The sequence below is a fragment of the Capra hircus genome, chromosome 4 (assembly GCF_001704415.2).
Source record: "Capra hircus breed San Clemente chromosome 4, ASM170441v1, whole genome shotgun sequence".
NCBI lineage: Eukaryota > Metazoa > Chordata > Mammalia > Artiodactyla > Bovidae > Capra > Capra hircus.
Window position 1 is genome coordinate 108,810,584 of NC_030811.1, and position 72,089 is coordinate 108,882,672.

The 72,089-nt window shown below is 41.2% G+C and overlaps 1 protein-coding gene across 1 annotated transcript; it reads right to left on the reverse strand.

Moving 5' to 3' along the window:
- On the reverse strand, positions 9,142 to 46,418 carry COL1A2 (collagen type I alpha 2 chain). The gene is made up of 52 exons (XM_005678936.3): positions 45,867 to 46,418; positions 43,416 to 43,426; positions 42,816 to 42,830; positions 42,145 to 42,180; positions 40,834 to 40,926; positions 39,523 to 39,570; positions 36,421 to 36,465; positions 36,277 to 36,330; positions 36,132 to 36,185; positions 35,763 to 35,816; positions 35,278 to 35,331; positions 34,696 to 34,749; positions 33,142 to 33,186; positions 32,792 to 32,845; positions 32,657 to 32,701; positions 32,242 to 32,295; positions 31,545 to 31,643; positions 31,375 to 31,419; positions 31,176 to 31,274; positions 30,626 to 30,679; positions 30,362 to 30,469; positions 29,939 to 29,992; positions 29,739 to 29,837; positions 28,766 to 28,819; positions 28,216 to 28,314; positions 27,804 to 27,857; positions 27,048 to 27,101; positions 26,842 to 26,895; positions 26,285 to 26,338; positions 25,256 to 25,300; positions 23,803 to 23,901; positions 22,510 to 22,617; positions 21,749 to 21,802; positions 20,798 to 20,851; positions 20,037 to 20,090; positions 19,882 to 19,935; positions 19,678 to 19,785; positions 19,279 to 19,332; positions 18,386 to 18,439; positions 17,235 to 17,396; positions 16,150 to 16,257; positions 15,374 to 15,481; positions 14,976 to 15,029; positions 14,780 to 14,887; positions 14,587 to 14,640; positions 13,877 to 13,984; positions 13,350 to 13,403; positions 13,129 to 13,236; positions 12,325 to 12,583; positions 11,727 to 11,911; positions 10,821 to 11,063; positions 9,142 to 10,121 (listed from the first exon to the last, which is right to left on the reverse strand). Exons 1-52 carry the CDS (start codon positions 45,934 to 45,936, stop codon positions 9,975 to 9,977), a joined length of 4,095 nt encoding a protein of 1,364 aa, XP_005678993.1. The 5' UTR covers positions 45,937 to 46,418; the 3' UTR covers positions 9,142 to 9,974.

The window sequence follows — 72,089 nt, forward strand, 5'->3', positions numbered from 1 at the left end:
AAGGATACTAAACGAACATTCTTGAAAAGACAGTCCAAAACATAGACAGTCAGTGTATGGCAATCCACTCCAGTATTCTTGCCATGGACAGAGTAGCCTGGCAGGTTATAGTCCATCAGGTTGCAAAGTGTTGGACACAACTGAGTGACTATCATACTTTTGCTTGCAAGATATTTTACAGAAATTTTATAAATCCATAGAGAATTGTGTTCCAACAATATTCTTTCTCTGGATACTTTATAAAACAGTTCAAATGTTTGGTGCTTATTTCTGTTAACTCTTAAGTATCTACTTATTCTGAAATTGTCCTATATTTCCCCATTTTTAGCATATTCTTTTAAGTAGGTGTATTTACCAAAACTGTATTTTTTTTTTTGCTTGTTTGTTTTATTTGACAGAAACCAATTTTCTGTAACTTAAACAAAAAAGAAAGTTAGTTGAAGGACACTGGATTATTTCATAATTCGAAGAACAACCCCTGACTAGTGCTGTTCTGGCACCTCATCAACAGAAGTCCATCGTTGTCTCTGGAGTATAGTCATTAGCATGCCTCAACATCAGTGGCTCTCAGTCCCTGCCGTTCTCCACTCCAAGTTTTAAATTCTCAGAGGAGAGGAGTGGAATGGCCCAGCCTGGCTAAGACTCTGCCTCTGTCTTTTCAATTATGCCCCAGGGGGAGGGACCGAAAAAGCGCGCTAACCTAGTAAAACTTTGTCGTTCCCAAATTAGGAGAGAATTTCTTGGCAGCTTTGGAAACCTCCCGATTGCTTTCTTCTATATCTGAATTTTTTTTTTTTTTTTTGACTTTACAATACTGGATTGGTTTTGCCATACATTGACATGAATCCACCATGGGTTTTGATTGATATTCCACTGCTCATAGAAAAATACAGTTATTGTTTTATACATTATTCTAGTTCTTAATTAAATATATTTTGGGTTTATGTGTCATTTTCTTAGCCATCTCCTGCCGTTTCTCAATTTTGGGGACTGATCTAAGCCAATTTACTGATTCAAGAGTTTGGGTTAAGTATAGGTATTTTTCGGTGGTTGAGAATAGATTGGACTATATGTCTTTTCTTATCAATCTTGTTGTCAAGTGGTATGCAATAAGCAGAGCAAGGTTTAGCCCCAATTTTGTTACTATTAAATATTTATTAGTCAAAATATCAAGATCATTATGTCAACTATGAAAATTTATTTTTAACATCTTTCATGCTAATTAATATATATATTCTGGTATAGATTTCAATAATGCTGTTTGAAATACCAGAGTAGCCACCTCTATAACTGTGAATTTTCATAATTAGGGTAATTCCAAGATTACTTATTCAGCCCTGGAATGTGGGGTAATGTTACCTTATTACATATATGCATATATATATACATGAGCCCTCCTACAGAAGTATTTTTAAAATAAATTACCAGACAGACAATACAGTAAGGTTGAGATATAGGCATTTAGTCATGCACTCATGCTAATTTCCAAACTCCTTTGTAATTAACATTCCTCCTGGCCAGATTAATTGGGTTTGCAATAAGTAATCACATTTGTAATATTGCAACTGTTCCCAAATTAATTGCTCATGTGTTCAATGAGCCATTACATGTTCTCATTTAAAGCAGCTTAAAGAGTCCATGATTTTAAAGCTGTAGTCCTAAACATTCTGGGGAGAGGGGAACAGAATCATCTAAGAATATGTCAATAATATGATGGGAGCAATAAACCAGTGGTTCCCGAACTTTGAGAGGACATGAGAATCACCTCACTACTCATTGAAAATACAGATACCTTGGCCCCACCACCAGCAGTTCTGATTAAAGAGTTATTATGTGGGGTCTGGAAAAACTTGGAGGAGCATCGCACACTTTCTTTCTAGAAAAAAGCACATATTCACATACTTCCAACTTTACCAGTGATTTTACTGTGAGTTTAGTCTAGTACAAATTTTCTGGAGACTCAGTGCATATTACAATCACTGAGGGAGTTTTAAAACAATATTTCAGACCAATTAAATCATAATATGAGTGGTATAGGGTGACTAAACTGGTTTTTTTCCCCAACTGAGAATGGAGACTAGAGATTTTCCCCAACATATTAATTTGTTTACTGAATTAGACTCGCTTGACAGATACCTAGCAAAAATGATAATAAAAAGAGCTCAGTTACCCTATAAATCTTACAAAATACACAGTTTAATTTGCGTATTGGTGAGAAGGCACATCATGTTTGGCATTGATTTGTCTTTCTCGCTTCAGAGGTTCAAAGGATTTAGTGGGCTTTGTCCTCTGATTTGATAGATAGTTTTCACAAGCTTGAGAGAAGAACAGCACAGCTCTTTTTATAATTTATGACGGCAAGGTGAGTGTTTATTATATTATTTTAGCTGAAGAAAAATCTAAGAAAACATATGGTGCTTCAAATTGACTGTAATTTCACTGTATTTTAATAACAGGCCCAAGGTAAATATTTGTTGTGAATAACCTAGAAAAATGGTTAAATGGGAAATTTTCTAGATGTTATCTGAAGAAGGTTTTTAACAATTTTTTTTTTGATTAGGAACATATTGTAATGAACAAAGTGGTAGATGGAAACTTTAGTTACACTGATAAAGTTCTTGAAATTATTTTAGACTTCTGTATAACAAAGGAAGGGAGACTGATAATCAGTAATAGAAAAACCATGTTGGAAATAACTCTAATCAAAGCTTCTTCTATGTCTCTTTGAAGTGGATCTACTTATAATATTACTCATATAGACATTCAAAGCCCTGGCAATAATAGGTGATTTAATGATGTTTAAAACCCTTGAATAAATTTATATAGGACGAGAAATTTCCCAGAGGACATGAATTTGATAATTATGATCATTTCTTGTACTGATAACTCTTGAGAAAGGATTACTACTGCAAGAGACACAATTTAAAAAAAAATCAAATTGTGAAAATTAAGTATCAGAAGTCTAGATTATTCAAAATGTATGAATTATAGCCCATTTATATAGAAAAACTGGCTTCCAAGTAAGCCAAAGAACCATTTCTATGCTCAGAAACTTTCTCTCAAAAGTTGGAAGCTCCTAATGGCACAGGGCAGAGACCAGTTAAGTGCATATTTGTTCTATTTGTCAGAAATTTTCTTTTTTTTTAAACTGTCAAGGTGGAATCGTTATTGTTTTCTGTTGTAAAAAATTGAAAAGATTTCCAAGCTTTTAATACAAGCACTTCTTAAAGTTGGATTGTGGAGTGGTATTCACCAAAATTGTGAGGGTTTGGAAGTTTGCCGGAATCCATTTGTGGAAGAAAAAAATAAAAGGGCAGTGGTACTGTTGTTTTAGGCTGCTGCTGTCACAGAAGATGGCACCTGTAGAAAGGTGATTGCTGTTCTTAGCAATGTAGTCAAGGGCTTTCAGAGAAGATCCAGCTTTGTAGGATAATGAAAACAGTGGTTGCTGGGAATTTGCTCTACACAGGTCTTACAAGTTTCTCTGCATTCGTATTTCCAACCCTAACAGTCCAATGGTGGTATCGTCATTATCACTATTTTATGGATGATGAAATGGTGGAGACAGGATTTAAATCCAGGCAGCTCTGCTTACGAAGCCCCTGTTCTTTCTCTCACACCATCTTCTCTCTGTTGCATATAATCTTTAATCCCTCTTGTTTAAACCCTGAAGGATTACTCACTGTATTGGGGGGCAGAATTTGTAGCATGAGACAGCTCTGCTTACCTAAAAGACCATTCTCCTTTTGAGCTTTATGTTTGTCTCCTTGGGATTTCCACTTATTAGCTCCATGGGAGAGAGATTAAGGATAGATTAGAGGGGTAAATTGAATTTTACACCAGCTTTTTCACTCTCCTCCTTTACCTTCCTCAGGAGGCTCTTTAGTTCCTCTTCATTTTCTGCCATTAAGGAGGCGACATCTACATATCTGAGGCTAGTGGTATTTCTCTCAGCAATCTTGATTCCAGTTTGTGTGTCATCCAGCCCGGCATTTCGCATGATGTACTCTGCGTAGAAGGCAAATAAACGAGGTAACAATATACAGCCTTGATGTACTCCTTTCCCAGTTTTGAACTAGTTCATTGTTCCATGTCCAGTTCCAACTGTTGCTTCTTGACCTGCAGACAGATTTCTCAGGAGGCAGGTAAGGTGGTCTGGTATTCCCATCTCTTTCAGATAGAGGGGAAGAAGGAAGAGAGAGCATTAAGGACATAAAGGTAGACCCCTGTGGACACTGTCTCTCCACCATCTGGAGAGAAGGCTATGTGTCTGGGCAGGCAGGAAATAAGTGCGGGAAGTTCTATTTTCTCCCACATCTGAGTGTTCATTCTCCGGTGATGTGCGCGCGGCAGTTAAAAGGCTGGGATGTTCTATTATCCCGTCAGCAGGGGGAGCAGCGAACTTGAAGTGGCATCCCGTAGGGAGAGAAAGGCAATCCACTCAGCACGGTGGTGTGAGAAAGTGTTCTTATCCTGCCTGGCATTAATAGATTCCATGAAAAAAATTACTTCCATTTTCTTCCATGCTGTTTATGCATAATTAAGTCATTGGACACCAACATCAATGCTGCAGCAGAAAAAAAATTTAGTAGAAAAATACATTTCATGTCTATGTTCAGCAGTAGAGAACATCTATAAATATGTACTGAATTGCAGTTTTAAAGATATCTTTCTAGAATCCAGTGGGATTGCTAATTCTGTCCAAGATTATTCTTATACCTTGGACTCAGAATAATATTTCTGCTTGCGGACAGCCAGATGAAGAAGAGATATTTGGTTCCATGAGGTGACTTGAGGGTCCCTGAAAATCGTGTTCCTATTATTGTCTTTACAACCTCTAACAGTGGCCAGGTTTTAATCCCTTTTAGGTTAAAACTTCTTTTTTTAAAAAATAGATATCACCAGCATCTGCATATTTTACATAAAGAGAATAGCTCATTAATTGTTCTCCATGATTGACTTAGTTCTCATTTGAAGAGGTTTTGTGGACTGGTGTATTCTGATGTTGCGGAGTATAAGGCTGGGTCATAAAGCATATGCTGAGACTTGTTGAACATAGGCCAGAGGGTCTATGGGAGGAAAGTGGAAGTGAATGACAAACCTCCATTTTAATTTGGGCCATTGGTTTGTTCTCTTGGGTCTTAGGAGAAGCAGCATGAGTATGAGACCCAAGATGAGATATGAGAGTCATAGTTTAGAAAAGTCCAAGTTTAATGAAGTGAGTAGTATTTCTTCTGGTTGGTGGTTTATGACATCATTTTTGGTCTTAGACCCCGTGGAGTAGCTGAAGAAAGTTGTGGACCCTTTTCCAATAAATATGCATATGTGCACAAAATTTAGCCCTCTGTTTTAGGAATTTATTGATGTTCTGCCCTCCTCTGGAGCCTGCCACAAATCTTTGTTTAGAACAGTGGTCTCAGAGATGTGGAGTGGATAGGTGGTGCACACCAAGGGGTGTGCCAAATGAGCCAGAGAAGTGTGGAATTTTCTGTTTGTTTTTATTTTTTCTCTAAAAATTTTCTCTTTGTTTTTTTTTTTCTCTAAAAATTTTTTCCATGTAGGTTTTATATTGCACATAATATATTAGTACACATAATGTTATAGTATACATATAACGTTAGTATATAAAGAGACTAACAAAATTAATTGTAAGAACTTAACATTTTTACTGATAGGAAGGCACAACTCAAAATTGATCGAATACCAATTTAGAGAATGGTGCTAATTAAATTTAAATTCTGATCGCTGCTCCCCCTAAACTGGAGGGCCACGGATAGGATCTTAAATCAAGAGGTGACTACAAGTGACTGGAAGTTTTGAACCTGACGATGACAAGCACCATTTGTCTACACTTCATTAAACACTTTCACACTTGCCCTTTGTGTTTCTCCCAGTGGTCCTGTGAGACAGGCAGAGTAGGTATGCTCATGGAAATCTCTGAGAGCAGAGATTCGTTAACCAAATTCTCAGAAAACTCTAGAGACCCTCCCAAGGGCCCTTGGCTAGTCAGCAGTGGAGCTGGTGCTCACAACCTTGGCTGCTGATCACAAATTATGTGCTCGTTTGACTGAACTGTGGGGATAAGCCAATCATTATGGACTGCCTGTGGCCCCCTTGCAGCAGTCACTGGTGCTCCCTGAGGACGCTGAGTTGTTGGCTCCCTGGCTGATCCAGGCATATGGACAGAAAGCCTACTTTAGTTACTCGATCAGAGGGCCAGGAAGCTGAGCTCACAATTCAGCATTAGCTCTCTCCTGTTGGTACTGTAATACCAACATATTTCAAAACAGATAGAGGGCTCTGCAAGGGTTTAGATACTTCTATATACAAAGAAGATTTACAATGGGTTATTAAATGGGAGTTTTGAGTCTGGCTTCATGGGAAGTGCCAGCCACTCTTTCTCCCAAATTTCCCCTGGTGCCACTGTCAAAGGCAAAGCACTCATCTAGATGGGTCATAGTTCTGACCTCAAATGACATTTCCAACTTTCCTTATATATAATTCAATTTCTGAACTTCCTTTTCAGTGATATTAAGTGGAATAGGTTTAAAAAGTCTTTGGGCATTAAAGATATAGATGTGTTCAGCATTGCTCAGGTGTCTCCGCTTTTTGCCAGTGCATTAGCTGTATTGATTTTAGAATTTTAAATGACCCTTTTTACCAGACTTGATTAATATCTCTTCCCCTCATCTTAGCTACCTACCTCCTTCACCCTCTCCTGTACCATCTTCTTTCCTCTCATGCTGGCACAAATTCGAGGCAGCTGACCTTCGTATGACCAAAGGTCAGGAGATGTTGTGAGGAGGGTCCCTGGAGTCTGGTGATTAGCCTTTAAAGAAGGGATCTACCGTTCCAGGGCCAAGCCTTCAGGACATTGCCCAGCACTGGGAACAGAAACAGTGGGCCTCCTGGCTTGGTAAGTACCAGACTGTCCTACTATGTGGCCTCCAGAGAAGAAACATTTAGCCAGGCAGAGGGCTAGAAGGCAAAATGAGATCTCTGGCGAGAGCTAGCCGGCCAGTCCCAATATCACTGTTATTGCATGAGGCTAGGGTCAGTTTCTTGACGCTTCATCGCATTAATTAACGGAGTTCTCTGCTACTGGAGGACACTTCATTTAAAATTGTGTTTGCACGTTATTTTATTCTCTCTCTGCAACTGAACTGCGAGATCCCTGAGGATGCTGCTGCATTATGGGTTTGTACTTCTCTCCCCAGTGTCCCCCAGAGTAGCTGGGATGTGAGGAATAATGACACTTTAGGTCAGGATTTTCCTTCTTTTTCAGAAGGAGGGGGGTGAGTGGGAGGATGACCACCCTTCCCCTGTGGTTGGTCACTCCTCAGCCAGGATCATTTTCACTTGTGACTGTGTATTTCTTTTTATGATATTTTAAATTTGTTGTAAATGACAAAAGTAATATAACTTCATTGCAGCAAAGTTGGATAATTTATACATAAAATCATTTCTATTGTTAATACATGAATATACCTACTCTTAGTATTTTTATATGCATTTAAAATATTTTTAATGACAGTGTACCTGAATATATTTTAAAGACTTTGACATTCTGTTATCTTTTTTCTTTTGATTATCCTCATAAATGTTACTGGGATATAAAATTTTATTTCACTGTTTTCTTATTATCTGTTAGATATGTCATTTTGTCCTCATTGGTATTTATTAGATATGCCATCATTTTTTTCCTTATTGTTATCTATCAGGTATACCATTATTTAACCATTTCACTATACTAGTCACAGGTAGATGAGTAAATGACTATTAAGTCATTAGGAAATCTCCCTGTTTGGATATAGTTTGACAAGTCATTATCATGGAGCATAGTTCAGGCTCATAGTTGGTAGACAATAAGTGTTGGTTTTCTTCCTGCTTCTCTTTCTCCCTTCTTTATGCTGTCTTTATGGTTGTTTCTTATACTGCAAGCCTGAGCATAGCGTATTTTTAATCTAGAGATTTCTAACTGATTATTATGTAAATTTACCTTAGTTATTTCAATTAGCAATTTGTGGGGAGTACTAGTACTATGATCGCAAAGGTTCAGTTTTCTCTATGTTACTTGGTCAAGGGTATTGATTCTTTCTTTCTTGCCAGACATAAAATGTTAAAATTACAAAGGATTGTTTGAAATAACCTTATCCAATGGTATCCCAATTGGTGCACTGTCAGAATCTTTCAAGGTGCTTCAAGGAATGCTAATTCCTTACTAAGTCTTAATTCGGTGGCTGAGGATTGGGAATCTGCATTTCGATAAGCATCCAACTGTTCTGATCTTGGTGGTAGAGGGACCATAATTTGAAATTGTCGTTTGGTTAGTAGATCTTGCTAACTTTCCAGAGTTAATTTTAGATTTTTCTCATGTTCAGTCTTTTGCTTTTAAAAAACTAATTGAATCTCAAGATGACTTTATAGCAGGAGGCAAATATTACAATCACAATTATGTTCTGCAACAGGAAGTAAGTTCTAAATGAATCTTAACATTTTCCTTGACACGCCACTATGTTTAAGTGTATTAAAGATGTCATTGAAAGGTGCAGGGGAGGAGAATGAACTTGATTTGGCAGGTGGGTGTTCACGGTACTATTATCCACAAGTGTCTGTGCTGATTGACAGCACACACATTACCTCTTAACAGGCACTGTACTCAGTTGCAGCAGATTTAAGTGTACGGCATTTTTCACTGAATATTTGAAACTGTTTTAGTTAATAGTATTAATTGTGCGTAGACCAACTTGCAGCCACTGTTTCAAAGTGCTTAATGGATAATAAACCAAAAGATTCTATGGACCTCTACTTAGAGTAAATGTGGGTCAACCTCTGCCATGTTGCTTAGATGTATTTTGAGTAGGGCAAATGTTAGTTCAGAGAAGGAATCTTCCCCATACTATAGATAAATAGCGAAACTCAGGAAGGTGAAATGCCCAAGGTCAGTTAGCTGGAAGGAGCTGAGCCGGAATTGGAGCTCAGATCTCCAGGGTCCTTGTTCTCTGCTCTTTGTACCATACCAAACTGCCCTTTTTGCAGAGTTTCTAGCTAAGGAGAAACACTTGGTATTATGGCCGGTGGAGCTGCTACAATCTGTATTTGTGTTGAGAAGAGCACTGAAGCAAGGAATTCTACTCAATATTTTCTTTGGAAAACCAAACATGCTTTATTTCATTTTTTTCACAATTTATTTAAACATCTCACATATACAAAATAGGTACAATTTAATTTTTCTGCTTGTCCGAGAAACAAGACTTCCTTGGAACCGTGGGAGAGGATGAAAATGAGACTGGCAAAGAACAAATGCTGAATTTAGAGAAGAGGACAATGTTGGGCAAACGATCCACTTACTTTGTGGGAATGAGATGTAAAGTACTGATGTTACGTCACATGAAAAAAACACACAATACAGCTCAACAGCAGAGGAGTGTCTCCTCGAATTCTCCTAGCACCATCCACATTCTTCAAGTATCTGAAATACTGTTAATTAGCACCTTCGTATTTTGAACAAAAAAACACAAATACCTCAGCTCATGTCTGGTCAGCACCTCACGGTGTGGATCACTCTCACAGGAAAGTGTTTTGAGGTAGTTTAAACCTTTGGAAGTTTGGGTTTTAAACTTCCCTCCGTGGAAGATATTCAAAAGCCACAAGTGGTGCAAATGTTCATGGTTTTTATTTTTCAATTTTTATTTTGGTTTTCTTACAAAGGTTGACATTTTCCACAACAGGTGTAAGAGTGTTGAAAAAAAAAAAAATTCCAAATCTTTTGGAGAGGGGGAAAGGGAGGGGGAATGAATTAAATTGTATTGCACAATGCTCTGATCAATCCTTCTCCTCTTTTGCCCACAATTTAAGCAAGTAGATGTGCAGAAGAAACGGAAGGATTCAGCTTTCAGTTAGGAAAGAAGAAAAAGAAATGGCCAAGAGAAATGTTTCAGATTTCCTTTTTCTTTAATTTAGGTTGAGTTTGTTTATTTGAAACAGACCGGGCCAATGTTCAATCTGATTTCTTGGTCAGCGCCACCGATGTCCAAAGGTGCAATATCAAGGATAGGCAGGCGAGATGGCTTGTTTGTTTTATACTCAATGATTGTCTTCTTCCATTCATTTGTCTTTTTCTGTTTAAAAAGAGAAGACAGGAATAGGCATAAAGCAGCACTGTTACGGAATCTAATCATCTTGTATCATATTATATAATTAGATATATTACACACAATTATATTGTATAATATATAATTATATAGAACACGTATTTATAGAGAAATATATATCAGATATTATTCATATATAATTATTTTATTATGCATGTGTTGCTAAGTTGCTTCAGTCATGTCTGACTCTTTGCAACTCTATGGACCGTAGCCCTCCAGGCTCCTCTAGGTAAGAATACTGGAGTGGGTTCTCCAGGGGATCTTTCCGACCCAGGCATCAAACCCACATCTCTTATGTCTCCTGCATAGGCGAGTGGGTTCTCTACCAGTAGTGCTACCTGGGAAGCCCATTATGTACTATATTATAAATTACAGCCTGGGGCTTTTTAACCTCAAGTAATTGTAAGCTATGGCTTTACATCATCATTTAAAAAACATGTGAAAAGAAAAATAATACATGGAACATAGTATATATTTCAGTATTTCAGAGAATTTCAGAAGGCAAGATCTGATAAGAATGCTCTGGATTTGCCATCTGAATTTAAACAAATGTATTTATGAAAGAAAAATAAGTTAGGTCTCTCTTTCACCTGTTCATTTAATGGTCTAAGCTCCACTATCCCACTTCCCAAATTAATGTTATTCCCATATTCCACTATTACTTACAGAGCAGCCATCTACAAGAACAGTGTAGGTGAATCTGCTGTTGCCCTCGGCAACAAGTTCGACATCATTGGATCCTTGCAGAATGACAGCCTTTTTCAGGTTGCCAGTCTCCTCATCCATGTATGCAATGCTGTTCTTGCAATGGTAGGTGATGTTCTGAGAGGCATGGTTGGCCAGCAGACGCATGAAGGCAAGCTGGGTAGCCATCTCCTTGGTGGTTACTCCTTCAACATTGTATTCAAACTACAGAGAGTAAGATGGGAATTCCAGTTAAATGAAGGAGGACTCAGATACTAAAAGTCAAATTAAAAAAAATATTCTGGTAAAGAGAAGAATAATGGACTCAGGTATGAACCTGTACTTTTAAAGGAGACTCAATTCACTTGTCTTTGAAATAGTGGCTACCTAGAAGGGACACAGGAACTACCATGCCGAGGCAAGTCATCTCAAAAAGGGACCTATTTCAAATAAAGCTTCTCTCTCTCTACATATATGTTTCCTTTTAAAAATAAGGGAGCATGAAGGTAGAGATTTAGACCCTTTTATTTTCCACCAATAAAGTTGATGAAAACTTTTAATTAGAAATTCAGAAAAGCTCACATCTTGAAAACATATGTTCCTGGATACTGGACTAGATGATGGCTTGTACCCCTTCGCACTATGTGACATTGTCACTTTCTCCAGTGACTATTAGTTAAGTCACATTTGAATAATAACTTTTGGATTGTATGGACACGTCCAATCAATCTATCTGTAACATGCAATCCAGGAAGTAACAGAACCCAAGAACAGAGTAGGTTCTTTTAAAAAGCCCATTTTGGTAAAAGGCTGAAATGAGGATACTTAAAAAGCAAAGAGTGCTAGACAGTATTCAGTAGGAAAAGGAATGTTTGTAAAATTCCTTACCTGGGTGCCACCATTGATAGTTTCTCCTACCCAGACATGCTTCTTGGCCTTGGAATTTCTGTACCAGTTCTTGACTGGGATGTCTTCAGGTTGAGCCCGGATGCAGGTTTCGCCAGTAGAGAAATCACAGTATACTTTGATAGCATCCATAGTACATCCTTGGTTAGGGTCAATCCAGTAGTAACCTTAAAAAGAAAAAGACCTAGGTCATAAAACCTCTCACTGAGTGAGAGGAGCATAGGTTCTAATAATTACTACTGAGAAATTCTGATTCCCAAAAGTAGCATTTTTGATCATACTGTTATATTGTCTACTCCACATCAACAGGAAGAGGATGACTATTTTCAGTATTAGACAGTGCTTCCTCTCCTCTCCATGAAAATCAAAATCAGGGTAGGTATTACCATGGAAAGGGCAGAAATACGAATCGGGACAATCTTGAAAATGGGTGCTGGTTGGAAAAAGAAAATACTTTATTAACTGGGTAGGATTTTACATAATGCCATTTTGACTCACATACCCTTTCATATCAGTGGGAGATGACTTTGAAAGGCCTGACTTGTGAGAAGGGTCATTCTGACTGGATATCTCAACCTACCACTGCTCCATTCTGGGTGGCTGAGTCTCAAGTCTCGGCATGTGCGAGCTGGGTTCTTCCTAGAGCCTTCTGGAGTAAGAAGGGTCTCAATCTGGTTGTTGAGAGATTTCAGAGTAGCATCAACTTCATAATCCTTGGGTCTGAGAGAAGCTGGTGAGCGAGGCTGGTCAGCCCTGTAGAAGTCTCCATCAAAACCAAAGTCGTAACCACCACCACTTGGGCCAGGAGGTCCAGGAGGGCCGGGGGGACCAGGAGGGCCCTGCAGAGGTGGAAGGTAGAGACAAGAGGCTCTGGGTTTGGTCATGGTGAAAGACAACAATGATAACAGGTTTTCCATGGAGATTCACACAAAAGCATGCCCTAATAAGTAAAACAGAATCAAATTCATGTAATAACAACTTGCTCCAAGGCATACTTGCAGGGATGGGCTTAAAGAGCTCATCTGGTACAGATAATTTTTATATATTTTAGAAAGCAGGGAAATGGGGGACTACTTTAATGTGTTGTTATCACTGTCTTATATGCTTAATCAGTCGTTTCCAACTCTTTGCAACCATGTGGACTGTAGCTTATCAGGCTCCTCTGTCCAGGGAATTCTCCAGGCAAGGATACTGGAGTGGGTTGCCATTTCCTCCTCCAGGGGATCTTCCCAATCCAGGGATTGAACCTAGGTCTCCCGCATTGCAGGTGGATTCTTTACCGCTCTGAGCCACCAAGGAAGCCCTTCACTGTCTTGGTTTGGTCTAAAGAAGATATTCCCATAGGTCAGTGATGCCCTTTATTATTTCCCCAAATCATACTTACAGCAGGACCTTGGCTACCCTGAGAACCACGAATGCCAGCAGGTCCGACTGCACCAGGCTGTCCAGTGCGACCATCTTTGCCAGCGGGGCCAGTAGGACCAGCAGGGCCCTAGGAAAGAAGGACACCAAGTCTGTGTGCACCAGTGAACACCCCACAAGGGAGACAGCGGTCTGCCTGCCATAAGCTCTTCTCAGAGATAAACATCTCTTAGATCTACCTACCCTAGGACCAGCGGGACCCACAGCACCGGGGGCACCTTGATCGCCGTGATGACCCTTTAAAGAGAGAACAGGAAAATCACACCTTTAGAACATGTGCCAATGAGCAGATTTTAAAAAACTGAACAGAAAAGTTTAGTTTCAATGGACTCTGGATTGAGAAAATTAAAAATGTAAAATGGGCCTCTTTTCTTTCATTATGTCTACTCAGTTATTATTTTTTTTTCTACAAGCTATTTCACAGTGCAGTATTAGTCATTCCTCTAATTATATTTATTTAAGTGGGGCTGAAGGACATTGTTGCCAGGAGATCTTAGTATATGTACATTTCTATCTCCTCTAACCCTCACCTTTCCATGCTGGGATGAAATAGCATTATCTCTGAGCTATGGAATTGGCCGGAGAACAGGAAATGAATACGATGTAGGACATTTTAGAACAATAGCAGTAAAATTCAGAGGAAGTTCATTCTTAGCTGAAGGACTTTAAGATCTATATAGACATAAGCTGTTTCTCCATACTGTACTTACAGCAAGACCCGGAAGACCTTGCAACCCATTGTGTCCCTTTAAGCCAGGAAGACCTCTGGGACCCTTGTCACCAGGCTCTCCCTTGTCACCTCGAATACCTTGTGGGCCCTATGAAGAAAAAGAAGGACACGCAGGACACTTACGGTTAAAAAACAACACTCAGTTCTTCACAAATATTGTTCAGTCTATATACAAACATAATTCAATATGCGAAAAGTCTAAAAGCCAGGTGGGTGATACTCCCACCTCTTTCCTTAATCCTCTTTAGTTCAGCTCTCTGTTAAGTGGCTAATCTTTGTGATTGAAAGTCAAAGTGTTAGTCACTCAGTCGTGTCCAACTCTTTGTGACCCTATGGACTGTAGCCCACCAGGCTCCTCTGTCCATGGAATTCTCCAGGCAAGAACACTGGAGTGGCTGCCATTCCCGTCTCCAGGGGATCTTCCCCGACCTAGGGCTCGAACCCGGGTCTCCTACAATGTAGGCAGATTCTTTACCCTCTGGGCCACTGAGGAAGTCCAATCTTTGTGATTATTTAATACCAATAAGAAGAGATTTGAAATACAAGAGATTAAAAGCTGTCTGTAGCAACTCTCAACATGGACTAAATTTTAAAAATATATATATAGTCTATGTATTATTTGTCTTCTTAATGGACAATCTAGACTGATCCTCCCTAAATGCTGCGCAGAAACCATCTATATGTACATACACTGGGACCTCTTGGGCCAACAGCACCAGCAGGACCAACAGCACCGACAGGACCCTATGAATCAGAAAAGAAAAATACAACTTAGCGGCCAAGATCCTCCTCCCTAGGCCGCCCCCAGTTCCCAAGCATGGGGAGGCTGGGGTGGAGCCCGATAAGGATGACAGCATTAAGGGGCTGCTGTTGACACACTTACCGGTTCACCACGGCTTCCGTGTTTACCAGTGGGACCCACGGGGCCTTGAGGGCCAGGAGCACCAGCAGCACCAACAGGACCCGCATTACCGGGGTAACCACGCTCCCCCTATGGAAGGCAAACATGAAGCTCAGCATCAGTCTGGCGTGTACCGCAGTCCCCTTTGAAGTCACAGACAATGACGAAGTATACTGACCTTGTGTCCGGGTTGACCATCGCGGCCTGGGGGACCGTCATTCCCAGGGTTGCCCTGTGAAGACATCACACCAGCTTAGGCACTTAGAGAGACTGTAGCCCACCGGCCCCTTACAGTTGGGCTACCTGCCGTCATCACTCCCAGTGCCCAATAGAGAACCCGCTTTCAGGCTGTTCAAAAACAGGAACAAGAAACTTGCAAACCTAGATTTTTTTTAGAGGTGTTTTTATAATCTTTTGGCCACCTTGAAGTATGCTACTTAAAGACTCATTCCAAGTTATCTTTAGTATTTTCAGTCCTGAGAGTGGTTAGTACAACTAGACTTCAGCTCAGGCTACAAAGTTGCACACAGTGATGTACTGCTAAGTTAGATTTTACAAACCAAATGTTGGACTCACGTCACGACCAGCTTCACCAGGAGCACCATTGACGCCAGGATTACCGACATTACCAGGGGGACCACGGGCCCCAGGTGGGCCTGCAATGCCGAGGGGGCCAGGTTCACCCTAAAGAGGCAGAGAAGACAAAATTCCTTTCACTGGATGGAGGGCTAGTCTCATCCTCCCAAAGCAGTCCTAGTCAGGGGATTCCAGTTTTGAAAGAGAAGGTAAATGGAAAGTGAGGGGCCACCTAATGGTAAGCAATGTCATTAGCGTCATCCTTGCCCTCCTCCTATACACTGAGATGGTCAGTTGTATGTACTTTGGGAATATCCTAAACAAAGTGAGCCTCATTTCATCTGATACTCCAGATAAAATGAATTCATCAAGGTGAGAGAGTTTATGGAGATTAGATGCTTCCTAGTTACTGTCACATACTAGGTTTAATGGAATGATTCAGAACTTGCAGAGTTTCATTCTTGCTCTGGGATAAATGATGCTAGCATTTCGTACTACAAAGGAGTAAATGCAATTAGAGCTTGCATTGTTGTTAAGCATGTAAAAAAGAACAAGAATTGTTCTGCATAATGGTAAGCTGTGTCTTTCTAACATGTGTCTAAGGGAGGTGGTATTAAAGCTTCTCAGTTAAGTGACATGTGATCTGTATAAAGAAATGCCATGAATAAAAAAATCTTAAGTGGAGTTATTCAGTGATCAATCTGTCACAGTTGAAGTGGCAGCTTTTAACATCTTTTATTATGTTAATGAAGATAAGAATGGTGTCAAACACTTACCACAGATCCAGCGACACCTGGTAGACCACGCTCACCTCTGGAGCCCGGGAGACCCAGAAAACCAGGAGGGCCAAGAAAACCTTGTGGCCCTGGGGTTCCAGGAGGTCCCTAAACAGCAATAAAAATAGTGGGCATTACTGGAAGGCCCTATAGGATAACACAGGTTGGTCTGAGATTCTGAGAATGGGTTTATCCTTAGTGTAGAAAAAGGCTGTGCGCCTGCAAAGTCACTGCAGTCATGTCTGACTCTTTGTGGCCCCAGGGAGTGTAGCCCACCAGGCTCCTCTATCCATGGGATTCTCCAGGCAAGAATACTGGAGTGGGCTGCCATGCTCTCCTCCAGGGGATCTTCCCAACCCAGAGACTGAATCCATGTCTTTTAAGTCTCCTGCATATTGGCAGGTAGGTTCTTTACCCCTTGTGCCACCTGGGAAACCCAGAAAAAAGGCTAGTGACCTCCTATTAGTAGGACATATCTTTGGCTATCTTTTCTCCAGTGATGACAATTAGTTTCCATTTTGGCATGTATATTTCTTTGTACCTGGTTTCTCCTTGTGACCAGTGGAATGGCATTTAAAAACACGAGGTTGGGATTAACGAAGTCATCACAGAGTGAGGGAATAGAGTCATAGAATTTACGCTGGGAAGCAAAAATTTTTGACCTTGGCCTCTAACTAAACCAGGTCTAGTAAAATCACTTTTCAGAGGTGGCAATAATACTGCACACTGCGTGTTTTAAGAAACTGATAGCTTACTGAGATTGATTAATTTACAGTAGGATGACCACAGCGATAGAAGTTTGCTCTAAATCCAGTACCAGTAAGGTACCCTCAACAGCTTAAAAGGCTCTATTGATAAAACAGCGGGTTCACTCACTTATTGTTACCTCCACCCAGTGCCTTCTGAGTATCTACTGAAGCCCTGACACCTCAATATCTGTTGGATAGATTTCCTGGCTCAACTGAGTTCTACTTGAGAACCTGCAATACTCATCAACCAATATATATGCCGCATGAAGATTTGTATATGGGACTTATTTTAATTCAACACAAGGTATTAAGAAAGAAGAGTCTGAAATCACTTACAGCAGTACCAGGCTCTCCAGAGGGACCCTTCTCACCAACAAAGCCAGGAGGGCCAGCGGCACCTGGCTCTCCAGTTCGACCAACTGGACCTTGGTCTCCACGAGGCCCACGGAGCCCTTCTTTACCAGCAGGACCAGGGGGGCCAGGGGGGCCAGAGATACCCTGTGAGCAAATGTATGAGGTCACTTACTTTCTGTTAATCATCATGGAGCAGGGAGAGAGCAGCTGAGGTTTTCAATATTAAGATGTCAACAATTTGAAGCCACAAAATAATATCCTGGCCATTTTGGAGAAATGTTTAGACCTTTAAACAATCTTTCTTATAGAAAGAAGCAATTTTCATCTTCCTTCCTGAGGCTGTAATAAACTGAACAACTGAGGCAGAGGGTATGGCAAATGTCTGTGAGGAAAAGCAATGCTGTGGCCACAGCTGCCAGCATATTGGAATCAGAGCTATGCTGAGTTATAGTAGTCAGTTGCAAATGAATGGGACTGTGGGTTTTGGAGGACTCTACTTGTTTCTTTTCGAAGAAAGCCAGTACAGGCATTTTGTTCATAATTGAGGAATCACCTATGCTCCCAACTAGGTTTAATTAAATGCCTACAGGGAATGAAGATTTTCCTGTTATGAACCTGTGAAAGGATTCCAAGAAATCAACATCTCTGCTATTTTTTTTCCCCTGAAACCTTAACCGGAAGACTTAATCCTTGGTAATTAATTAAATTCTCTTGAGTCCTGACAGGAGAGTCTGAATCAAAATTAAATTAGAGGCCAAACCACCTTTAAATTCAGGAACAATTATACTTTAACAATGGAGGCAGAATGTTGGCCATAAAGGGTAATTAGATATAGAAATAACTGATAAGTGACTAAAACTGTCTTGATTTTTAAACAGAGACCATGCCCCTAAAAGGGGCAAGGGGACTTGTGTTCATATGAATAAAAGCCTCTTAAACTGATATTAGAAAATATAACTTCTGATGATTTTGCCTTAATGATTCAGAACAACTGATTTCAGATGAGGAAAGTCATAGCAAAATACTAGTAGCATGTTTCTCCATAGAGAGTTTCTTAACAGTTTCCTACTAGAGGCTAGGGGTTTTGGCTAGAGTAAATAAATGAAGCCATGCTTGGGAAGTGATTTACTCACAGCGGGTCCAGGGGGACCAGTCCGTCCAGCAGCACCAGGGAAACCAGTAGCCCCCTAAAAGCCAAGCACATTAAAATTCCACAGTCAGCACCACCTCCGGTAATCTGGGTAAGAAGGAAAATCCTCAATACATGTAACCAAGGGTGGATCTAAGAGTAGGGAGTGACAGCCCTGGAGAGGGTATTATTTTAACCAGGACCCCGAAGACCCTCCATCTCCGCACATCTTCCTGACCAGCATGGCCCAGATTGCAGTGCACGTGTTTTGCATTAAGGCTCTGATAGTTCTTTCTGAAATGCTATCAGATTATATGATGGTTATAAAGGCAAGACACTATCCTATATACATCAATGTGTATATATTAGTAACTCTTAACCACCTGGCTGGGTACTAAGGGAATGGACATGGAGTAAGTCATTTTGTTTTCAGAGGAAGGTACAGTAAAAGACCAAGGGTATTAACTGCTGTCCAACGAGAGGAGGAAGGAGTCAGTGGAGTTCATTCCTAGGGAGCTCTGGGTCTCTAGGGAGTCAGTGTAACCCAGGGAAGGGACTTGGTCAGGCAGAAGAGGGGTGTATCAATAGAAGGATAAAAGGTACCAAAGAAATATTTTACCCATTTCACAATGAAACTACCTGGGTTTAACCTTGTTATTACTACCTCAAGTGAAGTGGTAAGAATATACAGTACGCTGAGTTCCAGCTGGAATTTAAATTAACATTCCAGGAACATGACCCTTAATTTCAGTATCAGAATTTCTCTAAACAAAGTTAGCTTGAGCCTCAAGACTCCCCTTATTAGAGTCCAAATAACCCAAAATTTCCAAACTCTCTAGTTGTCCCTAATAGCTTCTGAAGAAAGAAAAACGATACAAATCCAGGGTAAGTACTCACAGGGGGCCCTCCATCACCACGACTTCCAGCAGGACCAGGTGGGCCATTTGGACCCTACATGGAAACAAAGAAAGATGGGGTCAAATCACAAAACAACCTTTTTTACCTCTTTTCTTCAAATGGATTATTTCCATGTCTAGTAGAAGCAAATCTAGAGATTATCTTTGTTACATAAAAGTCCCACTTCAGTGTTACCACCTTTAGGGGGTTATCCAACAAATGAGATAAAACAATATTTATGATGCTTTTATAATATGTAAAGTGGGTACACATGTGTTAGCTCAGTGTAGTCTTCTATCTGATATGTTCCGTGATGTAAGCACTTGATTGATACATGTTGTTACAAAATTTCATGGGTAACTGCCCAGGCTGTGTTGACCACTTGTGGGTTCAACTTACAGACGGACCAGCAGCTCCAACGGGGCCTGTGGGACCAACAGGACCATTTTCACCCTTGGGTCCTTTGGTTCCTCTCTCCCCTTTAGCACCAGGTTGACCAGCAGCACCCTGTTGGACAGGAACAGTTACAGTTCAGGTGTTCCAATGCACTCTGCTTGTTCACTTGGGGTGTTTCCGGATTAACTTTCATCGCATGATACTCACAGCAGGACCAGCAAATCCGTTGGGGCCAGCGGGACCAACCTCACCACGTTCACCCTAGGTGGGAGAAGGGATTGCAAAATGTCTTAGCAAATCTCAGATTCATCGGTGTCTAATAAAAGTTATGAGTGTCCAAACTGATCCAGGTTTCTACTTACAGGGCTACCACGAGGACCAGCAGGGCCAGCAGGGCCGGCGGGACCAGCTTCACCCTACAAGGGGACCAAAAATGAGTGCATCAGTGCACCTCCCGCAGATGCTCAAAGAGGTAGGCAGGAAAGGAAACAGAGGTGGCCAGTGGGTTCTCGTCAGAGCTCACAGTTGCATCCAAAGAGGACTAATGCACGTCTCAGAGATAGATATGAAATGGACTCTTACTCTGCCTAATGTTGTATTCATTTTGGAGGCTGAAGGAGTATTGGTCATAACACTTGCAGAAATATTATTAATCAGTGTCCGCAATACCAGAAGGAGGATGTTTTAATTTTGAGATGGACACGAGGCTGATCTACTTGCGGCAATTTGCACAATATTAATAAATAATGTCTATTTTAAGTGGACTGTTCGATGTGAAATGGGAACACATGTATTGTATTGATATTTTTTTTTACAATTGAAGGCTTCAGCAAAGCTCAGTACATTAGGATATGGTTAATGGGCAACCCCAAAAGACTTTCAAACAACTGACAGGGATTAAAGTATAGCGCAGATACCAGGCACATGTATGGAAAGGAAGAGAACTTTAACCACGTAGTATTTGTTCTCTGCTGCCCATACTAACCGGTATGTTTTTGGATAGATGGGCTTTATACAAAGGCATGAAAATGAATTGCTAGGGCCCTTTGGGGCCAGGGCAGCAGGGAATTTTCGATATTGCTATCAGTCAGAGAGTTGCAAGTCCGTGAAAATGCATGCTTACCCGGTCCCCGTTGGCTCCAGCAGGGCCAGGAGCACCAACAGCGCCGGGAGCACCCTAGACCCCAAAAGAGAAGTCTTGTCAATAACACCCCGTACCGTCAGAAGGGACACTTACCCTCTCCCCTTGCTGTGCTTATTCAGTGGTGGAACACTTTCACTGGACACTTGGGACAGACCTCAAGAAAGCCTTTGATGCACTTCAGTTCTAATTATCAAGGCCGCAGAAGCCACTCCAAGAAGTAGAGTTACTGCAGCGGTGAAGGTCATGGAAATGTCTAGGTTATGGCCAGATTAGGAACTGCAGAGATCTGAACTCTCTGCTCTTTTAAAATTCCCTGGAGGGTAGCCAATGACTAGCCTTGTTAAGAAGAGTTAGGACTATGTGATTCAGAGACAGGACTATGATGAATGTGTCCCAGCACTGAGAGAGAGGGGAGAAGAACCAAACGGGCTTATGGCCCGGAAAAGCCATGATACCAGTATTCCAGAGTAGGATTATTATACCTTGATGGGACTCTCATTGGCACCTCCATGCCATTAACAGTTAATCTTGGGGCTGCTCTTAAATGATAAATTCTTAGGGTATATAGAACCTTGTTAGAGGATATGGCTTCTTAAAATGTAAGAATTACTGCTTTTTTTTTCCTAAAGCCCTATGATAGTTTAAACAATAATGTTCTGTTAAAGCCAGAGATTTTGGGGTGGTAGTTTGTACTTGGTACAGTTAAAACTAAGGAAGGGAGACAATTCATAATTTTCATAATTTTCAAGGGAGTAAGTCCTCTTCTGAATTTTTCTTTTGGAACATGTAAAATGATGTGATTGGAATACCCTTTTACTAACCTTGACTCCCTCTTTTGTCAGTTCCATTTTGGAAAGCTTCTCAACTCAAATGGAGTGAAATGTTTCAAAAAAAACAAACCAATATAAGTACAAACAGAATTCTACTCACACGAGCACCATCTCTGCCAGGGCTACCAACGTCACCTCTGAGACCAGTTTCACCCTAAAAGTATAAAGCAAAAGCAACTTTTCATTTCCCAACCAAACTTTTGAATCAAAATTGTTTTATTTTTTTCCTACAGAAGAGGCTATAATACCTTTATTCCTTTAAGATCTTTAGTCATGTTTTGATTTCCTACCATATTCTAAAAAATCGAATGGCAATACTCATCTGATAGAAATATGGAAGGAAAAAAATAACAACAACAATAAAAATTCAAGTCCCTTTCCAGATTAGTGTTAACTGTTCTTTACTAATTTCCATGCACCCTCCTGAAGCATAATCAAGTGAGGTACAAACTCCTGTGGACAGAATTATAAGGCAACATCACAATGGGCTTCAGCGGCCGATCCCTCTTATGGCTTAAGTAGTGCAGCAGCACGGTTGACAGCTGTTCAATATAGCTTCTTCCCATTAATTAGGGCAGGCGGGGGCATTATTGTTAGTGGCATTAAAATGAGCCTCATGTATTACTCAACACCATCTGTTTGCGTGAAATTCCATGGTAGCAAGGAATTTTGCCAGATTGGTGAGTTTAGAAACACGTAGGTGCTAGGCGGCAGAGGGAAATGTATACAGTTAGATATCAAAATGCTACCAGACCACCTGCCAAGAACTGTTTAAAAAAAAAAAAAAAGGTTAGCCTCGTGCAGCCTTGTCTGCTAGAGTTCATCAACAGTATGTGTTAAGGCCCAATGCGGAGACCGTACCTTTTCTCCCTTGCCTCCAGGAATGCCGGCCGCACCCCTCTCTCCTGGGAGTCCACTAGGACCAGATGGACCAGCAGTGCCTGGAGCACCAACCACACCCGGTTCGCCCTTGAATCAAACACATGCGAAATCAATTATTTCTGTGGTGAAAAGAAGAAAGGGGAGAGAGGAACTCTTGAAGGTTCCAATTGATACATTTAATGGAGAGCATTCTCTCCTGCTTAGAGAGACACAAAGGAGGCCGACCGAAGGAAAGAGGGGGGCTCTAAGTGAGGGAGACGCTGTTAATGACCGGGGACTAAAGAGAAGCGGGGGGTGGGAAAGGGGGCCGCCAAGTTTTCTATAACCTGCTCTTAAAGGAAGGCAGGCCTGCAGGAGAAGACAGGACAACAATGGGAAGCAGAAAGTGAAGAATGTGTGCCCACAAACATGTTTCAAGGTGAAGTCTCTTAGCCTAGACAGGAAATGTGGAAAGAGACCTCATCAACCAGGGAGATGTTTACATTTTAATCTCCTTAAGAGTGGGGACTATAGCTTCCATTTTTCTACAACGCCTTACAATTCCATGTACTTAAAACCTGTTGACTGGCTTCCGAGATAAAACCCTTTGAAAGTACTTTCTCAGAGAACCAATATTTCCATTCTTCCTTCCTCTCGCCCTCTTACCTTATTGTTATGTTTTCCAATATCCTTCCATATACCAAAATAGCTTTTTATAGTGACTCTTTACCCCTTAAAGGTAAGAATCAGAAGTAGTATAAATTGCCTTCTCTTTACTGCAGTTGAAGTAATCTGTTTTTCAGAAATGTATAATTCCATCTATTTTAAGATCTAAATCACAGGTTCTATTTTGAAACGCAAGTTTTCAGGCTTAGGTTTTGGAGATGAAAGTACTGTCCAGTTAGTTTTTATCATCATAAATTCTCTTATTAAAATTTAGTTACTTTTTGAAATTTTACTCTAGGATGTTGGGAAAGTAAAATTTCATTCTCCAAAAATTGTGTCCAGATATATATGGTGTTTCTAGATTAAGACAAAAGTATGAATAATGTAATGAAAAAAGAGTAAAAACCCATACTAATTCATTTATGTGTGTAGAACACTGGGGTTTTGCTTCCTTTGGAATAATTTGGGTCTACTAGAATCAGACTGTTATTTACTGAGGTGGAAATCATTACTGTACTGAAAGTAAATTTTAAAAATCTGAGCAATAATTCATTTACTATTATAAAGGATTTTACTTATTCTAGAGCATACTGGGCCAAACCAGCAATATAGAATATCACATTTTACCTTGTTCCCATCAGGCCCTGGGGGTCCAGAAGGACCTCGGCTTCCAATAGGCCCAGTAGGCCCGGCAGCACCACTTTCACCTGGGGGCCCACGCTCGCCCTGTGGGAAGGAATCAGAAGAAGTGTTGTGCTGTTCATCATTTTCCGAGATATCATGTTATACATCAGAGTTCATGCTTGTTTAGCTTCTGAATCCCAGCTCTCCATTTACAAGCAAATTACAATTACTTTCCCATAATTTCTCTCCTAGTAAAACAAAAGGATGGGATGAGATAATCTCTAAGGTTTTATTCAGTTCTAGTGGTCTATGGCTACAAAGTCAAAATCTGTTGCCTCTCGGGTATAACGTTCAACTTTTAGAATTCATTTCCTCTTTTTGGTCTTTTTCTGTGATATTAATAGATCCATAGGTAAAAACAGATGCCAGTTATACACAGTATTCAAAGGGAAACATTGTATCATTTTCAGTGAAAAGCAATACCAGGTGTAAATAAGGTTATATATCCTCATATCTATGTTATCTTGTTACAATTGCACACAATAGGGGTGTAACAGGTATAAATATATATATATATGTGTGTGTGTGTATACATATATATATAAAACAAGATATATATATATATATGAAATGTGTATATTTGTATATATGTCTCTTTATTTTTCTACCTATCTAAACACGTCCCAATTTGCATGTAAGTATCACTACAACATAGCATTCTATGGTTCAGAATATTTAACATGTAAGTCCACACTGTAACTGTTTCAAAGACCCTTGTTACAATTTGGTTCTATGGTCCTAAAGAAGTGAAGTTGCTCAGTCCTGTGTGACTCTTTGCAGTCCCATGGACAGTAACTTAGCAGGATCCTCCGTTCATGGAATTTTCCACGCAAGAGGACTGGAGTGGCTTGCCATTTCATTCTCCAGGGGATCTTCCCAATGGTCTCATATCACTACATTTGTGTGGGCATCCCAGCTCTATGGTAACTAGCTACATAACAGGATACTATAGGGGCCAACTAATCTTTCCAGTTAGTCTAATGACCACAGACAAATTATATAAATTTGTTTAATTTTTAAAATAAGAGTAGGCTCATGATTTCAGATTTTAGGCTTTGAGTATCAACAGGCATTGGAAAAACTGACTTTAAATCTTAATAGGATATTACTTTTCCTTAGCTCAGGTCAAGTCACTGTCATATAAACATATCTCACATGTATATATAAGTCACTGGATATAAAACGTATATTAGTTCACTTATGTTTTTTATACCTTGTGGATTTTTAATAAGAAATATGAGCAATTAGATACAAAAGTCTATTATCAATTTAGAAATCAATTTGACTACAGAAGAGTAAGAGAAATTTGTTGTTACAAGGTCATCAGTAGTTTTTAGAAGAAAGCACAATATTTGTTTTAAAAATATTGTCAGGAGTTTATGAAAGTAATACTTACTCTTGCACCAGCAGGGCCAGGGAGACCAAATTCACCAGGGATACCCTAGGCAAAACACGGGAATAAATAAAGTATGACATTTACGTATTTTCTCTAGATCCACTTACGTTTACAATGTCTAGAAAATTTTTGAAAGAGTAAAATAAAGCCAAATGGGCTCTACCTCCATGAGTGTGTAAGTACACAGGCTATTAGGAACAAGAAAACTTTCTTGGTGTATGGAAAGATAAAAAAAAGTGAGAATTCCACTGATATGAAAGATAGATCTCCCCTAGAACCTGGTAGCAGAAAATTTTAGTTTCTCATTATTTAGTGTATTGCTTTTTTAAAGGTGACAAAAGACTCTTCTCCTTTGATAATATAATAAATAATGATGATGAACAGTATCAGACATTGCCTATTTTTAGTTATATAACAGACTGCTCTCTTAATAGAAACAATCATATTCTGCCCATTACCTAGTTAATTGTATACCCAAGTGTATCTCCTTTATTACTGACCAGCTGTCTCCTTAATGTGCCCCACTGTTGACAAAGGAGAACAGGCCACAGAATGTAACTGAATTGAAGCACATTCATCACAATTATAGATAAAATGACTCAGAGCTCATGCCCTGATTGTGAATAGCGGTGTCATGTCTGAATGCCAAGAAAAACATTAAAAGCAATTTTTCAGGGCCTAGTTTGATGGAAAATCAGTGCATTCACTTCTTTTCTGTGGAGAGGGAAATAATCTGTATTTTAACGTTACCAAGAACAATACCAAAAAGTAAGGCTGTTAAATGGAATGTTCATGATATATTTCACTTCCATAATGTGATGTTTCATTCAATCCTTAAAACAAAGTAATTTGAATGAAAATGAGTAACTTGGCTCATTCTCTCCAACAGTACCAACACACGTGGAATACTATCATTAACGCATGAAATATGACGTTTCCTTTTGTATATCATAATTGCACTGCAGTAGGATATTAAACAGAGAAAAAGTCCCAAGTTTAGGTAAATTTATGATCACTTGTTTTACTCACCCTTTCTCCTGGTTTGCCAGCTTCACCAGCTGTGCCTGCAGGGCCAGGCAGACCCTAGATGAAAAAAATACAAACCTCCATCTTTATGACTATATTTGGGGGATTTTCTAATAATTGGTTTTGGGGGCAACTATCTAATATCAATATGATCACTAACCACTGTGTGTTATGAAGGGCTTATAGAAAAGTTTGCCTTGAAAAATATGTACCCTTCTTTGCTTCAGTTCTTTTTAAAAACTTTTAATTGGAGAATATTTGCTTTACAATGCTGTGTTGGTTCCTGCCAATATTGTAAATCAGCCATAAGTATACATAAGTCTTCTCCCCCTTGAGCCACCCTGCCTCTCCCACCCCAATCCCACCCCTCTAGGTCATGACAGAGCACCAGGCTGGGGGCCCCTGTGTTACACAGCAGCTTCTCACTTGCTATCTATTTGCTTCAGTTCTGAAATCATGTTCTGTGTGGTAGGAGGGAGAGTGGTATAGTGATTTACACCTGGACAGTCTGACCAAAGTAATCATACGGACCCCGAGTCTGTGTGTTTCAGCTGACTTACCTGGAAGCCTGGAGGACCAGCAGGACCTTGTTCACCCTTTCCACCTTGGACACCCTGAAAGTGATAGGAAAGATTATACAGAGGCATATGCCACCCTTGCTTTCTAGCTACATAACTTTCAGACTGGAGAAAAAACAGAAATGGCCATATTTGTGGGATTAGATTCATTTTAGGGCAGAATAGGACAAGAGTGGGAGAATACTCACCTGTAGTCCAGGGGGTCCCTGAGCACCATTGTTGCCATCAGGACCTGGAGCACCCTAAAATGTTTAGCAGAAAGGCTCAGTGTTAGTCATTCCTGAGTCAGACAATATAAGGTTCCCTAAAGCACGTGTGACTTCCTCAAAACAAAGCTTGACATTTTAGCATGAAATAAATATATTGTGGGTCCCCAGCCGAAGCCCAAATACTGCCTACTGACTTTTTGATATGGCTTACGGGAAATCCATGGATGAAGGGCAACTTATGAAGGCCGGAGAATTCTACTAGCATATTCATAGCTTTTAAATCACAAAATGAATTAAATAAAAGCCAAAAGCACCCATAAATATTTCTGACTTAGTATACATTCTATTTGTTCTATAGCTCACTGCCTTCTAAGTGTGGTTAAAGAGAAAAGACATTTTTTGATTGTATAAAGAACCTTGGGGGTACCATCGTAGAAAGAAAGTGATGGAATGGTATGCAGTGGCCTCAAAGATGTGTTGTTGTTGTTCAGGCGTGTCCGACTCTTCGTGACCCCACGGACTGCAGCATGCTAGGCCTCCCTGTCCTTCACTATCTCCTGGAGCTTGCTCAAACCCGTGTCCATTGAGTCGGTGACGCCATCCAACCATCTCATCCTCTGTCACCCCCTTCTCCTCCTGCCCTCAATCTGTCCCACCATCAGGGTCTTTTCCAAGGAGCGTATCCTACATGAATAAATACCACATGGATAGAGCCACACAGAAATGAGCACCTACCCGAGGGCCAGCAAGACCAGCATGACCTTTTTCACCAGCTTTGCCAGGATCACCCTATAATAAACATTTTAAAAACATACATTTAATGTCAAATTAACCATGACAATTCTGAAATATGAATGTCTTATTTTTTTTAAGCTTCCTCATCCTTGAGTTCTGTTATCTGAGGCATGACCCATCGTTGTGCAGCTCTAGATTACAATAAGGTTCACCTGTAAGTAACTCAGGGTGTGAGTTTTCACAACGACATACTGGAGGCCAACTTTTAATGTGGTAAGTGGTAAATTGCAGTTTTCTTGTGTTGAAGGGGACCCCTTGAGGTAGAGGGGCCTGATGCCAGAGAGAAATGAGAGTTTTGATGAATTGTGATGCAAAAAAGTGCTGAGGGAGAGGAGGTGGTGGTGATTCTTACAGTGGGGCCTTTGGGTCCAGGGAATCCAATGTTGCCAGGCTCTCCTCTTGCTCCAGCTGGGCCAATGGGTCCAGGTCTGCCATCAATACCAGGGAGACCCTGAAACCAGAGTTTATTTCATGTTCACTCAGCATCTACAGGCTCTCACAACCTCAAGCTTGCGATTCTGCCATGGGATGAAACAGAATCATCTTCTGAATGCATAGAACTTCTTCTAGACGATGTCAGTAAGTTACGAATCCATTTTCCTTTTCTGAATAGGATGTCAGTACACACGCACCCAAGTCAACCTCATCTGTACACGATTCCCCCGTTCTCCTCTCTTTTCCAAACCTTATCACCCTCTTCAATTTCACCTGCCCTGTTTTTCTTTTTCCTTTTGCTCCTGTGCTCATTTGGACTCTGTAATTACAATCTATTACTTTGCATTCCCAGATTTATGTGTGGCTGATACTTATTTTCAGTATAAACGTCTTCACGTGTAAATAAGCTACAGAATAGACTTGATAAGGGTGCAATAAGTGTCCTTGAAAATATAAGTGATACTTACCGCAGGACCTTCTTTACCAGCTGGGCCAATATTTCCAGGGGAACCTGGGAAACCCTGTAAAACAAATGAGGATGCCTTCCTATTGGCACTTTCACACATGTACTCAAGGTTCCAATGAATTGAAATGTCACAAAAGCACTTTCCTCCCAATTTTTGTTTGTTGCCTTAGGGCAAAAATTAGGGATATTAGCCCTAGCCAGGAGGTATGAAAAAGCCCTGAAAACTTTCTTCATTCTATTTTTAATGCCTTTCCTTTTATTGAATTTTAGTGCAACCAACCCATGTAAAGATATCTCAAGAAACTGTTGAGCAATACTGATGGGCAAAACATATATGTTTTTCTATCTTGTAATAGAAAAACAAATACTTTTAGTAAGCAGTTTTCAAAGTGGATTTTTTTTATTGCTATGTTTGGTGTCTCTATTACTTATTTATGGTACAATTACAGTTGATACCCATCCATAAGAGATAATGGAGGCAAAAAATTACTCTATTGCTATGGATTAGAGTGTCTACAGCTCTAAAGGTCATTTCTCCATGGCTAGTGTGATGCTGAATACATTATAGCACTTTGTGATTGCTAGAAAAATGACTCACTTATGAATCTAATAAACTGATAATGTATAGTCCTAATACATTTTGTGAACACCTTATATAAAACTCACAAATTGAGATAAAAGATTCATGCTGATAGGAGAACCAACCTAATTTGGATATATTAAAATAAATCTATTCTTCCAAAAACCTCACAGCCATTGTATCAAGTAATAAATAGGACATTTATGAGCTAACTAAATTCATCAAAATATCTACTGGGCTTTGATAAAGTTAAATTAAAAAGAGAACTGTCAGCAAGCTTACTAACAAATTAACTTTTGATTTTTTTTTTATTGTTGTCTTCAAATATTAATCATCCCTTTAAAAAAGGAAACAGTGCCAGGTGTGACTTTCTCAGAATCAATCTGAAACTTACTCGGGGTCCCATGAGGCCAGGCTCTCCAGGGCGACCAGAATCTCCATTGGGGCCTCGCACACCAGCAGGGCCAGTTGCACCACGGCTACCAGCAGGGCCCTATTTAAAAGAAGAGGGAGGGGAGCTTGTTAAAGCCAATGTCATAGCCACCACCAGAAGCCTCAAGTTCCTTTCCAGGATATGAATAATGGACACTCTACCATGACACCAGCTCTGCCGTCAGCTCCAGGCAGACCACGGGAGCCTGGATTTCCCTGGAACAAAGCACATAAAACACAGAAGAAAATCAGGGAAAATTCTTCCATCAGGTAGAGTAGAACTTATTAAAACATGGCACACATGCAAGAAATCTTGATGCCCTTCAGCAGGGGATACAATAACAAACCAAGCCAAAAAACTTCCTCCAAACCCCGAAGGAATGTGTGGGAGAAGCATTCTGCAAAGTAGGTCAACCCTGTTTCCAGACCAATTTTATAACATATCAAATTGAGAGGCAGTAATTTAAGACAGCAGATGGAAAGCAGATGCCTCCTTCATCTAGAAAATGCACTTGGTAATTCTAACCAATTCCCAATGAAGGAGTGCCTCTGGCGTGTCTGGGTGTCAAGAGCGTTTGGACCTACCCTCAGCCCAGGAGGTCCTGGGGGGCCAGCGGGTCCGATTTCTCCAGTGGAGCCTCTCTTTCCTTCTTCACCACTGGGGCCAGGAGGACCTGGCTGTCCAACAGCGCCCTATTTAATTAAAAAAAAAAAAAAAGAAATACAGGAAAATAAAATTTGTCTTTATATCCAGCTAGAGAAAAGCAATAACTTAAAAAAAGTAGAAGTATTACTTTTTCGATTGAAACAGTAGTAATTCCATAAAATTGTGACTACAGAACTACTCACAGGCTCTCCCTTGTTGCCACTCTCTCCTTTCGAACCAGCTGGGCCGGGCTCACCCTAGGGTCCAATACAAAACAGTGGTCAAATGACAGACATCTGTCACAATCCTCTCTGGGAGACAAACATCCGGGACTGTTCATGAGTCAAGGTAACTCGAGCTTTAGTTCTCTGTGAAATACGCTCAGTTCTCATGTAAACGACCTACAGGGGAACAGTCTTGACTTGAAAGGATGAGACTGGTACAGCAGAGATGTGCTTCCTTGACCTCTGGGTGATGTTCCAGGAGAACAGGAGGGGGGTGTGTGTGTGTGTGTGTGTGTGTGTGTGAGGGGGGGGGGACACACAGTGTGTGTGTGTGTGTGTGTGTGTGTGTGTGTGTATGGGGGGGGGAAGACAGTATACATATAGGTGCCTGAACTTATAGAAAAAATACAAATTAAAAATGCTGGAGAGAAAGAGAATGATTAGATGGCAAGTGTAAGTCTAGATGGGGATGAAATGATGGTAGGGACGGCATTTGAGAATGAGGGGAGCATCAGCCACGACCACTTACAACAAGTCCTCTGGCGCCAGTAGCTCCGGCAGCACCAACAGGGCCAGGAATACCCCGGGGTCCAGGGAGGCCGGGAGCCCCAGCAACACCGGGAAGGCCCTGGGGAAGAAAGGCAGCAAGGTCCATCACCAGACAATGAGAGACAGCGTCCATTAAACACATTTAAAGCCACAGCGGCATATTTCAGCCATATACTCACAGCAGCACCCTTAGCACCAGGAAGCCCATTGGCTCCGGGGTTGCCCTGTAAGGAAAAGGAAGGGAGAAGGATACGGTTCATAGGAGTATTTCTGTTCTTCTATGATCCTGCCTTCACTCCTTTCGTTTCCTTCCTCCTGCTTGGTTAGATTAACGACAATGGCTACTTACAGGAGGTCCAACAGGGCCAGAAAGGCCTGGAAGACCCACTTCACCACGGGGACCCGCGGGACCAGCAGGGCCAGGGTTACCAACAGGTCCAAGTTCACCCTAAAAGCAGGAACAGACACCGAGGCATTAGCAAAAAATGAGACAGCATATCTCTGGTTTTAGGTCACCAAGTTTTATGACATTTCTTCAGAATTGCAATAATTTCCCTTATGAGGTCTGGTACCACAGATAATTCCAAGAACAGAGGAGCCTGGCAGGCTATAGTCCATGGGGTCGTGAAGAGCTGGACACAACTGAGTGACTGAGCACGCACCCCAGTTGTGGGTTTGCATTTCTATTTTTCTGGTCCGGTTTGACCGTCTTGGGTACCACTGCTATCTACATCTACGTCTGTCTCTCTTGGTAGAGACTCTGGATCTCAACTACTCAGTTCCAGCTCGTCTGAGAGAGTATGCCAGGGGAGCCCCGTGGAGTCAGTTTCCATGCTACCATCTTTATCTGTGCCCACCGTGCTCAGGGTGCAGAGAGAGAATCTATTTCAGGTTTAGAGAGAGAAAACCAGCTGTTCTATACCCAGTTTGAAGGAAGGACCAATTAAGCTGCTGTTCTGGAACTGGCTACTTGCAAACATAGTCCCTTTCTTTCACGTCACAATAAAAAGCGTTCAAGTAATGACAGTGGTCACCGGCGTTCTTACCTTGGGGCCAGGAGCACCTGGGAAGCCTGGAGGGCCGGCAGACCCAATGGGACCCTGAAATCACAGGAGAAGGTGGTGAGAAGTTTCCTCCCAGTAAATTCACAAAACAGTAACAGGAGACTGAAGCGGCTTAGAGTGGTGTGGTCACAGTTAATGTTGGCCAAGAGAAAACTGACAGCTAGTTTGTCATCAATAGTATATTATCAGAGGGAAGCCATTCCAGGAATCCCAAGTGAGGTAGATTTTATTTTACATATCAATTTCAAGCCTTGAGGATAGTAGTTCTTATAAACAGACCCTTCAGAGAATGTTTGGCAAGGTGTCTAAAATGGCATTATTTCACAAGGAATTAATAAAGAAGACAGCTCCATCCCACACTCCCAATCCCTCCAAATTCTTCAGTGTCACAACTTACAGCAGGGCCCACAGGACCCACACTTCCATCACTTCCACGGGCACCCTATGAAGAAAAGAGGAAAAAAAGTCAAGTGCAAAGTTAAATGGCAGATATTAGAAGCTTATAAAAAAGAACCAAACTGGAAGCACTCACAGCTGGGCCAGGGGCACCAACACGTCCTCTCTCACCAGGAAGACCGCGGGCTCCCTAGAAGCAGAAATATTTCCAATGAAATCCAGAATTGCTAATTCAAGGGAAAGTCACAGGCATCATTTGCTTTTTTCCAATTTCTAACATATGCAAGAATCCACCGGAGATAAATAGGTCTTGTTCTAATTCCAACTAAAAGGTAATGGATTTCAATTAACTAGGCAGAAGGCTATTAGAAAAATATCAAAGACTACAATGCCAAGGGGAATGGTAATTAGCAAAAACATTAAAGAAGTTCCAGCTTGCAAAGAGTGTACACTTTTTTTATTTACAGTAAAGTAATCAATACTTACCGTTTGACCTGGAGTTCCATTTTCACCAGGGGCACCAGGTTCACCCTACATGGAAAAGGAGGATTGAGTTTTCATTCATTTTATATATTTATATATATATTACTTTTTTCTGATTGGGTAATTTTTACACTATCATTTCAGTTTCAACCATTCATGTATTCCTGTAACATTTCTTATATAGACTGTTTCTCAATTATGCCGACCACGTAAATTTAAAAAATGTATACAATATGGGTTTTTATTGAGATAATATAATATACCACAGTATTAGGGAGATGTGGTCACATGTTATTTACCCTTTCCCCAGTTTTCCCCTTCGATTTTGGGTATCATTGAGACGAGGCTTATGTATTAGGAATGATAAAGAGACAATAGGGTAAATTGCTTGCAACATACTTACCCTCTTTAAAGTTATTTTGAACACAGTATTTTTACTTTTATAAAACATGCATGAAAATTTGAAGTTTCCTAATATTTTACAGAGCTGTATTATTTCCAAGCTACCTTCTTGAGTAAACGGCGGTGGTGGTGGTGGTGGCAATCTAATACCGTGGCATGTGAAAAGGAACTTTCCTTCAAGATAATCTAATTTAGATCTAGAAGAAACCTGGTCGGTGAGACCATTTAAGATGCTTCATTTCTAGGATTTTTATCTGGAGTGTATTCACCGTGAGTGAGCCCTAGAGTGGGAGTCAGGAATTCTAGCCTGTGCCCTCCTACTGGATGTGTGACTTTGGGCAAGTCACTCATTCTCTTTAGGCCTCAGTTTCCTGCATCTGCGAAAGGAGAGCGCCTCCAAGGCTCCTTGCAGCCCTAGCATTTGATGGTGCTGTGATTAGTAGTCTGAGCTATTATCTTAGGCTCCGGGGAGGGGAAGTTTGACCTTATCCATTTGTGTGGCAGCTGCAAAGTTAGAACATAGTCTCCATATTCATGTTCATTTCTGGTCCCACTAGTATTCGTTACTCATTAATTTGTAATTACGTTGGTATTCACTTTAATATCACATTATCTCCTTAATAGAAGAGAGAACATTTTATAGTTGAAAACGCTGTCAGAGAAGAGCCGGGCCAAGAGATAACACACTTCTGAGACTTTAATTACCTAATTAAAATTTTTTTGAGTGTGCACAGATAAATCACAGGAAAGAGGCTGAAAAGTGTATTGTGACATGAATGTACCTATCTAATTAGTGCAAGGCAGAGGGGAATTTGCAGTTTAAAATAACATAGTGTTCTAGTATCTGATTATATGTTTATTTACTTTTATTGTGGCTGCAGAGAACAACTGAAATTACAGGAGGAAAGGAAATGGAGGAAGAAACTATTGACAGTATTTTTGTCTTAATCATTTAATAGGTATTAAATTAAATGAATATTATTCATAATTGGCCTTTTGTTATAGAATCCCATAGTCCTGACCATTGAGGGATTTAAAGTATTGAGGGAATCAGATATTCTTAAGAATATGAGTAGCCTTCAGTGAAACATATTTTTTGATGGTGATAGGAAATTGCAATCGTTTTAAAAACAGGACTTCTGATTTAGTATTTACCTTCACACCTGGGGCACCAGGCTGTCCCTTCAATCCATCCAGACCGTTGTGACCCTGAAAGGCAAATCCTCATTATTAAAATGCTATTCCATTACAGTGATCGGTCAACTCAAACATCTTTTATCTTTGCAGTTACTGTTTCTCTAAGAACCTTGTGACTGCTTCAGGAGAATATGAAGTCCCAGTGCCCCAGCCCCCGACAGACTCCCTCTGTTGCCCTAGGTAAGTCACTAAACCTCCCTCACTTGAAAGAGAAGCATAAAGAACTGGATGCTCTCTCACGTACTTTCCATCATTAATAATTTTATGATCTTCAGACGGCTTTAAATACCTCTTAAGTTACACCCATTTTATATAGTTTTCTCTGTAGGATCCTCATTTCTTGGGAGCTATGAACAGACTTAAAAAAAAAAGCTACATTCCACTTTACTTTCTGGCCACTTCACTCCTTAACTCTCTCTCCACTTGGGCAAATTCCAGGAATTTGGAACCAATATGTGTTATCCAGAAGTTTAAAGGTACCTGAGGGGTTTACTAAAAGTAATCAACATCTTCTCTTTTGTGGGTAAAGAAGGTGCTCACCCTAATGCCCTTGAAGCCAGGGAGTCCAGGAGTTCCAGGAAAGCCACGAGCACCCTAAAAAGAAACACAGACGACAGATGACATTTTTATCCTAAATAAAAAGATCCTGGTTTCTTCCCTCCAAAGTGTTTCTTCTCATCAAAGTCCAAGCTTGGAATCAAAGACTAGCATATGTGTAAGCACAGAGAGGTCACTAAGATGCTATAATTTGAGTAACTAATCCTATGATACTCTTAGAACCCACAATTTAGTTGTTTGCAGTAGGCTTGCTGTCATTAATGTTACATTATTAGCATTAATAAAAACTATGCGTTCTCAACTATTTAACTTAACTATTCTTTTATTTGTTGGATGCCCCCAGTGAGTGTCATAAGTATGACATCTACTTTGCCACTTAGTCTGATTCTAGTTTTAGCAATTATTTGATACATGAGATACCTCTGATGTTTGGACTAAGTGCTGTTATTAAAAAAAAAAAATCTTACCTGTGGTCCAACAACTCCTCTCTCACCAGGTCGTCCAGGTTTTCCAGGGTGACCCTAAAACATCAAAGCATCATAGGGTAAACCTTTTCTTAGTAAACTATCAAAGTGGGGATATCTTGGTTTTTACAGTAGGGGGAAAAATGCATTATATAAAAATATGGATCCAGATACATATCTAATTAACAATGATATTTCCTTAAATACAAGAAAATTAATCATTATTTCATTAAAACATTATTTTCCATATGGGGAGAATTACATCAGGCATATTCAGCTTTTGGCAGAATACTTCATTTGGATCTAGAAATTCTATTTGAGGCAGGAGTATTTAAATGGTACACTTGGAAACGCTTAAGAGTAAATACTTACATCCTCACCAGCCTTGCCAGGAGGGCCAGGTGGGCCACGAGCACCAGCAGGACCCTAGGAAAACAGAAGACCCCTCATTTTGTTAATGCTATCCTAATAAATCTTTTGAAAAAAATACTTATCACATAGGGGGAAAAGTACTCACAGTCTGACCAGGTTCACCAGGCTCACCAGGAGGTCCCTGGAAACCTTGTGGGCCCTACAAGAAACACAGTAAGTCACATTCCAAGCCTTTATTTAATTCTCTGTCTTCTTTACATAAGAGAGAGTACAGGCTCCCGGTACTTACAGGGGCTCCAGAGGCACCAGGAGGGCCGCGAGGTCCCATCAGCCCCTGTGAAGAGGACAGACACAGTTAGCACTGGCGAGTCATCCTGGCTTTGGGGTGGGTTAGACAGGACTACCTCGGCAGTGCCACAGTCTGCGATGCGCTAATGAACAGAATTGTCCTGGTTTCATTTCTTAAGTATTTGTCCCTCCCAAGGAAGCATTTACTGACCCAAGTTTCTTCCACTGTTTCTCTGCCTTTGCTTTCACCTTTTCTCCTAACCCAGAACATAACTTGGTTAGATGGCATGGCCACAGGTTCCTTAAATTCATGTGCAGTTGGGCATACTGAGGTTCTTCTAATGAAATGAAGTGACTTAGTCTTTGCATGGTACAGAATCTACAACTACCGTGCATTCAGCCAGTGAAGCATTTCCATCTGGATTTCCTTAATCATATGTCATCTCCTCATATCATACCTAACTAAGAAACTGGTGTTTTTCTTGCCACAAGGGGCATAAGTTACAAAAGATCGAAAGTCTTTCTTAATGATCAGAGGGAGGTTATAATCTCTTGTTTAATAATCTTATGTTATAATCTTATGGCTCCATTAAAGGCTATTAGTGGCTGCTGAAAATGTCAAACCAAAGTGGATGTAGTAAGGGGTGAAGGAAAAATAAAATACTATTGAAAGTCCTACTGGAAGAATCTATTATATGTTACTATTGTTGAAAATATGGCCCAAATGGCAGCAGACTGTTCTCCCCTTGGTTCTTCATTCTGTTGCACAGAGAGTCAGACCAAGTGTTGCTGGCTCGGGAGCTGCATACGCCCGTGAGCCCCCTTTGCAAGGCCCATGCAATTTCTTCTGTAGGGGCCATGCCTCTAACGCTGAAAGTACTGCACAAACAGGCCTCAGGTAATTTGTCTATGGGGGCTCTGCAGTCAAGTCTGCCCCACTGTATTAATGCCCAGAGTGAAACAATACAGATTTTATTAAAAGCACATCATTTTAATTATAAGAATTATGGTTTTTTTTGGTTTTAGAAATTGCTTCCACGTTAAAAGAGAAACTGTCACTATTCAATCAAAATAATATTTTCAGGGGTACATTAAAAAATAATTTTCCTTGACACCATGAATTTTTTATTATATTTATTCATTTTTTCCATGTATTTGCAACAATTTCATTTACATAAAAGGTAGTTTATTTTGTGGAGGCTGTTGGGTGGAGGATGATTACTCATTAATTCAGAGAAGAACCCTTTGGGGTTTTATAGTTACTGATTTTCCAACATGGAAATTTATTTTAATGCTTTATTGCTGCCTATCTTGCCTGTTTGTGAAACAAATATCTGTTGATTACATATGTCTGTGAATGCCTGTCAACGCGCAAGCTTAAATTAGATTTCACTGATATTTAAAAGTAAAACATGACGCTTTCTGCCCACCAGAAAGATGTTCCGAAGTCAGGGAAACCTGAAATCCATATTAACTTTCCAGACTTATGTAGGTGTTTTTTTTTTTTTAATTGAATGAGTTACTATTTTTTTTTAGCTTCTTCTTAAGATATGGGTACTGCTTTTAATGCCCAGCATTAGCTGAAATGGCTAGTTTCAAATATCCAATATAAACAAAGCCAAGAGAAAATCTCTACTTCCTCATTTCAGCTATGAATGCTTTAAATTACCAGCAAAATCAGGAAATTGGAACTCATCAATTAAAGGCATATTACTTCTCAAGTGAGAGTTTTAATTTACAGAAAATATTGTCTTGCCCTTACAGTGTATTAGCTTATTGCGGACCATTAGCTACAGCAGAACATCTTTTGAAGACAGAGCATTGCATACATTGTCCAGGTAAAATTTATATTTTAAGGACTATCTTAACTTTGGGCAGATAAATACTTTTGTTTGCAAATAATTAATTAAAAAATCACTAAATTATGTGTGGATATGTACTAAACTGCAGCGTTTAATCAACTTAATGTTTTTACTTGTAGCAATTTTCCCCTTTATTTTATACACATGAGTATATATTTTGCATTTTCTTATCAGTTTTTTTTTCCCCTAACAAAACTCACTAATGCTTGTGAGAAGGTTTACTTGTAAAAGACAGACTTTTATCACCACAGTCATATTCTCTCCTATACTGATTTATAATTAATCAGACTTTTAAAGGAATTTTTTATCAAAAATGGATAAAAAGAAACATTTCCTATATTACTAATTCCTTGAGAGATGGTGAGAATCTGTTACATTCACTGTTTGTATCCCAAAGGCATAATAGAGTTTGGGTCTCATCGAAGATAGCTGGTAAATACTTGTTGAATGAAGTAATGTTTTATTCAAGTACTAGATACATAAGCCATGATGTTGAATATCAGACATCTTGCCTGACGTTCTGTCATTAACCACATGTATGTCCTTGGGAAAGACCTTAAACTCTCTAAGTAGAAAATGAGCTTCCTCGGTGACTCAGATGGTAAAGAATCTACTTGCAATGCGGGAGACCCGGGTTCTATCCCTTGATTGGAAAGATCCCCTGGAGAAGGGAATGGCAACCCACTCCAGTAATTGTGTCTGGAGAATTCCATGGACAGAGGAGCCTGATGGGCCCCAGTCCATTCGGTCACAAAGAGTCAGACACCCCTGAGTGACTAATACACACACACACAGAAAATGAAAGGGCTAGACTAGACCTTGCTGATCTAGACTAGAACTTGCTGATCCTTTCCAGCAAGTTCATAGAACTTAATAGTTCTGGGTCTCTATTGGTTGCTTAGAATTCTATGCAATATTAAAGGGCATAAAAAAGTTAGTTAGAGTGATCACTCTTCTAAATTAAACTGGTTTGCTTAAATTATGGTTACTATGTCCACAGATTATTTCTTGGAAATAAATATCTGATCTATCATAAGGAGGCATGTTTGTAGAGAAAATGGAACCCCCTTACCTAAGCTTAGATTTTTATAGATTTGAATACAAAAATAGCTACTGCTTTTATCTGATCTGAGTACTATTAACCTAGGTAGCTAAATAAATAGCTATGTGAACTTTAAAAATAAAGTAAATTCCCTATTTAGTACTTTTTTGGCTAAGATAAAAATTGGAGATAAACATACCATTGGTCCAGGGCCACCTCCTTTTCCATCAAACTGAGCAGCAAAGTTCTAGATGGGAGAAAAAGAAAAAAAAATATATATATATAAAATAATTATTGGCCATATAGTTCATTTTTCTCATTCTATTTTTAAAGATTTTCCTGTTGATGTTTAAAAGGGAGCAGTATTTTTTACATCATTCTCAATTTAGACTTCCCTACTGAGCTAAATTCCTAAAAAAATTCAAGAATTTAAAATTTAGGGCCACCCCTAGTTTGAAATAGGGAGCTTCCCTACATTATTTTGAAACTTTTCCTGCCCTGTTAACCCTCTCACTGCAGTCTCTACCTGTACACTGAGGAAGAGAGCTTTCTAAACTTTAAAAGTCAGTGGGCGCCCCTGATAAGCAGAAACCAAGAGAACAACTTTGCATTCCCACCTGTTGCCCTGTTCCTCCGGAACTACACAAAACGACTAAGGGATCTTTTTCTTGCTGTAGTTTCAAAAAGAGTATAAAGAGTATTCAAGTTTAGAGGAAAGTTAAATTAAAATGCCCCTTGGAAGATTAAACTTTTAAAAAATAGTTCACAGTAATAGCTTTACTGTTAAAGATCTCTCTTATAGTGGTAGATCTATTAAAGAAGGTGCTTTTTAATGCACTCAGTAGATAAGCAATCATAATAAGATCTTTGGGGGAGAAAGGTCTTATTTTACCGGCATATAGTTGGGTATTAGAATCAGGCTTCTGATTCATAGTGCTAACCAATTAAGCAAATATGTTTTCCTTCCTGCAGTGAGGCCATTTGGCGCTCATACCATTGTTAAAGCATAAAGCTAAAAGAAGATATTAATGAAAAAGGGAAATGTACTTTTCTCAAATTAATTTCAAACAAATTAAACCCAAAATGGCTTTGAATGTTGGTTCTGCAGACTTCAAGCCAAGGAGAATAAAAAGAGTAGGATGTTTGTGAAATTGCTTGAGATCAGGGATTTCATTTATAATTCAATCTAATCAAACTTTTTAATAATGCAACACCTCTTATTTGTGCCCCATTGATAAAAGATATTAAATTCCCAAGTTAAATAATGGTCGCAAGGGCTGCAGCTACCTTCAGTGAACACAAAGACCTGTCCTGTAATTGACAAGGGTGCACAAAGAGACCCGCCAAAGCAGAGTCTTGAATGAAGAAACCAAAGAAATGAAATAAAATACTATACTAATATCCAAATAGCAGACTCTCCCTCAGAACCACTAAAAACAAATTCCCCAGTGAGTCTTCTTCCAATACAGGTATAAGAAACTGAAGTTAACGATACTTAAAGACACCTTACCCCGCCAAGACCAGGGGGGCCAGGAGGGCCAGGGGGACCAGGAGGGCCTGGGATGCCGTCATCACCATCTCTGCCTGGTGGGCCTGGTGGACCCTGTGATGGAAAAAGTGAATTACATTAGGGCTAGACAAACTCCATGGAGACCTGTACTTCAGAAAGGAGCCCTCAGAATCCATGTGACAAGATCGGAAGTTGGTCAGAAGGTACACGTGGTGTGGACGTTTAAACTGCCACATTCGTCACGATTGACATGGGTCTGTTTTAGAAGGAGGTTTAGTAGCTGGTGTCCAAAGAAGACACAAGACAGGATAGTTCCCCTTGGAAGAGAACTCTGTCAGCCATTTGATATTGAAGCATAAAGGAGCTCCAGTATTCAAATAAAGCTAAAACTTATAGCTATAAATTCACATGGTTAACAGTGCACAGTGATATACTATGTATGTGTGAAGTTGCTCAGTCGTATCCGACTCTTTGTGAGCCCACGGACGGTAGCCTGCCAGGTTCCTCTGTCCATAGGATTCTCCAGGCAAGAGAATACTGGACTGGGTTGCCATTTCCTTCTCCAGATATACTATGTATATTGACTGTCAATTTCTAATTGATGAATTTACTCAATTATTTTAGTATGTTATGTGTGAAAAAGTAGATGAAATGACAATTAACAGTCATCACAGCGTAGAAAATCCTGCAGTTTTCCTACCATTAATACTATTTATGTTAAAGTAATTTACTGACATAATCCCACCTGTAATAAATTGCTTGAGTGGAATACATTTAAGTCTGCACTTCTCAATGGATACAAGGTATGGGCATTTATATATTGATATCACATAAATATGGCAAGGAGATCTAAGAATACCATGAAAAAATGCAAGCCTAACTTATACATTTATTAATTTAAACAGAAACATGTTGTTGACTGCTGGTTCACTATTACATTCAGCCTACATCAGAGATCTTACTTGAAAAGTAAACAAAGCATGTTGAAAAAGGGTTAGGGTCATGGTGGAGTGGGTAGGCACATCTCCCATATGTATGTGCTGGACATGTCACCTTAAAGCAAAGGAAGACCATGCAAGGAATATGGCTGTCTATAATAGGTTTGCTTTCTTAAAGGATAATCTTGACCTAAAAATAATATTGATTATATAGAATTATGTTCATTCACTTTCTGTAAGGCATTATCTGCTTAAAAGGTAGGCAATTATCTGGATACATAACATTTTTATAAACTGTCAGACTCCTGTAGTTTCTGATATGTAGTTATTAAAATATGGGCCAAAGCTCTTTAATAGTTCAAAAATTACACACCCTTTCTCCGCGTGGTCCTCTATCTCCACTTGGGCCCTATAAGGAAGATACAAACAGCACAATAATAAATGTCTAAGCAATTTCCAGTGAATGAGCAAAGCATTCTTGATAATGATTAGTCAGGAGGCTGATCTAACCATAGTGGTATCAGATAGGAGCTATAAAAATAGCACAATACAATAGATAAAAATATTTTGTTTTTATTATAATTACATATAATTTTGTTTTACACTGGGAGATTGGAGGCTATAGTCTCCAGCATTAGGGCCAATATTGTAACCACTATTTTTAGAAAGATAATTTCTGTGGATAAAGTTATTATTTTGTAACGTCAATAATAGCATATTTATATAGTCAAAGCTCTTTAAAATAAACTTTGTCTACTACCTATAATTAATACTCAGTTCATCTCTAGAACAAAAATCTTTTCTTTTTTTTTAGTATGTAAGTCACCAGTTGTATAATATAAATGTAATTAGAGATGACTCTGGAAGAGAATAAAGCTTTATTATCTTACATATCAAAGCTACTTCATTTTATGGTTTAGCTAATGCATATTCATATGCACAAAATCTTGACAAGGTATTTTCCTTCTGTAGTGTACCATAAGTTTAGTTAAACTCTAAGTTATCTCTGATCATTTCAGATACAGGGAAGTATTAGATTCTTACCTTTCTTGCAGTTGCCTAGAAGAGAATAAGTAAAAGATTATTATGAGGAAAATTGTATAAATTTTAAAATGGCTCCCATTTCCATGTAGTATACAAATATACTTACAAATTATACATACTGCACACTACTATTATCTTAATATTTCAAAGTACAATTTACATTTTACGAATAAAAAATATGTACAGATCTCAGATATATACTTATCTATAATTATACCTCAAATTCAGTTCATGAGCTAAGAATTTGTTCATAATAATCTCGCAGATGACTCCAGGGAGTGACAAAATTCTCTAGCTCGATGAAGTCTAGCTTCGGGGAACCTGGTGCTAACACCCAACCTTCTACTGAATTATTTATTCTTCTTTTCTTATGGGTGTAGGTTTTAGGGTGGCCTTATTCAGTAGCCCCGCCCACTTTGGAAACTGGGGTGGGTACTTTCTAAGGCAACCAGAAAGGTTGGACTACCTTAACTCTTCATATTTTTGGAAATTCAGGTTGGTCAATACCAATATAGCTTCCTTTTCCTTCCCCAGAGACGACTACTGTGGCCAAGGTAATCAAAGTCTAAAATTAAAAATTCTAAAAATAATTTTACTCACCTCTTGTAAGGCTATAGAGAAAAAGGGAAAAAAGAAATAATTATTAGTATTATTTCACTGATCACCAGCAGTAATTAACAAATGGGTATACTTGTCTATAAAACTGACTGACTTAATTAAAGGACCAGCTGTATTTTTTATTAAGAATATTCTAATGACTTGGAAATTATGCAGGTCAAAATTATGGCAGGGATCAACAGGACCATTTGTTTTAAATATTAATATGCAAATATATTTTGAATTAGATTGTTAATTATTTACTATTTTATAAATGCTGTGAAACATTAATGTATCTAAAGGATACTTGTAATATTTAGCAATTATGATGGTAAATTGCACAGTGACTCACTGAATGTGAGCAAAACCAGTAGATTGATGAGGAGTAATTTGTAGTTTAGATAATTTTTGATACTTAGAAATTTAAAAGGGGGGAAATTTAGGAAACTACATTACCTAAAGCAGATTTTGTTTTTTTATATAACATTAACATTACAGTGTTTGTACCATTCTTAATGTCCTTTTTCAAAAGGACTAATTTGTGAATTAGTCACCATGAAAATGGATTCATTTGGACATCTGAAGTTTTGCTTTAAATAGGTTCACTTAAATTAGGTAAGGTCATTTTACCAACATATATCACTTTTGGCCCTGAGAAAGAATTGCTCTGTATAAATGGAAAAACTGCATTAAAGATCTAGAAAAATAATGGGAAAAATACACCAAAGTAGTATCCTCCCCCTTTGCCATAATTGCTCTAAGTCCTTAAAGACTGAATTCCGCTCCTACAGTATAAAAATTACAGGCTAACACAGGATATAAATGTGGCCAAGTTGGCAACAAAATGAATCACCCCAAAAATTGCTTTAATTAGGTGGCCAAGAAGTGTGTCATTTGGAGTGAGAACATCTGTTGTAGCAGTCACAATTGAGGAGGGTGGACCACATCCAGCCCTGATATTTAAGGGCAATTTATGAGAATTACTTTTAAATTAGGAAAATGATATGTTTACTTCATTGTGTTCATCAGTAGGAAGAATAATTATGCCTGGGCTTGATTAACGGAAGTCCTCATGGTTTTGGAAAGTTGCCTTCTAATTATTCAGACTGAGCCATTTTGAAGAATGTGTGTTGGGTAACTTTTATTCAGACTGGGGTTGGATATTGATTAGAAGTTGAATTGTCTTTTGTATCTTCAAACTTCCCTAGGTCTATTTTCATCTTTAGAAAAAGACCCTTTTCCCCCACCACCCTCAGATCTCATAAAAAATGAACCTGGTAATGTGAATTTGTTCAATGCAATGATTCCTTAGCATTCACAGCGTGCATACTAAAAGTGGATGAAGGGAGGAAACACACACACAAATGCTTCAGTGATGATGCAACAGTAGACGCCGTGGCATATGGGTGGAGCCAAGTTTTAGAGTGGGGTGTGGCCAGATACCCAATCGGGTCATAAAACCTACAGCTGGAAAGCAGCCTTGGAGTCCATCCAATTTCTATCCTGTGTTTTAGAAAAGGCTCAGTTTGACTCGCCCACAGTCACATGATAAATTACTGGCAGAGTCATGGGGGAAACCTGGGTCTCTTGAGACCCAGATCAGTGTTGATAATTTCTCAACTTGCTAAGTTCAGACTGCTAAGTTCACAGGGACCATGTTAAAGAGATAACTCTCAGGCTCAACAAAAGGCAGGGCAGATTTTAGCTAAATCATGTTACCATTACCATGATCAGGTAATGAAATGAGAAGTTAATTACATTTCAGGAAGTATCCATTTTCCTTGCCGGGAAACACTGACTAGCTTTTGGGACTGGGTTCAAGGAGAAATGCAGACATTCTCTGTATAACCCTGTGGAGTCTTTAGATTGGGGATTCCACCAGCCTTAAGCCCTGGTCCCCTGTGCCCTACTTGTCCTCCCTCCAGAGGGCGCTTCATGGTCACCATCATCCAGACCAGTCTTAAAACACCCAGAGAAGAAAAGTCTTTAGGGCGTGAGGTTTTTTTTTTTTTTTTTAAATAACTTAATTAAAAGGTTTTCTAAGCCAGGCCTCAGGTTTCGCAGAGGTGGGCATCAGGGCAGTTATGGGGCCTTTTAGGTGGAGGCCTTTGGCTTCCTTGGTCATGTCAGAAAACATCTCATCCTTAAAAGAAAAAGATTCTCTGCTCCCTTTGAGCTTCACTAGCTGGAGGATCCAGATGAAGTTCACAGCTTCAGTCCGAGTTAAGAGAAAAGTTCCCTAACTTTTGGCGAGAGTCGAGAACCTCTTTTGATTTTCATTTCTACAGTATTTTCCACGTTTCTCCTATATGCCAGCGTTTCTCCACATGCCAGAGAGCCTGCCCTCCTAGCTGTCCCTGAAACTTGGCGAGGTTTTCCATTTCAGACCAGGTTTTCCTGCCCACCCCTCTAACCTCTTCCCCAGACTGCCCGAAACAAGCTGAAGGCACTTACATTGGCATGTTGCTAGGCACGAAGTTACTGCAAGCAGCAACAAAGTCCGCGTATCCACAAAGCTGAGCATGTCTACCACTCAGACATGCAGACTCCTTGTGTCGCAGAGCCCCTGGGTCGCCGGCGGAGGTATCACCTGGCGGGCGGAGGCATGCAGTCGTGGCCAGTACCTCCAACTTAGCCGAAACCTCCTGCCGCCTTGGTGCTAGAATAATAAAGCCCGGATCTGCCCTATTTATACGGCCCAAGTTTCTCCGGCCCGAGGGTGCCTCCAAAAGCGCTTCCACCAATGGGAGGGCTGGGGCTGGGGGCCCGGGCAGCCACAGCTGGGAGGAGACTGCGGGGGCGCCGAGGAGGGAGTGCAGCGGGGGGAGGGACGTGGCCACGGGGCTGGCTTCTTAAATTGGTTCCATTCTTTTTGAGGACGTGGACACTTTTGAGGCTTTCAAGGGGAAACTCTGACTCGCTGTCTGCATACCTCCGCCCTCCCCATCCCCCCTCGCCCCGGCCTTCCTCCCCGCCCTTTCCAAGTTTGGAAACACTTATGGACACGTCGGAGGGCTCTGCTGACACCGACGTGGGCAGAGTTTGCAGCTCTCGGGGGCAGCCCGGCAGCTGGAGAAGGGACGGGAGCCTAGAGATCAAAGCGGGAGCTGTCCAGCCCTGCCTACCTTGTGCCCTGCGGGCCACCGGCAGGGTGGAGGGCTCTGGGGGCAGAGGACCCGGAACGGGTCCGACAGCGTGGCGCACCCGGAGGCCGCCCTCCTTCCGACCCCTCCACCCTGCCCCTCACCCCCGCCCCGCTTTTCTCCAACTCTGGGGCGTGTGTGCGCCCACTTTTTCAGAAGTAACGCTCCCTCTCTCTTCTGACTCCGGGGAAGGATGAAAGGGGGTTCCGTTTGTTGGAGGGTGGACCTGGAGTCCCGAGGAGCCCCACTGTCGAAAGGGAGAGATGCGCCCTGGTGGCAGCGGGCCTCCCGCACCGGGGAGGATGGGCTTTGCCAGCAGACCAGATCGACCAAGTCATCGGAGAAATCTTAGACCTCCTGGCCACTCTCTGCTGAGGCTGATCCTAAACCGAGGCTTTGGGGATTATCTGACCCTACGAAGTGATTGTAACTGACCGACCTGGACTCCTCTCTCACTCGCAGCCTCTTCCTGAGATTGCATGGAAAGTCCACCCTCTCCCTTTCAGGTTTCTAGTCTCCCCCCACCTCTTCTCCACAGACTCCTTGTCTGGATTTACCAGCTCCATCCCAAGCCCAAACTCGAGTCCCCCAAACCCACCCATCCCTCTTCCCCTCTCTGCCCATTCACTGACCCCACTCTGAACAGGAAACGCCCAAACACCTCCCTGCTCCTCTCCACACCTTGGAGAAAAACCCTAGGCCATCTAGAGGGACTTCTGATTTGAGTTTGGGATATAGGCTGTCTGCTCTGGTAACACCTCAAGCAAAGCTCCCACCAGCGTGGATGTTAGACCTCTCCCCAACACCCAACCCCCTTCACCCACCAGGGAGAGGAGGCGCTGGGACCTTGACCCTGAAGGACTGGAAGTGAGACACCGGAACTCTTGAGAATCCAGGATACTGAGTGCAGTCAACGTCAGCAGACAGCCCTTTAGAGATTCATTTCAGGCCCAGAGGAAAGGCCATTGGTCTGGGGCTGCATCCCTGCTTGCTCAGCACCCCCAATGAGACAACCATTCTCTCCCAGAAGGTAGCACAAAAGGGGCATCTTTAGGTCAATTCTGTCTCCACCAAACAGAAATGAGTAGGCTGTAGTTCCTTTCTAATCTTTTTTCCTTTCTTTCCCCCATCTCTTCTCTCCTTCCGCCACCTCTCTCCTGTAAGGAAGAATTTCTGCCTAAGTTAACTCTATCAGCAGCTGCTATAAAATAAACTTTTCTTAAACTAGTTGCTTCCTCTAAACTTACAAAGTTAGTGGAAATACAAGAGAAAAATCCCAAAACTAAAAAAAAAAACCCAAACCCCCAAAACCTCTTATTCTAATTAAGAGCACTGATGTGGGAGATAACTTTAGAAGACATTTTGAAATTGCAGTAACTGTTTGGGAAATGTGATTATAATTTACCTTTTAGCACAACAAAATTCCCAGCAAGTTTTGGAGAATTCGAGAAATTTGAGCGCACGTTTATAAACTAAAGGAAAAATCTCTCTGCAGAGTAAACTGATAACTGGAAAAGCATTCCTGGAACCTGATGCAAATAGCTAACGCTGCCCGGCTCCCTCCCTGTTGATGTGGCAGAGTTTGAAGCTGGCAGTCGTCAGCCATTTGGTGGGAGGCCACGGATCCAGAGGAAACAATGAGAATGGAGAAAACTGAAAGGGAATTTTTAAAGAGGGAGACATTTTTGTTCCAGCAGTTTTTTGCACATTATTTTGACCTACTCTTTCTCGCCCCTTAGTGAGGAAGATAGCTAATTAAATGTTTGTGTTATTGGAGGAGTTCTTTAATGCTTATAAATGTAAGCATTTGTAATCTAAACGGATTTGTAATCTAAATAGATGTCTGCTCACTATTTTGTGCTTCCAAATAAAGGAGAATCTTTGTGAATGAGTGGGAGTTGGGGGTGGGGGTGGGGGTGGAGTGGGACTGGGAAGAAAACTGACCCAAAGCCTAAACTGAGTGTCTTGGGGATGGCTGTGATGATGTGGGTGAGTGAAGGGAAGCCTAGGTGACGGGGTGGGGGGGATTGGAGGCCCAGTAGGAGGAAACCAGAAGAGTAAGAGAGTAAAGCAGGGTTGAGGCAGAGAGCGGAGGAGGGGAGAGGAAGAAGAAAAGAGCTAGATAGCAAAGGCCTCTGGATTTTGCTGTTAGGCAGTTAACACCTGGGTTCCTGTTCCTAAATTGTTCTCCATTGAAAATAAGATGATCACTTCAGCTCCCTGCAACTCTCAGTTTACAAACCAGGCCACACCATATAGTTTGGCAAGAGGAGGGTCAAGAGACCCACTGATTTAAAAAATCCAGAGCAGACCTAGAAGGGTAGGATGCGGGGAATGGAGGCAGGTGGCAGATGCCTAATCATGGCTGATCCTGTTGTATGGCAGAAACCGACACAACATTGTACAGCAATTTTCTTACAATTAAAAAATAATTTAAAAAACATGCAAAAAAAAAAAAAGTAAAACAGCCTGATAAGACCATGCTGTCTTATGCTTTTATTCCTTTTTTCCCTTTGATCAAGCTTCAAACTGACATTGCCTTTCAAACATTTCTGAGGATCCACTCTGTGGAAAGCACCAGTACACTGTCTTATTCTATTTCTAGGTAGGATGGTCTTTTGCTAAGAGGGTATTAGCTGATCATTAAGGTGGTAGCTGAAGAGGTTTGAGGGCTGGCTTCTCTCCGTGACATTTGTTTGGAAGACATGGAGATTCCTGCCCTACATCTTATCAATTGGAACATTTGGTTATTTGCACAGGACCAGAGGAGTATTCACTGAATTATTTAGTACTGGAACCAGGCGTTGTGCTAACTGGTGGGTACAGAACACGGTCACTGCCCTCAGGGGCCATGACAGCTGTTGGAGATCAAGAGACAAGTGCAGGGACTACTGTGAGGGGGAAGCACAGGGTGCTTCCAGGTGTTTATGGGAGGATTATATCGACACCTAATCCAGATTTAGGTGGTTGTCGTTCAGTTGCTCAGTCATGTCTGATTCTTTGCCACCCATGGACTGCAGCATGCCAGGCTTCCCTGTCCTTCACGATCTCCGGGAGTTTGTTCAAACTCATGTCCGTTGAGTCAGTGATGCCATCCAACCATCTCATCCATCTCGATCTTCTGTTGCCCCCTTCTCCTCCTGCCCTCAGTCTCCACCAGTGTCAGACTTAGGCGGGTGAAATCAAAGAGGGCTTCTTGGAGGATGCAAGAAGCTCAAGCCTTAAATATGAATAGGATCAGAAGAGATGAGGGAGAGACCCAGTCACAGAGGGATTAGCAAATTTGGTAGTTCTTAGGAATGGAAGCCTTTTAGCACAGTAGGTTTGTGAAAGGAGAGAGAGCAGAGCAAAGAGCTGGAAATGAGACCGGTGGATTCAGCAGGAACTAGATCAGAAAGCACCCTTTCAGCTGTGTTCTGGAGTTTGTGTTTTCTCGACTATGCTACGGCAGTGTTTGGATGACTTTAAGCAGAAAACTTGTGTAATTAGAGAGTGCTTTTAAGAAGGATGATTGTGGCTGCAGTGTAGGGAAATGAGTAGAAAGAGAACTCAGTGGAGACAAAGAAGCCAGTTACGAGGCTGCAGGTGTAGTTCTGAAGGATAACCATGGGGGCCTGGGGTCGGGCTGGTAGAGTTGGAGAGGAGCTGGCAGGCTCTGTAAACGTTTGGGAGTGGAAGAAAAAGATTGATGTCTGGTTGTGGGTAGTGAGGGAGAAGGAGTTGGGGAGCATCAGGAGATTTCTTGCCTGAGCAACCGACTGCCTTGGAGGTACCACCCATTGAGCAGGGAAACATTTGAGGGGGAAGACTTGGAGAGAAGGAGGGGGAAGATAAAGAGGTCAAGTCTGGCTGCGTTCAGTTTTAGGTGGTTATGTACTATCCGCAGTGGTGGACAGGTCTCATAGTTGGTTTAGGCCTGAAATCCAAAACCCTTGTACATGGCCTAGACTGATGAATAAGGGAGTCAGCAGGTTACTGATGTCACAGGAGTAGATGAAATCCCCCAGGTTGTACATGCAAATGGAAGTTGACATCAGTAAAACCTAGGACAAAAGCTTGAAGAGCTCCAGCATGTAGGCAGCCAGCAGTAGAAGAGGAAAATCTATCCTGATGACTGAGAAGGAGCATCCACAGAGGATGGAAGAAAACCTTAGTGTCTCCATCACAGAAGGAAAGGAAATAGGTTGTTTCGGGGAGGAGAGCAAGAAAGGTCAAGTAAGGCTAGAAAGACAACAAATTAACAAACTGGAGATCACTGGTGTCCTTGGTGAGGGTGGTTCCAATGGAATGAAATCCCACTGAGAGAATGTGGAAGAATGAGGAAATAAACACATCTACAGTAGAATTTATGTTACATCAGGAGTATAAAAGAGTTGGGAGAGAGCTAGGGTATAGGGTAAAGGTGATGTTAGGATTAATGTGGAAGAGAATTTTCTGTGTTAGAATGATACTATCAAAGCAGATGTTAAATCTTGACACAAACCTCATTTTACTTTTTTTTAAAGTTTTTTTTTTTTTTGGTGTGGACCATTTTAAAAATCTATGTTAAATTTGTTGCAATATTGCTTCTGTTTTAAGGTTTGGTGTTTTGGTCTAGAGGCACATAGGATCTTAGCTCCCTGACCAGGGATTGAACCCACCCCTGCACTGGAGGGTGAAGTCTTGATCACTGGACCACTAGGGAAGTCCCCAGACCCCATTCAAAGCCTTCCATTGAAATGTTCTTCTCCTTCCTTAGGTTTCTGACTTTGTATTCCTCTTTATCTGCTTCATGCGAAGAGTTGACTCATTGGGAAAGACTCTGATGCTGGGAGGGATTGGGGGCAGGAGGAGAAGGGGACGACAGAGGATGAGATGGCTGGATGGCATCACTGACTCGATGGACGCGAGTCTGAGTGAACTCCGGGAGTTGGTGATGGACAGGGAGGCCTGGTGTGCTGCGATTCATGGGGTCGCAAAGAGTCGGACACGACTGAGTGACTGAATTGAACTGAACTGATCGAAGCAAAGAACACCTAAGAGCTTGCAGGATTTTTTTTTTTTAAACTTGGTAGTGAATAATCAGTTTTGTTTTTTTTTTTTCAGGAGATCCCTTGAAAATGTGTAGACAGAGTCAATTCACATCACAGCTTTTAAATCCCACTTTAATCTGAGGGACTCATTTGGGATTCAGTGCCCTATATTTCATGTTTGCTGCTGCTGCTAAGTTGCTTCAGTCGTGTCTGACTCTTTGCGACCCCATAGACGGCAGCCCGCTAGGCTCCCCCGTCCCTGGGATTCTCCAGGCAAGAGTACTGGAGTGGGCTGCCATTGCCTTCTCTGATTTTTCACATTTAGAAATATGAAATAATCACTTCTTTACTTAAGTACAACTCATGTTCTGGAATGCACAGATTGTGTGGCTGTAGGTGTTTTGTGGCATCTTGTTATTGACTATTCCAAGCCTGGTAATTCAGAGGGATATATTAGGCTATGTAAATTTCAGCTTTTAAGCCCACCTTTTTCTTTGAGGTGGTTTCTTATAAGCTATCAAGGAGAAATTAGGTGTTACATTTCTTCAGCTAGTTCCAAATCCATCCTTAATTTGAAGAGCACCAAAAGTCCACTCTGGCTATTTGGGACTTTGGTTGTCTTGGTGTCCAGACTCCAATTTTTCAGTTCTTTTCTAGTGGCTGAAAGAAATAAGGAGACTTTAACTTCAGTTGCAGTGGAATTCTGGGTGTTGTTAATTGATTGATTCACCTATTAAGTTGAGAAAAAGAATGATAAAGACTTAATTATATATGATACCACATTTAGAATTTATATAATTTATATTTCATTTAAAAATAGCAAATTAAGTTATTGGTATTACTGACAGACTCTTTATAGAGTCTAAACTTCATTTTGCCCTTTGGAATTCTATACTTGCATAGATAATCTTCTAGTTAATGTGACATTATAACCACCTATTATACAGTGTGATAAGTATTGTGCTAGTAATTTTACATAAATTATCTCAAACCTCCAAAAATCATTATCTAAATCTTGGTGGGGTATGTTGTATTATTCCCAAGTTTACAAGTAAAAAGAAATGAAATTTAGGTGAAAAGATTTGTCTAAGCCTTCCCAGATATGCTAGAATGGGTCACATCCATTCTTGGGTTTGGATTCATTGCCTGTTGTATGTTTTCAAAGACCTTGAAATATACCTTTGAAAAATGCAAATGAATTGGAGAATATGGAACTAAATGTAAATTCCAGTTGTTTTCTTCACTGATGGTTTGCCACTTAATCCACACACTTAAAATTTTGTTTGTATTAATAGGTAAGAGTGGTAATCAACACATGGAATTTACTTGAATAATATATGAATATTTTATGTGTATATTTTGGCCACCTCACCTGATAGTAACACCTAATTACTCCTTGATAGCTTATAAAATTTTTATTTAAGTCAGACTTATGAAGGACAAAGTTATTGAAGAATAGGAATAAGCTAATTTTTTAAAATAATAAAGCCACCCAATTTTACAGTTGGAAGACAACTTAGATATCATCCAAATCATAATCATAATTTTCCTGTGTGGAATCAGGACTTTTCTTTTTTACAAATTAATATTTTTTTTAACTGGAGGTGAAGTACTTTACAATATTGTGGTGGTTTTTGCCCTGCATCGACATGAATCAGCCATTGCTGTACATGTCTCCCCATCCTGAAGCCCCCTCCCGCCTCCCTCCCCACCCCATCCCTGGGGCTGTCCCAGAGCACCGGCTTTGAGCGCCCTGCTTCACGTGTCAGAATTGCACTGGCCATCTATTTTACATATGGTAATACACATGTTTCAGTGCTGTTCTCTCAAATTAAGGGATTTGTTTTTCTACCATATTTCTAATGTCTGGCACATGTCAGTGACACAGTGGGTATTCCATAAGTTTTAGTTGCATGAATTAACACATTTTGTAAATGAGAAAACATGCCTAGAGAGGTTATGTGGCTGGCTAGCCTGTGGTAGACCTGTAACCAGGAGTCTTCTGATTCACCGTCTCCTGCTCTTTTCTTCAGATTAAAATCACATTTAGCGTTTGTCTGGAATACTTTGCAATATTTAGCCATTACAATAATCTAAACGTTACTTATTATTTTACAGAGTATAAATTGAGGCTCAACAAAGAAAAAAATATTCTCCAGATTAGTGGTTCTCAAAGTGTGGTCCCTGGATCAATAATCCTAGCATCACCTTAGAACTTGTTAGAAAAATTGCATGCCTCATCTCAGATCTACCAAATCAGAAATTTGGGCTGTGGGTTAGCAGCAATCTGTGTTTTAATAGCCCTCCGGGTGATTTAGTATTGAGGAATGTGACTATTATGGTTAAACTTGAATTATTGTTGTTTTTCACTCGCTAACTCATGTCCCGCTCTTCTGTGAACCTATGGGCTGTAGCCCACCAGGCTCCTCTGTCCATGGAATTTCCCAGTCAAGAATACTGGAGTGGGTTGCCATTTCCTTTTCCAGGGGATCTTTCCGACCCAGGGATCGCACCTGTATCTCCTGCATTGGCAGGTGGATTTTTTACCACTGAGCCACTAGGGAAGCCCCTAAACCTGAATTAGATAGTTCTGGCATTGTAGAGAACAGATGTGAGTATGACAGAGTCAAGTGGGAAAGTCCAGTTAAGGAAAGCGGAAGTTGCTCAATCGTGTCCGACTCTTTGCGACCCCCATGGACTATACAGTCCATGGATTTCTCCAGGCCAGAACACTGAAGCGGGTAGCCTTTCCCTTCTCCAGGGGATCTTCCCAACCCAGAGTCAAACTGGGGTCTCCTGCATTGTAGGCAGATTCCAAAGAGCTTCCACCACATCCTTTTTTAAAAAATAATTGATTTATTTTAATTGGACGCTAATTACTTTACGACTTCCTTGGTGGCTCAGATGGTAAAGCGTCTGCCTACAATGCGGGAGACCTGGGTTCAATCCCTAGGTTGGGAAGATCTCCTACAGAAGGAAATGACAACCCACTCCAGTACTCTTGCCTGGAAAATCCCATGGATGGAGGAGCCTGGTGGGCTCCAGTCCATGGGATCACAAAGAGTCGGACACGACTGAGCGACTGCACTCACTCAATTACTTTACAGTACTGTAGTGGTTTTTGCCATACATGCACATGAATCAGCCACGGGTGTACATGTGTCCCCATCCTGAACCCCTCTCCCACCTCCCTCCCCATCCCATCCCTTGGGGTCATCCCAGTGCACTGGCCCTGAGCGCCCTGTCTCATGCATCAAACCTGGACTGGCGATCTATTTCACATATGATAATATACATGTTTCAGTGCTGTTCTCTCAAATCATCCCACCCTCGCCTTCTCTCACAGAGTTCAAAAGTCTGTTCTTTACAATTGCGTCTCTCTTGCTGTCTCGCATATAGAGTCATTGTTACCATCTTTCTAAATTCCATATATATGCATTATTATACTGTATTCCACCACATCCATTTTTGCTCTCTAATATATCTGTTGACAGAGCATCTTTTCTTGATTCTCCTTGGTTCAAGAGGATGGGTATCTGAAAGGCTATTTAGTTCAGTTCAGTTCAGTTGCTCAGTTGTGTCCGACTCTTTGCGACCCCATGAATTGCAGCACACCAGGCCTCCCTGTTCATCACCAACTCCCGGAGTTCACTCAGACTCACGTCCATCGAGTCAGTGATGCCATCCAGCCATCTCATCCTCTGTCATCCCCTTCTCCTCCTGCCCCCAATCCCTCCCAGCATCAGAGTCTTTTCCAATGAGTCAACTCTTCGCATGTGGTGGCCAAATTACTGGAGTTTCAGCTTTAGCATCATTCCTTCCAAAGAAATCCCAGGGTTGATCTCCTTCAGAATGGACTGGTTGGATCTCCTTGCAGTCCAAGGGACTCTCAAGAGTCTTCTCCAACACCGCAGTTCAAAAGCATCAATTCTTTGGTGCTCAGCTTTCTTGACAGTCCAACTCTCACATCCATACATGACTACTGGAAAAACCATAGCCTTAACTAGATGGACCTTAGCTGGCAAAGTAATGTCTCTGCTTTTTAATACGCTATCTAGGTTGGTCAAAGGCTATTAACTGTTCTTTATTCACAATACTGTTAACATCAAAGGAATACTGTGTTTAGCCTTTTTTTCCTACTCCAAACTTTATTTAAGGCTCCTTGGGCAACATAACATTTACAGTGGAAAAATTTGTGCTAAAGGATATATTACCTTAACTCAAGAAACCTGAGTGTGATTGGCCTAATGGTTAGAACATGAAGTTCTCGTTTGTAACATCAGTTCATCTCTGGACCAAGTAACTTCTCCTGTTATAGTACCTTGGAATTCACCACTCTGTGAACCTGGGGTGTAATTCCTTGGGTAATTAAATAGCTCAGGTGAGACAGGAAAGATTCATGGTTTATTGCAAATCCATTACTCATTCTAGAAATCCACGCCCCCCCAACCCAGACGAAGCCCAGGTGATGCTTTGAAATGTTTTATTTCTATATTGACATCATAGACATATGCTTCTATACCCTCTTTCCCATGTCATGCTTTGATACTTGAGTTAAAATGGCACTCCACAGCCTTGAAAAATGGACTTTCCTTCTGAAGCACCCAAGAGAGTATCTAAGAGGATAGATCTTCCTATTCAGAATTTCAGAAGGTGCAATATATTGGGCTAAAACAATCCCAGAAGTCATTGTTTTTGCCTGTGAGTCCCTGCTGGGTTTTCTGACAGGTTCCTTATTTTACAGCTGTAGCCATCTAGGCACAACTGCAAAGCCAGTCCTGTCCAGACTCTGGAGACAGGCCCTGTCCTTGCACATGATGAATTGGAGAAGCTCCATTTCTGGCATTTTCTAACTACCATTCATTGGATTGGACTCTGTGGCACTCTTCTTTTAGCTGAGCTTCATGCATCTGAAACCCAGTCTCCATGGTAAGCCCATTCTGAGAACTCTTTTTATCTTGTCTTCTTGCCCCTGATTTCCTCTGTAATTGGCTTTATTCACTCCATTCACTCATTCGTGCATTCAATCACTCAAGAAACCCGTTGTCTACGCTTGGGGAGGCCATGTACACACTGCTGTTTTCAAAATGGATAGTCAGTAAGGATCTATTGTATAGCACATGGAACCCTACTCAATGTTACGTGCCAGCCTGGATGGGAGTGGGGTCTGGGGGAGAATGTGTATGAATATATATACACGTATACCTATATATGTATACCTTCACTGTTCACCTGAGACTACCACACATTGTTAATCAGCTATACCCAATACAAACTAAAAAGTTTAAAGTTTGAAATAAGAAAAAAAAAAAATAACAAGTCTCTAAAAAAAAACCAAACCTATTTTCTAGGCAAGATGCAATGTTGGAAACTGGGCTTGGGCTAGGATCTTGGCAACTGGCCTTTTCCGACACCCTGGAGACAGGAGTCTTGCCCCTGAACTTCAGAGCCATCTCCACGTTCATGTCTGTTACTGTGGCAAACCTGCTTGCCTGGCTCTGCTTGCTGGGGGCTCTCTACTTCAGCGCCTGTTGCAACACCTGCGTCCCTTCCCCTCGCTGTTGGCTTGCCTGGCTGGGCCCGGCACATCCTAGTTATCTCTGTGCTTTCCCGCCTCCTAGCTTCAGCTATCGGAGAAGGCAATGGCACCCCACTCCAGTACTCTTGCCTGGAAAATCCCATGGATGGAGGAGCCTGGTAGGCTGCAGTCCATGGGGTCGCTAAGAGTCGGACACGACTGAGTGACTTCACTTTCACTTTTCACTTTCATGCATTGGAGAAGGAAATGGCGACCCACTGTAGCGTTCTTGCCTGGAGAATCCCAAGGACAGAGGAGCCTGGTGGGCTACCGTCTATGGGGTCGCATAGAGTCAGACACGACTGAAGCGACTTAGCAGCAGCAGCAGCAGCAGCAGCAGCAGCAGCTTCAGCTATTGCCTGCAGCTGAGCCCACTGCTGTCATGCCTGCTCCCAATCTCCACTTTTCTCTTAGAATCTCTATCTGAGAGAAGAGGATGGGTTTTTACCAACCACATCTTATTTTGGATTGCATCTTCAATAATCAGTGATAGAGTTTCAGTTATGTGCCTGGTGCAGATACAGGGATAAAGGGATAAGCTGTAGATGCCAGTCTCAGGAAACATCACAAATAGAGTGGATCCTCCCCAGTTGTGAGGGGAAGGAGATATTTCCATTGAGGTATTTAAGGTTTTAGGGGGACAGTAAGGTTTAAGGCAAGCCATTATAAACCTTAGTGTCATCTCTAAAACATCAAGATAGCATGCTAAATGAAGAGAGTATCAGTGACATTTTTCATGTCTTAAATTACTAGTAAGGGTTATGATACAGTTGCTTTCCGTTTACCATCTCTTGCTCAACAGAAATTTCTCAGGGTCTTTCTCCTCTGCCATTTCAATGAAATGCCCATAAATTTGCTTTGCTGAAGATAATATGCATATGAAAGGATATTTCCCACCCCCTGCTGCTGCTGCTAAGTCACTTCAGTTGTGTCCCACTCTGTGCGACCCCATAGACGGCAGCCCACCAGGCTCCCCCGTCCCTGGGATTTTCCAGGCAATTGCCATGTCCTTCTCCAATGCATGAAAGTGAAAAGTGAAAGTGAAGTCGCTCAGTCGTGTCCGACTCAGCGACCCCATGGACTGCAGCCTACCAGGCTCCTCCGTCCATGGGATTTTCCAGGCAAGAGTACTGGAGTTGGGTGCCATTGCCTTCTCCATAGCAAGGTCTAAGGGGGGCGATAAGGAGGATCAAAGAGCATGAAGTAACTGATTCTCCTTGGGAAGTTTGAGTAGGGAAAGGGAATGTGGACACTGACTCTTAGAGAAATTGATCAGGCGGAAAAAGGAAGGAAAACCCTTTCCTGGGAGATGGTATAAGATGTGTAGAGGTAAGTGACATTTATCATAATTTGTACTTAAAAGTAATTAATGTCATAACAATTAACAAGGTGTGGAGTGTGCTATTGGTACCTAGTAGATAGAGGCCAAGGAGACTGTTAAATCTCCTACAGTACATAGGACAGATTCCATAACACATAAGCATCCACTGTAAATCATCATGGTCTCTTCTCCATAAGGGGAGTCCCATGAGAGCTGGGACCTAGCCTGTCTTATTCACCCCTGTGACTACAGGACCTCACATGATTTGAGGCAGAGTTGGTAATCCTTTAAATTTATTGAGTGAATGGAGGCATGAAAGAGAAGAGAGAACATCTGGGGAGGGAAAATACATCTTCAGAGTTAGAAGCTTGGGTAGAGTTAAAGCGTATTGGAAAAATAAGGTTATAGATAAGAAAAAGAGAAATTAGGAAGGGCATCTTGTGCTGTCTGAAGGAGTCTTCTTTTAGTATATAGTCCACAGAGAACTGCTCCATGGAGGGTTTTCAGCAGAAGACTTACACCATCTGATTTTTTTTCATTAGGAGGACTAAGCAGTGAGGAAAGAGCCTGGAGGCTGGACAGTCACTTAGAAAAGCATTGTAATAGGTCAGGGATGCTGGGGGCCTAACCGCAGGCTGAAACAGTGAAGGCAGATACAAGAGGGCAGATTGAAGAGAGATTTAAGACTTAGAATCCTTAGGATTTGGTGATGAATTAAATATAGAAAATGGGGGAGGAGTTTCTGCCTTGGGCTGTGGAGTAGATGTTGGTATCATTTCCTGAGATGAGGAAGATAGGAGAAGAAGCAAGATTTGTGGTATATGTGTGTGAGCCTGTCTCTGTGTATCTATCAAAATATTAGCTTATATTGGTGTGCTCAACAGACTTTTGATTAACCAATTTCCCAGGCACTAAGGAAGTCATGGTAAAAAATTTCAGTTTTTAAGAAATGAACTTGTTCATAGCAGCGCTATTCACAATAGTTGAAAGGTTGTTGTTCAGTCACTTGGTCGTTTCTGACTGTGACCCCATGGACTACAGCACTACAGGCTTCCCTGTCCTTCACCATCTCCTGGAGTTTGCTCAAACTCATGTCCACTGAGTCGATGATGCCACCCAACCATCTCATCCTCTGTCACCCCATCTCTTCCTGCTCTCCATCTTCCCCAGCATCAGGGTCTTTCCTAAGATTATTCCTAACCAAAATGATCACATGGATCAAACTCAATGAAACCATGAGCCATGCCATGAAGGGCCATCCAAGACAGACGGGTCAGAGTAGAGAGTTCTGACAAAACGTGGTCCACTAGAGACGGCAATGCAAACCACTTCAGCATTCTTCAACAAAGATGCACCTCAAAAATATGCTAAGTGAAGGAAGCCAGATACCAAACTTTGTATAACGTCTGGTTATATTTATTTGAGATATCCAGAATGGGTAAATCCACAGAGGCAGGAAACATACTAGTGGTGGCAATGGAGAATGATTTCTTAGCAGGTATGGGGTCTCCTTTGATGATGATGAAAATGTTCTAGAACCGTATAGTATATAGTTATAGTTGCATAACACTGTGGATATACTAACTAAATTTTACACTTTAATATGGTTGCTTTTATGTTACGTGAATTTTACCTCGATAATTTTTTTTTAAAGGAAGCTCACAGTCTCATGAGAAAGATAGACTAGTGAAAAAAAATATGGCAAATAAATGTGAGCTATCTATAATTGTCTCAAATGATACAAAGTGTTCTTCAAGCTGTGCAAACTGTCCAGAAAAAGCCTCAGTGGCTATGAAAGCCCATGGCAGGAGCAGGGAGCAAGGAGGGATTGAAGAAACCATTTGTTCTATTTTTATAGTGCTGATTGCTGCACTTCGTGTAAGGCGTAATGGAGTTACGCCAGAGACATAAAGTGGTTCCATCAGTGTCGCCTGGCCAGTCAGTGGCAAAGGTCTGAAATAGTACAGTTCATCAGTTCTTAGAACTTTAATCTTCTCTTTCTATAGACTTCATCTCCAAAATGTTTGTAGAAAATAAAGCTGGAAAATGACAGTGGTAAGTTGAAGGATGACAAATAAAAAAATAATTGTTCAAGAGAGCTTAGTGGAGACTCATGACACAAAAAATTCAAATGGCCTTTAAAACATTTTAGATCAGTTTTCCAAAGAACATTAAGGAATCTCCACTACTTAAGTTGTTTTTAAAAATAAAGAGTAGGCTCAGAGATGTACTGTAGTGAACAATAAGGAGTTGGCAGAGTGATCTCACGATCAGCTGAAGGTATTTTCCTAATGCAAAATTACTATTTACACTCTTATTTCCTGCACACCTTTAAAAAAATAGTATGTTGTTTCATATACGTTTACAATAACTTCCAAGTGTGGTAATGGAGAACCAGAATCACTCAATAGGATAGATAGCTCCATGGGGAGGGGTGGGGGTTGGAGGAGTAGTGGGTTTAAGAAAGCTCAGTCCTGCTTTTCGAAGGGCGTAATTATTAAAACTGAAAAAAATCCAAAACTCAACATAAATATGTTACTAGAAACATGAAAGGAAATACACAATGGAAAAGCGAAAGAGGTAAAAGTAATTATCACTGGGAACAAGAGTTGGAGGGAATTATTTCTCAAATGAACAACTTTTATAGAAACACTTCATTTAAAAATTAGGTATACATCTTTTTTAAGAAATAAACTTTTTATTTTGTTTTGAAGTATAGCCAGTTAACAATGTCATGATAGATTTGGGTGAACAGCGAAGGGACTCAGTCATACGTGTACACAAATCCATTCCCCCTAGACTCCCCTGTCATCCAGCCAGCCGCCTCATGTTGAGCAGAGTTCCCTGTGCTATTCAGTAGGCCCTTGCTGGTTACCTATTTTAAATACGGCAGTGTGTACATGTCCATCCCAAACTCCCTAACTATCCCTTCCCGCTATCCTTCTCCCCGCAACCAAAGTTTGTTCTCTAAGAGTCTCTTTCTGTTTTGTAAGTTCATAGAAATTATGTGTACATCTTGATTGAAAATAAAAATTGCTATTAGAAAAGGATCACTCCATCTGTCAATATTGGAAGAAATGTTGACCTACTTCCTTCTCAAGGGAATCATTTGTCCATTCATTCAGCAAACATGTATTGAATCCTAGGCACTGAGGAGAGAAGGCTGCTGAAGATGATCATTGCCTTCCAGTTGCTCATAATGTAGTGGGGACGTGTGTGAGAGAGAAACAAAACAATGTGATAGAAGTCTTTTTGTGGGAAAACCAAAATGAGGTATCTAACTTTGGCTGAGAATATTAAGGCAAACCCCCCGAAAGGAGATGATGAGTCTTGATGGGTTAAGGTTTGTTAGGTTGACACTGCATGAAATACACAGGAATATACAATTCCCTTTCAGGCATGTTGTGTTTGAAATAGCTGAGTATAATTTCCCATGGCTGGCATATGTGGGCTGATTATGTAAAGGTTCAGAAGAGAGGCGGAGCAATAGGCAGTGTCCACGTCATGGAGGCAATGCCAAAGGCAATGCCAAAGACGCTCAGACTACCGCACAGTTGCCCTCATCTCACACGCTAGCAAAGCAACGCTCAAAATTCTCCAAGCCAGGCTTCAGCAGGATGCGAACTGTGAACTTCCAGATGTTCAAGTTGGATTTAGAGAAGGCAGAGGAACGAGAGATCGAATTGCCAACATCTGTTGGATCATCGAAAAAGCAAGAGAGTTCCAGAAAAACATCTATTTCTGCTTTATCGACTATGCCAAAGCCTTTGACTGTGTGGATCACAATCAACTGTGGAAAATTCTGGAAGAGATGGGAATACCAGACCACCGGACCTGCCTCTTGAGAAAATCTGTATGCAGGTCAGGAAGCAACAGTTAGAACTGGACATGGAACAACAGACTGGTTCCAAATTGGGAAAGGAGTCAAGGCTGTATATTGTCACCCTGATGGTTTAACCTATATGCAGAGTACATCATGAGAAATGCTGGACTGGATGAAGCACAAGCTGGAATCAAGATTGCCAGGAGAAATATCAATAACATCAGATATGCAGATGACACCACCCTTATGGCAGAAAGTGAAGAACTAAAGAGCCTCTTGATGAAAGTGAAAGAGGAGAGTAAAAAAATTGGCTTAAAACTCAACATTCAGAAAACTAAGATCACGGGATCCAGCCTCATCACTCCATGGCAAATAGATGGGGAAAAAATGGAAACAGTGACAGACTTTACTTTTTGGGGCTCCAAAATCACTGCAGATGGTGACTGCAGCCATGAAATTAAAAGACGCTTGCTCCTTGGAAGAAAAGTTATGACCAACCTAGAGAGCATATTAAACAGCAGAGATGTTACTTTGCCAACAAAGATCCGTCTAGTCAAAGCTTTAGCTTTTCCAGTGGTCATGTATGGATGTGAGAGTTGGACTGTAAAGAAAGCTGAGTGCTGAAGAATTGATGCTTTTGAACTGTGGTGTTAGAGAAGACTCTTGAGAGTCCCTCGGACAGCAAGGACATCCAACCATTCCATCCTAAAGGAAATCAGTCCTGAATATTCATTGGAAGGACTGATGAAGTTGAAACTCCAATACTTTCGCCACCTGATGTAATGAACTGACTCATTTGAAAAGACCCTGATGCTGGGAAAGATTGAGGACAGGAGGAGAAGGGGACGACAGAGAATGAGGTGGTTGGATGGCATCACTGACTCAATGGACATGAGTTTGAGTAAACTCCAGGAGTTGGTGATGGACAGGGAGGCCTGGCGTGCTGCAGTCCATGGGGTCACAAAGAGTCAGGCATAACTGAGCGACTGAACTGAACTGAACTGATGCTGTAGAGGAGAAAAGGTATCTCTTATAAGAAGTGGAGAATCTTTGGATTCTCAGTAGGGCACTTTTGTGTCTGAGAACAATTGTTCTGACAATGGGAAGGACGAATTATAAGGAGTTGATACTGGAGGCAGGTAGTTAAAAAGCACCTGTATCACTTGACATAGTGGTGGTCAGTCAGTTAGGAGAAAGAAGAAAGGAATCATATTTCGGGGACAGGTTCATAGAACTTGTTGCGAGAATATCAGGATTAAGGGAAGAATCGTGAATAGTTCGTAAATGTCCTTTGGAACACTGAGTGGATGGTGATGTCATTAACAGAGATGGGGAAAGAACAGGAAAGGCAGAGCTATGGATCTGATGTTAGATTTGCACGTGGAATCTTTGAGAATGAGGCAGAATGTCTATCTGCTGCCGACTAGCAGGCAACAGCTGCTGGTTTCAGTGACATCACTACTGGTAGCCTTATTAATGCTGGCTTATTTCAGGTTCCCTCTGTAACTCCTTTCCTTTTCTTGGTTCACAAAGATGAGCCCCTTCTTCTACTTCTCTGAGAAGACCTTTTATCAAGGAAATAACCAAATATCATCACTCTAACCACTAAAGCTTGACTCTTGCTCCAGGAACTCAACATTAGCTTCATATATGCAACTAGTTCTAGATATTTCCATTTGGATGTTTTGTCATTTTTTTCAATTCAGCATCAGTCCAGTTCAGTTCAGTCGCTCAGTCGTGTCCGACTCTTTGCGACCCCATGAATCGCAGCACGCCAGGCCTCCCTGTCCATCACCAACTCCCGGAGTTCACTCAGACTTGCGTCCATCGAGTCAGTGATGCCATCCAGCCATCTCATCCTCTGTCGTCCCCTTCTCCTCCTGCCCCCAATCCCTCCCAGCATCAAAGTCTTTTCCAATGAGTCAACTCTTTGCATGAGGTGGCCAAAGTACAATTCAGCATACTCACATCTAAAAGCTTTCCAAAATTCTTTTATTGCATCCAGAATCCGTATGATTTTTCCTGAATCTCTTTGTATACCAGTGTTCTCCTAGTCATATCTCAGGACCAATCCTGGTGCTTCCATAGTCTTCATTCACCAAATTCATTCAATCACAAACTCCTTTTTTTTTTTTTTTTGCTGTTGCTACTTGTTTCAATCTTTCCTATATTGTTATCCACAATGTTCTAGTTGATAAAAAGAAAATAAAAATATGTATTAAGACCCTAAGTATGTCAGGTAATCAGAGGTAATCAGACATGCTGAGTGTAATACCACTGGACCAGGTGAATATGTAAAGCAACAAATACCATTTAATAGGATATGGAGTCACTGCTGAACGCGATGTACAGTGAAGGCTCTTATAATGAATTCAAACTATGAAACTCAAGGACATATTTCCAAGAGAAGAAACACTCTCACTGAGTCTTGAAAATGACCAGGAATGGCATGATAGTAAAGCAGAGAAGCTGTAGCTGTAGCGGGCAGAGTGTGAACAAGAGAGCTGATGCTCAGGAAATGTATGGCATATTGAAGCTACCCTCCATGGTTAGTGTGACTAGAACAACTTATACAGCAGAAAGTGGCTGGAAATAGGCGCAAGAGGGATCAGATCAGTTATCCTAAATAAGGAATGCATCATTCTACACACCCAGATTGCTGTTCCAACTTTCGACCTACTTTCAAAGACGCTAGCCTTTCCCTCATGTGACTAACAAGAATTGATTGTATGTGGTATTTAGAATGAGCTTTCAAAGTACTGGCATGTATATGACCCATTTACCCATCATGACAACCCCTTGAGGTGGTAGCAAGCTGAATGTAGTAACTTTCTCAATATTAACAAAGCCAAGTTTAGGTCCTAGATCTTCTATATCAAATTGCCAAATGCTTGGAATCGTCTATGCATTTTGTGTATATCTGTCAAACGATCTTTTATCCAAAGCTATGATTATCATCCTACTGCTCAACAACCTTTATTAGTTCTCTATCACTGTACCTCAGCAGGAAAAACCTCTCTACTTGACATTATTGAGACTTTCCATAATTTGGAAGCATCCTACATATTCAATCTGATTTTCTACTGCTCCAGAAAATCTACCTTTGTGCTTTGGTTATCTGCTGCTGCTGCTGCTGCTGCTGCTGCTAAGTCACTTCAGTTGTATCCGACTGTGTGTGACCCCTCATAGATGGCAGCCCACCAGCCTACCAGGCTCCCCTGTCCCTGAGATTCTCCACGCAAGAACTCTGGAGTGGGTTGCCATTTCCTTCTCTAGTGCATGAAAGTGAAAAGCGAAAGTGAATTTGTTCAGCTGTGTCCGACTCCTAGCGACCCCATGGACTGCAGCCCACCAGGCTCCTCCGTCCATGGGATTTTCCAGGCAGGAGTACTGGAGTGGGGTGCCATTGCCTTTTCCATTTGGTTATCTGCTCATGCCTAATAAACTAGCCCCAAACTTAGTGGCTTAAAATAATACATTCTTGATTTATGGACTGGGAATTCAAGTAGGGTTTAGTTGGGTGATTGTTGTGTTCTACTCTTTATTGAATGAGGTCACTCAGAGTTCAGCTGGCAGCTGGTCTGATCCAAAGGGTCCAAGATGGCTTTGTGCACATATCTGTTGCCTTATCGGAGATGACTGAAAGGCTGGGCTCAGCTGGGACTGTTGACAGAGATGCCTACATGGGGCATCTCTAGCACAGCAGTCAGTTTTCCTATTTGGCTCCCACAGAGAGGGTTCTAAAGGGACTGAAGCAGAAGCTGCGAGACTTCTGTCTTAGCCATGGAAGTGACGCAGTGTCACGTCTACCTCATTCTGTGATCGTAAAGAGAGCCTCAGAGCCACCTGAGAGTCAGGAGCATGGGGTCACACACAGGCATGGTTGCCTGGAAGTGTGGCTTATAATGGAGCAACCTTCGGAGACGGATAAAACACATGTAGCTTTAGTTGGCGCATTTAGTCAGCTTCTCTTTGATTACGTACATGCCAGGGTTTTCCTGCCGCTGGCTTGACCCACGTTCATCTTCTCACCAGATTCCATTCCACCTCTCCTTTGGCTTACCTAAATCCTACTGATTTTCTTCATCTTGAGCATTTTGAATCTTTCTCTGAATACTCTTGTTCTCAAAAAACCTTCTCTATATTTAAAGCGCAGTAGTGTTTACGGTCTGGCAGTAGGACTTGAGAGGAGGAGACTGAGCTGGAGATATTTGAGGGGAAGAATAAACAGGGCTAGATAGCTGTTTGAATGTTGTAGGATAGTGATGGGAATCAGTCTGAGACGTCGTAGATTCCAGCCTCCATAAGTGAGAGGATCGAGCTACAGTTTACAGAATCACAAAATGCCAGATGAGCAGCGGGTTTCGGAGAAAAGATGAATTCCCTTCTGAACACGTTACCTTGAAGGTGTAGTGGAAGAGCCAGATGAGGGAGTCTTGTAAACAATAAAAGGAGAGGAGTAGAGAAAGCGAGAGGTGTCAGAAGGAGAGAGAGAGAGGGAGAGAGAGAGGGGGATGGGAACTGCCTGCTGAGGGGGTCCTGGTTGAAGCTGTGGGGTTGAATAAACTTGTCAGAAAAGAAGTTGTGGAGATGGAAAACAAAACAGCCAAGGACAGATGTGAGGGGGATTTTTTTGCCATAGAAAGAATAATCAGGATCCAGAGAAAGAACAAAATTGGGAGGAGACCTGAGAGAATGCAAAGCTCCTTAGTCCAAAGGAAGAAGGCAAAGATGGCCAAGTGTTAAGGCTAAGCATGTGCTTTAGAGGCAGAGAATAAAGAAGGCCAGTGAACTGGATGATGAAGTCACTGGCCACTGATCTAAGTATCATTAGGAGTGCCCGGTATAAGCGGGAGGTAGGGTTAGGAAGCAGGAGAGTGGCGAAGGCAGACCTGGCCACTTTTCCAAGAAGTTTAGCAATAAAGGAAAATAGGGTATCCTCTATAACAGAACTGCAATGAGCACTCTTAATTCTGACTGTTCTCTGATGCTAGTCATTATGTAGGGATGGGGTGTGTGTGTGTGTGTGTGTGTGTGTGTGCTCTATAGCAGTATTTTCCCAGCCAGGCTCTGTGTTAAAAATCACTGGAGGACCAATTAACTCTTTAAGACCCCAGACCAGATTTACTGAGAATTTTTATAGGCAGGTCCCAGGCATCTGCAGGTTAAAAAAAAATCTCACATACACTGACTTGTGAGCTTGGGTATATCTCGGGACCTGGAGTTTACAAAAGGGTTGATGTCTTCATGGGGGTAGGGCTAAAAGAGAATGAAGTTTTAAAAATGAAACATAGCAAAATGAAAACTACAGTAAGAATTCAAGACCTGAAAAAGTCCACATAGAAGACAAATATCTCTATATTGAAGACAAAGATTTTAGGAACAACAGAAGAAGTCTTATACTTCGGACAGACTTTTTTTGTCTCGGCAAGCAACGTGGACAGTTTTATGAAAGTCTATCATCAGAATTCCAGGCCATTTTTCTTTTCCGCCTTTTTTTTTTTTTTAAAAAACTGGGCTAAGGGAGGAGGGCAAAAAGAATGTGGTTTGTGAGGCCAGTTGAAGCTGAGGAATTACTTCAAACCAAACATTTTTTCTAACTATTTGAAGTCTGCAAGTCTGGATACTGGGGGCAGGGAGTGAGGAAAACTTTGTCTGTGGAACCATTTGTCATTTCCTGGGAGGAGTCTGGCCCTTAACCCGTGAGGGAATCACATCTGAATGCACATACATCTGGAATTTGATCAAGAGTGCGTCCAACCCTAGCCATTTTCCTTCTGTGTTTCAGATTGGTGTATTCCTAACCCACACCTCAGGGGAAAAGAGTGCTTTTCCTTGAAAAAGATGCAAATCACAGTACCTACTGGGGATGCCAACATGATCAAGGCCATAGAATGCCTTTCACACTTGCGTGTGACAATCCAAAACACAGTGTCACCTTTTATTAATCTTGCTTAGCTATAAATTTGATTATGTTGTTTGTATGTTTCCAGAGGAAAAATCTTTTATCAAAACGGAGCATCTGGCTTTCGTTTTGAACCAGCAAGCCAGGAAAGGGTTACGGAAGCCTGTCTCTTCTTGATGTATAACAGCTGGTAAGAAAGCACAGTCTCCCTTGTGCTCAGCTCAGCCATATAAGTAACTCAGGCCATCCCCATCCCCCACTGCCTTGCTTCACTTAGTGAAACGCCTTGCGAGAGCAGAAATCCAGTGGTAAGCCAAGGAAGTAGCTTTGGTTCATTAGTTTAGAGAGGACTAAAGATGAGATTGTTGTCATTAAAAAGGTTTTAAATGCAACAACTGGTATGCCATCTCTGAGATGCCCAGCTGGAGTGTTATTCCTGAAAAGGAATAATTCAGGTTGAGGAATCATCTTGGCCTTCCTGAGAGCCTGAGCTAGAACTGGAAGCCCCAAACCAAAAATCACAATCAAGTCTGAAACCTGGCATCTTCAATTACATGAACGCTACTTGGCAGCTTTTTGCTGTACGCAGCTTACAGTAGATAACAAACTTCCATTGTGCCTCTAATCAGTGTCTTACAGAACCGAGCTTGCTCGATACAAATAAATAGGGACACGAAGATGAAGCGTCCACAAAACGGCACACCCTTGGGTCAGCATAATAACCATTTAGGTTGTGGAGAAATCCGCATGATTCATGAGGTCCTTAACTAAACACATTAAGGAACTATATATTACATTTTCTCTGAGTTAGAATAAGTGCTTTAAATAGCAGTCAGGAAGGAGAGGGTGAAATGCTGGTCTCAGAATGGCCTCTCTTTCTCAGTGTCTCTCTGTCTCTCTGTTGCTCTCTCATGAAGATAAGGTGTCAGTGTGGAAGCCTCATCTTTTGAGTACAATGACGCCCAAAGGAAATAAAAGCAGTTCATTTTTCATTTAAATCCAAAGATAGCCTGGGTGGATCCCACATACCAAAAAGTGCATGTGAAAGCTACAGGACTGATTTAAAAGACAGGAGTTAGGGAGAGAGAAAGAGACAGAAAAAAAGAGAGAGAGAGACAGAGAGAGATCAAGGTAGAGACAGAGAGAGGGCCCATGTGTTTTATAAGCATGTGGATTCCGCTGCAGAAATGGACGGCTGGTTTCTGGGGGGCGGCCGGGGGCAGGTGCCCTCTGTGAGAGTGTCTGTGGAGCCACGCTGGCCTCTTGCTGGAAGGAGGGGCAGCGGGACCACAGCTGGGCTGGACTCCAGCCGGTCAGCTATGTGGCACTGCTGCTATTGTTGAACAAAATTCTTTCCTCGTTACACATCTCACTTCTCAGTTTAATAGAAAGTACAGTTCTTGGATTTTTTTTTTTCCTCCTCTCCTTGAACTTGAAGGAAATCAGAAAAGAGAAGCTTATTTTCTCATTGAACAATTGACTATTTGCTGATTCGGCAGCTGGAAGTGCCTATCAAGTTAACTAAGAACACAGAGAAAAGCAGCAGAAGTTTGATCAATCGTATAGGGTGACTGTTCAAGCCACATCTATCATTTATCACTGGAGAGATCTGTTAGGGCCAAGTGGCTCTTTTTAAGCGGACTCTAACTCTGTGGCTCCTTGCCTTAAATTACTTGTGTGAATTTCATGAAGTCTCATGTTGTTCCGAATCATTTGCATTAAGGGAACTTCTGAAGCTGGAAGAGTAATCTTTTCTGACAAATTATTCAAATCTTGGCAAGAACAGAAATGAGTCAGGGGTATCATCCTCTTTCAGCCTCATTTCCTTTACCTGTAAACTGGGGATAATATTTTCCCAGCCTGCATACATAGAATGGTGGACAGAACTATTACCAATTAGTCCGGAAAATCAAATGGAAAGGCTTTGCGTATTATAAATCAGTGATTCTCAACTGGAATGGGAAAGCTGGAGGAGAAGTGGTAGTCACCTAGGGTTTTTAACTTGAAGAAGTCTGAAGCCAGATAGGAGGACACCAATTCAGCATCTTTCCTCCTCAGTTTTAGGTTCTTAAGTTTCTCAGTTCAGTTCAGTTCAGTCCAGTCACTCAGTCGTGTTTGACTCTTTGTGACCCCATGAATTGCAGCACACCAGGCCTCCCTGTCCATCACCAACTCCCGGAGTTCACTCAGACTCATGTCCATCGAGTCAGTAATGCCATCCAGCCATCTCATCCTCGGTCGTCCCCTTCTCCTCCTGCCCCCAATCCCTCCCAGCATCAGAGTCTTTTCCAATGAGTTAACTCTTCGCATGAGGTGGCCAAAGTACTGGAGTTTCAGCTTTAGCATCATTCCTTCCAAAGAAATCCCAGGGCTGATCTTCAGAATGGACTGGTTGGATCTCCTTGCAGTCCAAGGGACTCTCAAGAGTCTTCTCCAACACCACAGTTCAAAAGTATCCCTGATCAATATGGCCTCAACTAAGACAGAATTGTGCATGATCAATTGTCATTGAGTTAGCACTCTTGCATCTGCAACAGCTTGAATAATTCAGGCCAAAATAAAATAAGCAAAAACAAACCCTGGTTTTGCCAAAAGCCATCCCCCACCCAAAAAACCCCCAAAAAACCAGATTAAGAGGAACAAGACTTATAACCCAAATTCTCCAGAACACTAATGTCTATGATAGTCTATTCCAGTGGTTCCTACTGTGTGGATCCTAAGCTAGTAGAATCAGAATCATTTGGGAAATCTGTCAGAAATGGAAATTCTGGGCCCCTTCCCAAGACCTCCTGGAACAGAATCTCTAGGGGTGGGGCCCAGAAGTCTATGTTTTAACAAGTCTCTCTAACAAGGGTGATACTTGTCCATGCTCAGGTTTGAGAACTGGACATGGAACAGCAGACTGGTTCCAAATAGGAAAAGGAGTACGTCAAGGCTGTATATTGTCACGCTGCTTATTGAACTTCTATGCAGAGTACATCATGAGAAACGCTGGGCTGGAAGAAACACAAGCCGGAATCAAGATTGCCGGGAGAAATATCAATAACCTCAGATATGCAGATGACACCACCCTTATGGCAGAAAGTGAAGAGGAACTAAAAAGCCTCTTGATGAAAGTGAAAGTGGAGAGTGAAAAAGTTGGCCTAAAGCTCAACATTCAGAAAACGAAGATCATGGCATCTGGTCCCATCACTTCATGGGAAATAGATGGGGAAACAGTGGAAACAGTGTCAGACTTTATTTTTGGGGGGCTCCAAAATCACTGCAGATGGTGACTGCAGCCATGAAATTAAAAGACACTTAGTCCTTGGAAGAAAAGTTATGAGTCGGACACGACTGAGCGACTGAACGGAACTGAATTAACGACCTCCTTTAACTTGCTTATCTCTTTAAAAAGTCTATCTTAAAATAAGGCCATATTCTGAGGTTCTGGGGGTTTGGATTCAACATACATATTTGGGGGATTACTACCTTCTCCTCTGCGCTGAGGCTTCCCTGTTGGCTCAGATGGTAAAGAATCCACCTGCAATGCAGGAGACCTGGGTTCGATCCCTGGGTCAGGAAGATCCCCCTGGAGAAGGAAATGGCCACCCATTCCAATATTCTTGCCTGGAGAATCCCATGGATAGAGGAGCCTGGTGGGCTATAATCCATGCGGTCGCAAAGAATTGGACACGACAGAGAGACTAACAGTTTCACTTTCTCTGCGCTGGGAGAGTGAGTTCAATGATCCCAAAAGAAGTACCATGAAGTGGAGTGGTGAGTGAAGGGACAGGTGTCATTTAAAACAATTAAATAAATAAATAAATAACTTCCACCTGGAAAATAACTCTGGTGTTAACTAATTCTCGAAATGAAGAATGCTAATGCTGGAGTTTCGTTTAGAAAACTTCTG

Bases quoted from the DNA above. Each gene is read 5' to 3' on its own strand.
- COL1A2 (XM_005678936.3), bottom strand. From the start codon at position 45,936: ATGCTCAGCTTTGTGGATACGCGGACTTTGTTGCTGCTTGCAGTAACT. The intron at 26,896-27,047 runs GTGAGTATTCTC...TATCACTTTCAG, and splicing joins AGGGACCCCCTGGACTACAG to GGTGTCCAAGGTGGAAAGGG. The intron at 26,339-26,841 runs GTAAGTCAGCTG...TTTTTCATCTAG, and splicing joins CTGGTCCTCCAGGCTTCCAG to GGTCTGCCTGGCCCTGCAGG.